Source organism: Rhinolophus hipposideros, assembly GCF_964194185.1.
Source record: "Rhinolophus hipposideros genome assembly, chromosome: 1".
Taxonomy (NCBI): domain Eukaryota; kingdom Metazoa; phylum Chordata; class Mammalia; order Chiroptera; family Rhinolophidae; genus Rhinolophus; species Rhinolophus hipposideros.
In genome coordinates, this window is record NC_138047.1 from 58428314 (window position 1) to 58500402 (window position 72089).

Consider the following 72089-nt stretch of genomic DNA (forward strand, 5'->3'; position numbering starts at 1 on the left):
GCTGTTTCTCCTTGTTTTAGTCTACCTGCAATCTCATAAAGGATACGTTGAAGTCCCTGAGAAGTGGAGCCTGAAATAACATATCCTAAGCCGGGGAGCAGACTCTCAATCATCAGATTCATTTATTCACTCATCAAATATTTATTGGGCAACCACAATGTATTAAGTATCATTCTTGCTGTTTGGCAAATATTTGTGAACAGAGGAAAGATCCTTTCTCTCATGGAGTTTATATGCTAGCAGGGTGAAACAGACACCGAACAATACACATAGTACAAGAATTAAACCCTAAAGTATGTTAGAATGTTACAAAGTGATAAATGCAGCAAAGCAGAGTTGTAAGAGCATTGGTCCTAGAATCAGACTGTCTGAGCTTGAACCTCACCTCCACCACTTCCTAGCTGTGTGACTTGCGTAAGTTACTTACCCTCTCTGTGTCTCAGTCTCTTATGACCTATTGAATAGACAATAGTACCTACTCCCTGAGGTTGCTATGTGCATTAGATGACTTAATACCTGGCTAGAATGCCTAGATCACAGAGCTATGTAACTGTCTATTAAATAAATCATTGCCGTTTGGGAAAAAAATTAAAAGAAAAATAGCTTGGGTGTTAGGGAGTATGTGGAAGGTGCAGTTTCATATGAGGTGGTCAGGTGACATTTGAGAACAAAAAATATGAACAAAGCCTTGAAAAATGTGAAAGAGTTAGTCAGACAAATATATTGGGAAAGCACAATCCAAACAGAGGCAGTGGTCTTTGTGAATGTCCTAACGTGAGCATGTGGCTGCTGAGTGGGAAAATGCAGGGAAGCCAGTGGCTTGAATGGAGTGAGCCCAGGCATTGCGTAGGAGTTTGAAATCCTCCACTGGGAGGATTTTAGCTTTTCTTTTGAGTGAAATGAGAAGTGATTGGTAGTTTTAAGAAGAGGAGTGGTGTAAACTGACTTTTATCTTTAAAAAGATTATTTTGCAGCGTTGAAAATAAATTGTAGGGCAAAAGGCCAAAAGCAGAGAGACCAGTCATCCATGTGAAAGGTGATGATGGCTTAAATCCGAGCATTGCAGTGGGGATGGTAAGAAGTGTTTGGTGTGAAAAAACTTTTTAGTTTGATGTAATCCCACATGTTTATTTTTTCTCTTACTTCGCTCGCGCGAGGGGATATATCAGTGAAAATCTTACTCCGGGTAATGTCCATGAAGTTTCTTCCTATATTTTCTTCTAGATATTTTATGGTTTCAGATCTTACATTTAAGTCTTTAAGCCATTTTGAATTTGTTTTTATATATGGTGTAAGGAGGTGGTCCAGCTTCATTTTCTTGCATGTGTCCGTCCAGGTTTCCCAACACCACTTATTGAACAGACTATCTTTACCCCATCGTACATTCTTGCTTCCATTGTCGTAGATTAGATGGGCATATAGGCATGGATTTACGTCTGGACTCTCTATTCTGTTCCATTGATCTATGTATCTATTTTTATGCCAGTACCATGTTGTTTTGAATCAATAAAACAAAAAGGGATCCTACTCTATGGGAAAAGATATTTGCCAATGATATATCTGATAAGGGATTAATATCACAAATCTATAAAAAACTTACTCAACTCAACTCCAAAAAAACAAACAACCCAATTAAAAAATGGGCAGAGGACTTGGGGAGACATTTCTCTAAAAAGGACATACAGAAGGCAAGAAGACATATGAAGAAATGCTCAACCTCACTAACCATCAGAGAAATGCAAATAAAAACCACAATGAGATACCACCTCACTCCAGTCAAAATGGCTATTATCAATAAATCAACAAACAACAAATGCTGGCGCGGATGTGGAGAAAAGGGAACGCTAGTGCACTGTTGGTGGGACTGCAGATTAGTGCAGCCACTATGGAAAACAGTATGGAGGTATCTCAGGAATCTGAAAATAGAACTACCCTATGATCCAGTAATTCCACTCCTAGGCATCTACCCGGAGAAATCCAAAACTCCAATTCAAAAATCTGTATGCACTCCTATGTTTATTGCAGCACTTTACACAATAGCCAAGATATGGAAACAACCAAAATGCCCATCGGTAGATGACTGGATTAAGAAGCTGTGGTACATTTATACAATGGAGTATTACGCAGCCATAAAGAAGAAAGAAATCTTATCATTTGCAGCAACATGGATGGATCTAGAGAACATTATGTTAAGTGAAATAAGTCAGAAAGAGAAAGACAAGTACCATATGATCTCACTTATATATGGAATCTAAAGAAAAGACTATGTGAATGAACTAATCAGAGTCAGTTTTGGGGACGCAGAGAAAAAACCGAGAGTGGTTAGATGGGTGTGTGGGAGGGGGTTGGGGATAAGGGGAAAGGTGAAGGGATTTGGAAGCAGCTGGTAACCACAAGATGGCCTCAGGGTTTTTCTTTTGAAAATTAATTTGGGGAAGGTATTCTATAATGTTGTAAAGATTTTGTTGGGTATCCGATGGACATGCGTCCTATTTGGGAGACCACCTCAGGGATACTGTGGATACCTGATCATGGCATTGTACATCAGAAGCTAAACATTAATGAATGCCAACTATAATTTTATATATATAATGTGATGGTTCAGTGTGAGGTCGGAGGGATAGTGGATGGGGGGAGGGGGGTTCACAGTATGAGGGATATAAATGATGAACGTCTAAGTATTACCTTGTTTTGTACACCTGAAACTAATAAATAAATTAATTAAAAAAAAAAAAAGAAGTGTTTGGATTGTGCATATATTTGGAAGATAAAGGAAAAGGAGTTTCTGATGGACTGCATATAGTGGGCACAAGGAAGAGAAAAATGTAGGCTGGATTTAAGATAGAAAGTTCTCTTAATGATTTATCCTGTCTGCCCTCCTTCCTACCACCATTTATTCATCCACCACCATTTTCTCTTTGTATATAATGCCAAGAGAGCTCCCAAGTCTAGGAAAAATTGTACTGTAAGGAAAGGAGAGTGGATTTGTGAGAGACAATGAAACAGAAGAGAGACGCATAATCCATCTGGAGAAGGAGTTCAGGAGGCAGCCCCTCCCACAGAATATTGTGGAGAACAGCTCCAACTCTAAGGGTATACAGAGGGAAGGCTTGATGGCCCCATTCTCATAATATTTAGCTCTGTGGTAGTCTTTCACAGGATGAGGTAGGTTCAAGAAATTTCCCTGAACCGGTGTGGATTTTTTTGTTTCTATGTTTTGGGGAATAGAAGGTTAGATAATGTAAAAATAAATATTGGTACTGTCTTTGAAAAAGATAAGTTTTTATCTCCTCTATGGCTGTCTCTTTCCCAGTCCTTTTAGTCATTTCATTCTCTTCCTTCTCCATGGGTGGGAATAAGCGATATTTAAATAAACTATCAAAGAATAATTGATTACTTCAGGAATTGATACTGACTTTTTCCAATGATACCTATTAAACTGACATACCTGCCTCTACACAGAAACAGCCCAGAACCACTCACCAAGGCACTCAAAATGGTTATTTGCTGAAGGAGATTATCATATAGAAAACATCTTCTTTGCCCCATTTTTCATGCCCTCCCAACATTTCTTTGCACTCTCTCTTCTCTTTCTGCTTCCCTTCCTCCACTATTACCAGCTGCATATTTGTTCATAAAACCTATTTCGAGTTTGATGCCACAAAGCCCTGTATTGTTAAACTAATTTCCTTTAAAAAGGAATTTTCCTCAAACCTGACCACATTCACTCACTCATTGACAGATGTTGCAGCCCCAGGCTGCATTTCTTGGGAGTAGGCAGAGGAAGGGAATGGATTCATTGATATCTTCTGTCAGAAGTCAGTACGCTATCATAGCCCTCCTGGGCCTTACGCAGGTACTCCTGCTTTTCTTCTGACAAGAGCAAAGGTTCCCAAGACCCCAGATGACAGCCCCTATGTTAGTACTTAGGGGCTCCGCAGACAGGTGTTTCTCTGTATATTCAGACAACAGGTGTTTGCCTGGTGCCGCCTGCCAAAAGCCAGCCAGAGTAGAAAACAAAACCCGTTTGCAAAACTGATTACTGTAATTAAGAGCAATGGGAATGCAAACGATGAAATCACATACACACTTACACTCACACTCTTCCAAATCCTCTGTCCCCTTGATAGAGGAAATGACAGACCTAGCATTACAATACACTTTTTATCCTTTCATGTTTTTTCCTTAAAAAAAAATTAAAGCATAATATGTGCATTGTACTTTGAAATGCTAACAGTCTCACTTCTTTTGGGGAGAAATTGAAATGATTACTAAGCTACCGTGTTTCTCCAAAAATAAGACCTAGCCGGACCATCAGCTCTAATACGTCTTTTGGAGCAAAAATTAATATAAGATCCGGTCTTATTTTAATATAAGACTGGGTATAATATAATATAATATAATATAATATAATAATATAATATAATATAATAGCACATCTTATGTTAATTTTGCTCCAAAAGACACATTAGAGCTGATGATCCAGCTAGGTCTTATTTTCGGGGAAACACAGTATCTTTTAAAACCATTCCTCATAAGGATTCTCAGTTAGGAGTTATATGTTCTGCTTTTGGGGATTACAAGGCAGTGTATGCTGAAAGAAGACCGCTTTTGAGGAGCTTATGATTTACCTGAGACCGTGTATACCTATAAGAAAATTGAAACAGCTCAGCAGTAATCAAACTACAATGCTTTTGGTGGTGATTTTTATCACAGTTCCATAGTGTGCCCATCGCTCTGACTCTCATCAAGAAATCGCCTCCTTTACAACCAATGAAAGTCTTGATAGTATGTGCTATATGGAGCTTCAAAGATAGGGCAGATAGCAGAATGATTTCCATAGGTAAAATCTTTTTTTTTTAAAAATCTGTGAATATGAACATATATATATATATATAGATCTATCTATCTATCTATCTATCTATCTATCTATCTATCTATCTATCTATCTATATATAATATGACTAATTCGTATACCAGGGGGGCCAAAAAAAGTCTATAAGTGGACATTTTGGTCAATGTTGCTCAAGCAGTAATTCGCCGTAATCAGAAGTGTCCGGAAACTGATGGTAACCACTTTGAGCATGTCTTGTAACTGCAGAAGTCAAATGTAACTTGTATTCATCTTTTGTTATCAGTATATATTGAGTATTACAATTTTAATAGTTTTCCCTTTCTTAAAATGTGTATACTTTTTTTGGCACTGCTCGGATCTGAGCTAGCTACTAGAATAAAAAACAAAGGGTGGTATTAGCCAAGGGAGAGGACACAGACAGATCAGAAGTCATGGACGTGATTTTCATGTTATCTATATAGGATCACAATATTCAAAATAAATTATATGTGTTATGTCCCTCTGCACCATTTTAAATCCTTTGTACATGTTACATGCGAGCTGAGGGGGAAGTGATGTGTGTAGTTTAACTCTAGCTGTTATATACTGTGATTATTAAATGCTTTTATACTGTGACTATCAAAAGAATGGGACAGGATTTTTGAGCAATTTTGCAGTGTAAAAAAAAACAACAGGAAGAAACAAAAATGACTGTTCACAAATAATTCTTCTAGAAGCCACAGGAATGGGCTGCTGTTTTTTGTTGTTTGTTTTTTAATTTTTTTAGTTAAGCTGAAATCACTTTTTGGACTTCTCAGAAAATTCCTGCTTTTAGAGAAAGTATGCAGGGAGTATTTCTCCAGAACGTGAGGCCTAAACTTTTCTTAGGAAAAAGAAATCTAAACTGAAGCAAGACATTCACATGCTATTATTGAAGATCTCTCTAAAATTTTGTGTACTTGCTCTCCAACAGTTGCATTTCCAATTTTAATCCCCCTACCCCTTTAACACTGAAGAAAATAAGCATCTTATTATGGGGGGGGGAAGCTTATAGTCTGTGTTAACTGGCTCTCAGACTTAGTCTGAAAAACCAGCTTTGATCAAATTACTTTCTGAACAAATGGCCTTTGACTGGGTTGGTGAATGGATAGCCCAGGCACTCTGGGTTTCAGCAGCTTCCTATCTGTTTATCGCGGGTACCAGGCTTGGTCTCACTTCTGTTCTGTCCCCCTGTCTCATTTGGCACAAGAAGGAAGCCCTAGAAGAGGACACTGTTCTTCCTTTCTCTCTATCCTCACCCTCATTTTTTCTTGAATGAGTGCCCATTTGCTGATGGCCTGTTTCTCTGATACAAACAAAAGATCCAGAATACTAGAACTATTCCAACAGCAGCAATTCTAATGCACCCTTTTTTCCTCTCATAGATGAGAAAAGTCTCTGATTCCCCTCCCTTCTTGTGGGGAATCAAGACTGGTTGTAAGCCTCCTCTCTGTACATACTCAGAAGTACCTCTCTAGATATTATTTGATACGGGTGTGCCAGGAACACAACCCATTACAAAGGGCAGAGTGGGCTCTATTTGGGGAAAGGGATGGTGGCATGATCTTCAAAAATGACTTTTCACTCGTGTATAACAAGCATAACTGCATCCTCTATTTTTTATAGCTGGCCATACACAGGGTAAAGGGCTTCTAGTAGTTTAAGAGCAGTCATTTCCTTGCAAGTGGATATTGTGCACTGAGACAACTGGGGACGCGTGGTGCTTTGGGATTCAGTGCATGGAGGTACCAGAAGCTAAAACAAAAACAGTCACTGGTTAGTTGGAAAGCACCTGAGTTGAGCCTTATAGTTGAGCTGTAATTGAGCTTTGAGTTACTTTCTCTCTCTCTCTCTCTCTGTCTCTCTCTCTTTTTTTTTTTTTTTTTTAGAAAAGTAACTGATTTCATTGAGCCACTTCAGGTCACAAAAAACCTCTTTCTTCTAGCAAAAGTTGTTTTGCTTTCTGACTCTATAGGTATAGAGAAGACCAGCTGCCTGTGGCCATTTCAAAACAAATGCCTCCTCAGAGGGAAGTAATAGACACTGGAGAAAGAGGAAGAGATCTAACCTCAGGACCTGCAGAATTTCCAATCATACCATCATCACCCTGCATGTACACTCTTAGTCTTTGTTTCCTTCTCACAGTGGGCCCTTCCTACCCTCTCAGCCTGCTCATTGCTCCTTTAGCCACAGGCTATTTGTTGTGTAGTCGCTGCCAATTTGGCTGGTGAGAAGCCAGGCCTGGAGGAAATAGAGGGTCCTGGCAAGAATACCGGCTGAAGGCCCAACAGGGTCAGCTTCTGATTCCTCCCACAATACAACTGTGCCTCCATTAAAAATGGTATGGAACTAGAAGTCACTGTGGAGTCACCAGGGACCTGGTTAACAAAAAGTGGTCCTACTATCCAGATACAGTCTCTGAGTACGGGTGGCAGGAATGGAGAGGGAGGACCATATGGTCCTTTAGGCCAGGATCAAGCAGCTCACTTAGGAAAACATTCTGAAAACCTCTAGGCTTTCTGTCTGCTTGGATCAAAACAAGACCAGGCAAACCTCAGAGTGTGGGCACCTCCAAGAGGGAAGATGTGGAGCCACTGAAGTTCTCTGAAAAAATGCCTGTGTGAGGTCTTGCTGGCACGGTGGCAACATGGTTCGAGAATAGAAGAGCCTCTTGGGACACTGGCAGGCACTGCCCAGGATTGCTCACTCTGTACCACTATCTACCTCTTGTCCTTCCCTCAATCCCGGCCTGATGCTTGGTGGGAAGCAGCAGGCATGCTGGCGGCCTGTCCTCGGAGCGCTGGTCTCAGGAAGCTTCTGGCCTCTGTGTACAACCAAAGGAAGGTTATAGATATTGAACTTATCCCTCGGTGAAGGAAAGCTTAAATATTGACTTCTTCACCTTGACTTCTCTTTCCTTAGGCTTTTGGGTGCCGGCCTGAGGATATAGGCTTTGAATTGATTTCTGTAGCTAGTCACTGGGTCATACCTACAACCACAGAAAACATAAGAGAAATTCACCGCCCGGTTTCCCACACAGAATTAGGAGAGGCTGGGAAAGAAGGCTCAGATATTGGGGCTGGAAAAGGTAAGCCTGAGGTGGTGGGGCTACCAAACGTGTGGTCTAGGGATAAAGGAGCTGAGATAAATGAGTCCGAGGGGATGCCCTCCCCCGCTCCAGCGGACGCACTCGCACTCGGAGTCTGGTGCCTTAGAAACTGGTGGGACCCATTAATCTGTTAGTTTTTCGGTCCTCTGTCGGCTGGCAATGGTTGAAAACTAGCCTTTGAGAAGCGTTGGCATTCTCTCTGCGGGTAGCCAGACGCAGGCACCATCTCCACAACCTTGCTTCCGGGGCTGGGAGAGCGTGGGAATTAAGAACAGCCCAGCGCCCCGGCCGTGGGTGCAAGTCCAGCGAGCCCTGGAGACCTTGGCCAGGCTCCGCCGCCTGTGAATGGACTGAGGGAACGTCTCCCGCCAGCAGGCTTTTGATGATCGGAAAGTGATGACCAGAGAAAAAGTGGTACAGGCTTCACTCTCTGTGTGTGGGGTTTACGCGCGAGTAGAGCCCGGAGTAGCCAAGACGGTGAAATGAGAATTTTTCTGACTGCAGATTTGCAGTGAACACAGGCTTAGCGAATATGGGCAGCCCAGCGGGTTAGGCAGGGCGCCGGGCATGGAGGGAGCAGCCCGGGAGCTCAGGGAGACCCGTTCCTCTCTCCTCGGAGCTGCGGAGGGACGGGGCTTGGCGGCTCAGCGCGCGGAACACGCGCAGTGTTGTCTTCTTACACTGTTCAGCTTTGCAGGTCTTTTTTTAAATGACTCAGATACAGGTTCAATCCTCATGTTACAGATTTTTAACAGTTAGTGGCAGCCGTTCTACCTGTTTACACACACCATGCCAATTTGGTTCTAAGGGAGCACATTCTTTTTTTTTTTTTTAAACCCCTAGTATCGAAGGGACCTGGGGTCTGGTTTGCCAAACTCAATCACTGAGCACAACTGGCCACTCCTTTCCGCTTGGTACGTGCTCAGCTTTTCCTTAATGCTCACCCTTTGACCCCAGAGGAGGTTGGCTGTGCACCTTGACACCCTCCAAGTTGAGATGGACTAAAAAAAGCCCAAGCAGGCACCTTGGCCTTCCTGCCTCATCCCTAGAGAAAGGTTTGATCCCCAACTGGAACTTTGCAGGGGATGAGAAGGATATAAGAATGGTTGTTTCCGTGGAGGTGGGGCTCAAGAAGCTGAAACAAAGAAAAAAAAATAACAAGAGGCCAAATCTCAGCTCCAGAAGTTCAGTCCCAGAGTGGTCTCACCTCCAGGGTTTGGGGAGGAGGCTGATAGTGCGTCTGTGGCAAGATCCACTCTCCTGATCATACAGCAGACTCCTAGGGAAGAAGAGGGGAAGAAACAAACAATTGGATTTGTTTTGGAAAAAATCTTGCCGCTTGATGGGGTAAACTGTGTGACACACAGGGGAATTTACTGATGGCATCCAGCAGCACCATTGGGCCTTAAACCCTGACAGCTTTGTACAGACCCACTGTGTGTACTTGAAGACACAGTGCCCAGGCTCAGCAGCTGACAAGTATTCACCATGGGAAGAGGTCAAGTGGACTGTCCTGAGGGAACCGGGTTTCTGTTTTCAACGACCACTTTCCGGATTGCCTTGTAAGGGTCTGTCTACTCTCTAGTTAAGCCAGAAGCATAGAGCTTGAACCTAGAACAGTGGAAAGGGAAAGGTGTTCAGCCCAGGATAGCATCTTATATAATGTGTCAGGGACATTGTGCCCAGACTGTACACATCTATGTGTGATGTGCCCTTTCCCCCCACAGAGGCTTCACTAAGTTGTCCAGCTGACTTTCTGTTTTACAGCTGCTGAGCTGTGTGTATTTCTAGCCATGGAAGATTTCCAATCCTGAAAAATCTACATGCTTTTCATTATGGAGACAGGAATCCTTAAGTGGGTACTCAATAATGGATGAGGCCATATCTTAGCATAAACCTTGGCTTATGCGAATTGACCTTATCGGTCAAAATCACAGCCTTTTCATTAAAATGACCAATGAATAATGTATCAGAGCGTAGTTTAAAGCTTCAAATATGTTTTCAGACAGAACTATTCCAAGAATGCGAGTCAGGTATATTTCTCAGATAAATGACAGTAGGGGCATTGCATACATGGAAATTCTCGGTTCTCAGGTTTCCTGAAATCCAGCGCACGCATCATTAATCATTCATTGGGGTCGGCCCTTCAGTCAATGGCAGCTCTGAGTAAGCTGAAGCGAGCTGTTAGCTAATCCTTCCTGCCAACGGGATCCTGGGGCGAGAGAGGACAACTGGACAGCCAGTCACATGTGCTGGTGCCCAGCCCCTGCCCCTCTTGCCCGGCTCTGAGCGGGTGTGTGAGAGCGTTCCCTCTCCCGGACACAGATCGATAGCTTCCCAGAAGGAAAAAACAAATTCGGCATAATATTTAGCGCGACGGAGAGTTTCCAACAGGAAAGCAGCACGATTCGTGGCGTAATGGCTCAGAGTATCTCTCTAAACTCTAAACCCCTTGCTTAACTCTTAAATAAATCAGTGACAGCCACCACCACACGACAGAAAACAGCCTTCTCCTCCAACCGGGCCACACCAAAGCCTTCCCAAGTGGAGCTGCGAATCCTTGCTTGGTTCCCCGCCGAAGCACTTGAAGCAGTGGGATCTCCTGGAGGGACGCAGTTCCCCAGGGATTGCCAGGGCCAGAGTTGCGAAAGGGATCCGCTGGATACCGGGAAGAGAACCTGGACATTGGGTCCCGGGTAGACAAGAGTGCTTCGCTAGGACGCAGGCGTGCGCAGAGGTTGAGAGGACGAGAACTCACCTCCACGTTTTAACCCCCCATTTCCTTCGCTGCCCCGAGAGGACTCCACGCTCGCAAAGCTGAATTCCGCGCAGGGTTGGCTCTAGTCCGAGGGTGGCTGTGTGGCGCGTGAGAACCGCTGGGGTGCGTGGCCCTGGTGTGCGCGTGCCCGGGGTCGGGGTGCAGCTCCTTTCCTCTGGGCTTCTCCTCCCCCTCCCTTCCCTCATCCCCTCCCTCCTCCACACCCCCGCCCCCGGGACCGCCAGGCTCTCTCCCGGCACCCGCCGGAGAGTACACAAAGCGGCGGGTGAGGGGAAGCGTCTCAGGCGTGCACCGAGCAGTGAGATCACTGGCGTTATAAATATCCCAGTGCCAGCTCCGAGATCCGTTCGGGTGGCCTCTCTCTCTCCCCCTCTCCCTCTCTCTTCCCTGAGGCTATGTCCACCCAGTGCGGCGAGGGGGGCAGCGCCAGAGGCACGCAGCCGCACCGGGGCTCCAGAGCCCAGAACCAGCCCTACAAGATGTACTTAGGACCCCCGCTACTGGAAGAATGAGCTTGTCCTTCGTCCTCCTCTTCCTCAGCCACCTGATTCTCAGCGCCTGGGCTCACGGGGAGAAGCGCCTCGCCCCCAAAGGGCAACCGGGATCCGTTGCCACTGATAGGAACCCGGGAGGCGCCAGCCGCCGCCAGAGCAGCAGTAGCACGCCTGCCTCTTCTTCCTCCACGTCCTCTCCCTCCGCGGCTTCTCTGGGCAGCCAAGGAAGCGGCTTGGAGCAGAGCAGTTTCCAGTGGACACCCTCCGGGCGCCGGACCGGCAGCCTCTACTGCAGAGTGGGCATCGGTTTCCATCTGCAGATCTACCCGGACGGCAAAGTCAATGGCTCCCACGAAGCCAATATGTTAAGTAAGTTGCTCGCTCTCCTGCGAAACACATCCTAAGCGGCGGCGGTAGACTCGGGAGGGACAACCGGTTATTCCCTGGGCCATCAGCGCACCTTTCGAAGCCCTGGCTGCTGGGACCCATCTGACCCCTCGAAATCGCCGGGCGCGTTGGGTGGAGATGCGTCTGTGGGGTGCGCACACGCGCACCCCACTCGTGGGTGTAAGGAATGGCGATTCCTGAAGTGTAGGCTATCCGGGGGCTGGTGCACAGACAGGCACCTTGTTTCCAGTTTACCTTGGTCTCAAAGAGGACCTCCAGCCCGTGCCTGGAGAAAAAAACAAAAATCTTTCTCGGTTAGTTTCTGTTTACTTTCTGCTTCTGTTTTACTAAGCTAGTATTTTTCATTAGGCATCAAAGTGCATCTCTTTTTCCAGCCCATCGCTGAAAGTTATTTTTTAGAAGAATCAAATCTTATCTCCCCTGAACTGTCACCATAACCCCCCAAATAATATATGATGTATGAATAGGCATGTCTATTGTGTTTACATGTTTGCACGTATCCTAAGGGGAGACCAGAAATACTCTGCCTCGGAGAAGACAGTAATCTCTAAAACTGGACACGTTTGGAGAGGGCGACGTGATGGACATTTGCATTGTTAACTCTGTAGCTGGATTTAGCAACGTTTAGTATTTTGAGACCCAGACAACACCTTGTTAGGAAGAGTGGCCAGCGTTTGGTCCCACAAGACAATTAGGGGAAAGTTCTTTATTTTAGAAGAAATTCAGAAGAGGTTCAATTCGGTATAGGTGCAAACTGTGTAGGTGTTTCTTAAGCCCAAGTTTTAAATTCTCTGAGTTTTCCCTTTGGCTGTCTCTCTTTCCCTCCTTTCTCATCTTCTTTGCCCTTGCACCCTGCCTGCGTTTCTAGAATGTCACTGACGCTATACAGCTTCCTCTCACTGCCTTTAGGGGAGAGATGGTTTGGGGTTGGGGTTGTGTGCGGGACTGAGGCAATCTCTGCGAGGCTTTACCTCGGTAGGTAGGGCCAGACAGCTGCCCCAGAGAATTAGCCCTCGGGATAGAACCACAGCCCCGGCCTCTGAAATACCAGGGAGAGCGGAAACCTGGTCAGCAGACGGCACTGCTCGTGGGCACGCGGCTCTCAAGTGTGAACCTGGTAGCTCCCAGGTGTACTTCAATCTCCACCCTCTGTAAGTTTCATTGTTTTGACCACTATTGCTTTCCTTCTGCCTAGAGCAATGCGTGGCCCACAGAAATTGCACACTTAATTTGCTGAGTGTATAAATTCCTTGTGTAAGATCGAGGAAGCTGAAGCTGGTAACTTGTTCCTTCTCAAACCAAGGACCCCACGGGCCATTGGGCGTCCTCCCCAAGCTCCGGAGGATCGCCGGCGCCACAGAGGGGCGGGCTTGGAGGTGTCCACATTCGTAGGGTGGCAAGCAGGCAAGTCTCCTCCTGGGGAATCAGGAGGCGGGGTGAGACAGATCTGGAGGTTCCCGCCAGAAGAGGAGCGGGTCCTGCCCGCCCCCTGTCCCTGACAAGTCATTCGGGCTGTGCAGCTCCAGCTGGCTGTGAGGCTGGCACGTGGTGAGGTGGCCTTCCACATCCGTCCCAGCGAGTCCCAGCGCCACCCACACGCTTCTTAGAGCAGCCTGTTTCTATGTTTTTAAGGTTCATTTTACTCTTATCAAACAACTCACCATCTTCGGTGATAAAGGGCAAGGTCTGTTAGGGTGAAGGAATTTTCTGAGATTTTTAGGAGCAGGGAGGGTTTTTGTGTATTTCTGTATTTCAATGTGTCCTCTTTTTGTCCAACCCAGCTCTTTACTCCATCAGACATCAGAGCTCATTGTCCACTTCTAGGAAATCTTTCCTCCTTTCTCTTATGTGAAAACCTTTTCTGTTTTGGTCTTTTTATAGCTTATCCAGAAAATCAGCACCAACAGAGGATAACTTCTGTGTTCTAAGGGGGAAAACCTAAAGTTAGCATGCCTCAAGCAGCAGTTTGGATCCCAGGGGAGTAAAAGAATGTGTCTGGGGTGGGTTTGGGTGTGTTAGTGATCTCTGAAAACCAGACTTGTTTCCAAGATATTCACCCTCTTTTCTTGGAAGAAACCATATAGACAAGTATTTTTTGCAGCTTAGGCCTTACCCAAGGGGCAGTTGTAGAAAAACATAGGAAGAAAAGTGAAAACAGCTCACCAAACAATAAACCCAGCTAAAGAAGACATTGACCAATATGTTATTCCCAAGGTACAATTTATTTTAAAATCTGCTTTGAAGGATGTCTACAAAAGAACAGGAGAGTTTACTAAACAGTGCCTAAAAGAACTTCCTTAATTTCACTAACACTTGCCTAATTCATTCCAGTTTACAATAGCCTTTCAGACTTTAGTCTGTATGTTTCACATGGCTTGCAATCATTCATTCATTCATTCATTTATTCGTGCACCCAATATAGTATAGGTAACTCACCAACTTGATATTTTGATCACTTTTGGTTTAATTGGGGGTTTGTTGTTTGTTTGTTTTTGCCTTCCAAAGGTTTTCTCATAATGTAAGTGTTCAAATCATGGTGATTTTCTGCTTTGTGATGTCTGGAGTGTTTAATATTATTTCATAAGAGTTCGCTACCATTGATCCATGAAAAATTCATGGAATATGTCATGGTTAGTAGGATAATATACAATTTGGAAATTTAAAATGAATCTCTGCCCTGTGAAAGAAAAACAGAAGTAAGTTAATTACAGTTGGTCATATACCTCTTTGAAGGCATAGCACTTGATGGTTTCCTGAGACATATGTAAACTAAGGTTCTGATCATGGATTTTTAGTGAGAGTATATGAGAAAACATTTGTCTAAGTCTCACAAGAGACATGGAGAGCTGGAATCATAGAGATCCATAAAGAGTACATCAGAGTTTTACCACATCATCTAATTCTACTGTCTGAGTGAGCAATAATAAAAAAACATTTTTTGTCACAGCTTGCTACTTTAGAAAAGTCAAAACTTTGCCATTGTGTTCTTTTAAACTCAATAGTTTTCTGTAATATTTGCCAGAACAGACAAATATATATATATATAATTTGCATATACATATATGTTTCCCAACTATCATTTGACATTAACATTTTTGCAAACAGTATTTTCTAGTTTCACCATCAGAAGTACACACTGGCCATAGATTTCTGAAATATAATTTGTTTAGTTAAGATATATTATTTAATATATTCTTAGTTCTCTTGTACAATAGTTATCCCAAGTTTTGAAGACAGAACAAAGAATTGAGTTCATTTCACGTAAACTCTTACTATGGGGAAATCCTAGGGAAGGATGAAGAAAGATGAACAAGATAGATAATGAAATCCAACTATTGAATAGAAACAAAGGTGTTGCTTTAAGTTTTATGCTTTCAAGTTTAGTTTCAATACAATGCTTCTGCTGATTTACATTGGGTCACTGAAAAATAGGCAATTAAGTAATTGTAAATTTAGGGAGCAAAAGATTAAGGCTATGGTTACACAAAACTAAAGTGTTCACATAAAATATGAAAATTTCTATCATATATTTTGACTAAACTGAATCCTCAGTTTTACCTATTTTTAAAAATCTTAGTTCACTATCAATTTTGTTGTCATGTAGGGTCAACCTTTATATAGTCCCGCAAAACTAGATAAACCAGAATCTGTATCTACTGTATGGAAGAACTCAAGTGTAAAATTTGTTACTAGTCTAATTAATGAAGACTGCTGAACTGGGTATTTTAAGATAGATTTGGTAATGATGCAGCCTATCTGTTGCTGTATGGACGTAAGTAGAGAACCTTCAGTTTTAAATTATTTTTCTTTTCAGATTTTTCAGATGTGCTGTTGAAAGCTTCTGAATATATTGACTATCTGTGTCTTATTCACTACAAAAAGAGAGAAGGGAGAAGTCTATCTAATTATATCAGCCATCATTAGTAGAGTCCTGTTGTATTAAAAAAAATTTGGAAGGGACTAAGTAACTAAGAAATCTAGGTATATATTTTCTTATTGAAATTAATTTACTTTGAATTGCATGTCCATGTGGTAAATAAGTGAATTAAACAGTGTGTGTATAATCTGAAAGACATTAAGTGCTTGCCTCTTTCAACCTAGATGTCAATCCCAAAATTCCACTGAGAGAATTCCTTCTCTCAGCACTGCCCTTTCCTTTTATTTATTTATTTATTGTATAAATTAATTCTTATTAAAGTGCTAGTGACAATGTGTTATTTTTCCTAGGGTATTCACATTTAAGAGGATCAAAAGAAAAGGGCGCCCTTTTCTTTTGATCCTCTTAAATGTGAATACCCTAGGAAAAATAACACATTGTCACTAGCACTTTAATGTGAATTAATTTATACTGATCTTTTCCCCTTGTCCCACTCCCCAAACAGGTGAGGGCGAAAATATTAATAGCAGGAGAGTACTAAAACGTGTGTCCGTAGACTTGTGTATATGGGGTACCCTGAAAAGGGAAGGAGAGGTAGTGAAGTCAAAGAAAACAATCCAATTTAGCTTAACATTCATTGATTACCTGTGATCTGTAAGACACATTTAGCCTTCCACAAAGTATGCCATCTTGGCATCCACAGTGTAAATTGTAAATTCCCATCAAATTTATTATTACTGACTCCTAGTACCGTGTTTCCCCGAAAATAATACCTAGCTGGACAATCAGCTCTAATGCATCTTTCGGAGCAAAAATTAATATAAGAACTAGTCTTATCTTATTTTACTATAAGACCTGGTCTTATATAATATAATATATAAAGCCTGGTCTTATTTTACTATAATATAAGACCGGGTCTTATATAATATAATATAACATCATATAATATAATACAATACTGGGTTTTATATTAATTTTTGTTCCAAAAGACTCATTAGAGCTGATTGTCTGGCTAAATCTTATTTTCGGGGAAACAGGGTAAGAAGAGTCAGGAAATTACTGAAATGAAAAAAAAAATCAGTTTTAGAGAAATGTTCCTTGGGATTTATATATGTATGATTTAATATACATGGGTTTAAAATATTATGCAGAATCTTTAGTGAGTTACAGATATTTGGCATGTAAAAGCATAGTGATCTCTAGGGAGGGCAGAAAGTTGAATTGTGGGACTTGTAGAATCTGCTCCAATATTCTAGAAAAAAAAAGACGTTGAAATTACTTTGGAAATTCTGATCTTAACAGTGTTCACAATATTATGCCATAATTACATTAAGATTTAGAAAATCATACCAAAGTTACATGTGTAAAAAAAATATTTCATTTAACCTCATCTTTTTCCTCTGTATTTGTCATAATTTTAAACAGAATGATATATGTAAAAGTATATTTTTGAAGCTTTCAATTAAATATTATTTTTTTAGAGGAGTTGTCTTTACCGTTTCACTTCCTTTTCCCCCTTAACAGCATTTCAATCAGTTTTTTTCCTCTACCATGCCTAAGAAACAGCATTTGTTACGGTCACCAAAGATTACCATGTTTCTAATGTGTGTTACATGTATATATAAAGTTTTTAAAATGACAAAATCCTTTAATTCTCAGGCAAGCTGTCATTTTTATAATGGAACTTACAAGAAAAGAAACCATGCAGTATGTAATAAAAGAACACTTTCACATACATTATTTCATCTTCCTCATATATGAAATTCATTACAATGCAAATTTTACATAACATACTCATATATACATGCAGAATGTAACGTGTGTTAGTAAATAAGTTAAAAGAAAATTGGTCTTAAAAATAGAATGTTAATTGTCAGACAACAATCGTTTACATAGGCAAAGCAGTATTCCCACTAAACAACTATTTATAGAGTTTTGTTTTGACCTCTTAAATGTTAGCAAGCAAACACATATACTTAATGAGAATTTTATCTTTCATGCTGCCATGTATTTTTTTTTTCACAAAACCAGGTAATTTTCCAGAAAATGGAATTAAAAAAACCTCTTAATGTAGTCATGAGTAAGTTGGGGGAAACATACAACCAACTCTCCTTTTCTATGAACTCCATATTGTATCTTTTGCAGCTATCAATCCACACATGGACAATTTCTCATGTTCTCCCCATCTCGCTTTTTAACACATTTACCCAGTATTCACAATTACATCGCCCGTCTCCCAAATACACAAAATCTTTAATGCTGTTTTCAATGTCATTCTATAATTTTGATAGAAATATAACTTTATATCAGATTTCTAGTCATGATTTGTTAAATGCTATTAAACATGTTAACATCTTGTAGTGTGTTTAACTTTACAAAGCATTCTGTGTGTTTTGTTACTATTTGATAACATGATAATGCTTCTAGATCTTTGGGTGTTCATCACAGTCATAATTTATACAGCAAAATCTATTGTAAATGGTATTTTCAACGTTTTGCAAAAAATAATTTATGAGACAGCAGTTTCTTTCTAAAGCAAAAGTAGTTCCGTTCTAATAGTTTCTTATTTTTTTTCCTTTTGAAGAAACATCCACTAATTGGTAACTGCAATTTTCTTGAGATGTGTTTTGTTTACTCTGGGCTAAGAACACTTAAACAAAACTAATAGTTCTGCTACCCCTTTCTTCCATAAACTTTCCGATCAAATATTAAGAAATCAAATTGAATAAATAAGGGGCAGTATTTAATATAGTTACAGGCATTAGCTCACATTGTGAAACACAAGTGCTCAATAAAGATTCATATGTATTTATACCGTGTTTCCCTGAAAATAAGACCTAGCTGAACAATCAGCTCTAATGCATCTTTTGGAGCAAAAATTAATATAAGATCCAGTATTACATTATATCATATCATATCATATCATATCATATCATATCATATCATATCACATCACATCACATCATATCATATATCATAATAGACCCCGTCTTACATTATAATAAAATAAGACCAGATCTTATGTTAATTTTTGCTCTAAAAGATGCATGTCAGAGCTGATTGTCCGGCTAGGTCTTATTTTCAGGGAAACACGGTACAAATCATATATGTGTATCCACAATATACTACTTTCGTAAATTGAATAATTTTGTATGTACTTCAAATACTCCAGTGGGAGATTGTTATTTCAAGAAAGTCACGTGAATTTCTATTCAGCAGAGTCCTATTGAGATCTTTTTTTTTTTTTTTTTTTTCTGTATATCTAGGTTTATTAGTAAACTTGACAACTTATCGGATAAACTAAGTCCTCATTTTTTACCTTGCTTTTCCAACTCTGTGAGAGTCAGAGTAAGGGGGTTAAGAGACAGGCTGAAACCTGGCTCAGACCATTGTCAGTGACTCCCCAGTCTACCCCCCCAATGCCAGGAGACGAAATCCATAGAAAATGAGCAGATCAATGAGATCTTAATTAGTATATATGCTCAAAATATTATAGATTAAAATGTTGAAATTTTTTCCCCTTGTTCTGCCATCTTTGTTATTTTCTTCCTAAGACAGGTCCCTTTTCACTAGCTCTAGTGAACTATATTATGTTTTCTTTTTTTTTTAATTTAATGTAAGCAATTATCAAAAAGCAGTATGCTTTTCTCGTGTTCATATAAAGTGTATGACTCTGTGATAAACCAGCAGAAATTCCAATTATATACAGACTAGGAGTATCATTTCTTAAAGTACTCTGTGAATTGTGGTGCATGATTCTCTTGATCTAAGGATGTGGGCTTTCAAATTATAGAAGACAGAGAGACTTTGACTTGATAATATTAACTATGAAATACCAAATATAAGCAATAATGTAATAAAATACCTCATTAAATTTTTTCCAGAACAGTCATTTAAAATGCAAGATGTCTCAAGCCATAATCCATAATCCATTAAACATTTCATTGAGCCAATAATACCAAATTATTTATAATGCTTTTAGTATCTTGTTATGTGTAATCTTTAAATGAGCTACTCAAAATATGGTATACATTGATTTGTACTTTTATAATTATGATAATTTGAGAAGAGGGATTTCTTTTGTGTAAATAAGTATTATTTTCAAGGCTTTCAACAGTTTATACTAATCTTGAGTACAAATTTTATGTGCTTTAATATTAAAAGTAGTGTATTATCTCTGATAGAAAAGCAATGCATGAGAATTATTTTGAAAAATATTTTTAAAAGTTCTTTCAGGTCCTTTAGAATTTGAAAAGATTCTGTTTCAAACTCAATATACTGTTTACTAAAAGTGACATCATTTGTAAGAAAAAAAGAATTACTAATGAAGCAGAACTACATTTTTGAATCTTGAAATCTATCATTTTAAATAAACACTTGAGTGCTAGCCTTTTTTTTACATATTGAATATCAAAAATGTTAAATTCTTTTTTAAAAATCACCATAATAAAGAATGGAAAGAATTTATGTAGCAATTCAGTTCTTCACAATGGTTTATGGAGGAGTCTGTGTTTTATTTTGGGATTTCTGTCATCCTAGGTATTTTGGAAATATTTGCTGTGTCTCAGGGGATTGTAGGAATACGAGGAGTTTTCAGCAACAAATTTTTAGCGATGTCAAAAAAAGGAAAACTCCATGCAAGTGTAAGTAGAACCACTTTATATTTGTTAAAAGCATTATGGAGATTTTACATTTGTAAAATAGAATTAAGTAATTTTCTAAATTAGTAGATAGGAAAATTTGACCAGAGAACTTAATGTTTTTTTGTTTTTGTAAAATTATATGTACATTTAACCAAGAGAATTGTGTATGTTTGTGTGAGTAATCATGTAAATATTTTATTTACTTGGAAAGATAGAGTCCACAAAAAATTTTAAGGGTACGTGTATTTGAAAATAACATTTGCAAAGTGATTGCCATTATTTATTTCTTAAACATTGTCCAAGTGAGAAGAAATAGTATGGAAATAATGTATTATGTAACAATTTAAATTTGCATGTTTATGGTGTGTGTGTGTGTGTTTAGTTGCCCAGGTTCGTATTTAATTTTACAAGCTATTATGATGTCAAAAATGGGTCTAACTTATACAACATATTTTCATATTGCTAAGTATGGAGGGAGGAAACCAAGAATGAGAAAACTTTGACATTTCATAGCGAAATTTTATTCAGTTCATTCCAGAATTCTCATCTTGCCTTTTTGTCACATCAAAAACAGTTCTTAAAACTATAAAAACTTAATTTTGCTCTTGTAAACATTTCTTCAGACCACTTACACATTTTGTAATCAATTTATAAATTATAGATTTCTATTTTTGTTCTGAAAATGTTGATTGCTTGGAAGGCAATAATACATTTTAAAGATAATATGCTTAGTTTAGTTTTCCTACTCACAGATTCTGTTAATTTGTATTAGTACGTAGGCACAGCACTTAAAAGTGATTTATACTTTTTTTGTAGTATATTAAGTTTTGTTACATTAATCATTTTAAAAAGCAAGTTTTCTTCAGTGCTAGTTCTTTAATTCTTATTTCCTTTAATTCTTATTGGAATTAACTATTTATGATTTCTACTGTACAGACCTTTAAAAAAATTCAATGAGAATTTCACTTGGTTAAACGTGTAAGACTCAATTTTCCTTTCCCTAGCATCCAAAGTTGGTTTGTTAATATCTCTTGGAGAAGACAGTAGAATTCCAGATATTTTTAGTTATTTGAGAATTAAATGAGATAATACACATAAAAGTCTTAGATTAGAATTTGGCACATTGTAAGTGCTCAAAAATATTACTTATTATGTGATAATTTAAATATAATAAACTACTAAAATCTCAGTTTATTAATATAAATTGAAAACCTTTGTTAACCTCTTTAATCATCCATTGCAAGAATTATAAAAAGATTTACCTATTTCATTTTCTGGGCTGGTTTATTATATTCTAGCAAGCTATAATATGGTATTCATAAAATAATTGCTGTTTGATTTTTTTTGTCATATTAAAGGGCAAATTTCTGCATTGTTTTGTGAAAGTAGGACATACCATTTTACTAAAAATTTGATTTTGAAAAATCTACATACAGAATAGAAAACAATGATCAAACACATGTGCACTTAATGACTTTTCCTCAGTTAACTTCAGAGTTGTAAAAAGATGGAAACATCTTCAAAATTGAAGCATCATACTGTGAGGTGCGTGTAAAAAAATTTTTATTGGTTTGTTTGTTTTGGGTGAAAATCTTAATTTTTTAAAATGATCAGATTCATGGCCCAGTACATGCACAAAATTAGACTAAATTTGGGCCAGTTTAAGGCTAATTGCCACAGAAAGCGAAGTATTACAAATGGATGCCAATTAGAAAGGTCAAACTGAGAGGTTAGGATACATGATTCCTCTGTCAAAAGCAAGTAACAAATTTCCAGAAATTTGACCCAAATGTCTAAGGATGGCTGGCTGAAATAATGCAGATAATGCAAAAACAGCATCTGTTATTTTTTCTCATCTTGGCAGGCTAAAGTTATTTCATGGAATAATGACTTTTAAACAGTACAAAGCAAGTCTTGCTCTTGTCACTCACTGAGGCTCTTTGATACAAAAGTCATTCTGATGACTTTGAGCTGAATTGTAGATAAAAAATGAAGTTCTATGATTATGTGGATTCCTTTTAAACGGATTGTCTAAGCCTACTGTCTTTTATCAGAGCTTTTATTAGCACTTTTTTTCTAGACGGAAACCTAATTAAATTATGAAGTGATTTATTTTTAAGGATGTTGAATTTAGAAATAGTATTAATCCCAGCAATTATCAGTTTTATGCCCAGATGGTTTCTTTCCTGTTATCAGCTTCTCTTTAAACATGTTGGAAAATTGTTCTTGTAACTTTAAGTAGAATTACAGTATTTGATTTAGTTGTTTTACAAAATTGCATCACTGAAAGGCTAAAAACCCTTATACTTTTATGATTAAATGTGTAAATTCATGATTTTTTAAAATAATTGTGCAGAGGCATTTAAAGAGTACATTTACAATAATTTTGAACTATATGTGTACATTGTATATAGACATACCATAGGCTAATTGATATCAGCACGAGTTGAATTCATGTGGCATATTTCTCATTACAAAAAACATCACCATACTTCTAAATAAAGACCCCAAACACTTCTAATATTAAAATAGATAGAAATGTGAGCTATACAGACATTTAAGACAGATTACTGTAAACAAGAGAATTCCTTCCCATCCAGCTTATTCTATTACAGTTCAGAATCGAGGGCAGCGGGAGCTTCTCCTGGCAGCTCAGGGCACCAGGTGGGACCCTACCTTGAACAGGATGCCCACCCTTCCATCATAGGGTACAGTCACACCCATACCCACACTCAGATGGGAACAATATAGACACATCAGTTCAGCTCATGTGCACTTCTTTGGGATGTGGGGAAACTGGAGTGCCTGGAGGAAACCCAGTTAGACATGGGTGAAAATGGGCAAACTCCACACGGGCGGTGGCCCTGGACAGGAATACATTTCTTTTTCTTATCAACATTATAATAGAATGATGTTGAAGAATACAACATTATTTGAGGACCTGCTGTGTGTGTGTAAAATCATGTATATCTTAAATTTACACGATGTTGTATGCCAACTATATCTCAATAAAACTGGGACAAAATTAATAAAGAGTACCTTTAGGGTTTATTTACAAAGTAAACAAGTAAATGTGAACTAAAAATATAAAGTATTCATATAATTCTGCAGCAAGTAAACCCATATGGTATTGAGAAATATTCATGGATAACTAAATTTTTTAACTTTGCTTTTATAGTAACAATCAGAATATTATATATCAGTTACTAGACAGAGATATTGTATTTGCATAGTTCTCTAAAAGCTCACTCACATTACCTTATTATATAGTTAGGTAAAAAAGAGTCTTGGAGATGTTAAGTATTTTCCTAAGTTAACGCAGTTAACAAGTGATTTAACCAGAACTATAGCCTTTTAAAATTCTCTTTCTTTTTAAACACTATAATGTTTGGTAGGTAAAAGTTAGCTTAAAAGAAGATATTGTTTTGTTTGGAACTAATTGCATTGTTGTCACATATTATTTTAGAAGAATTAATAATTGCAGGTTTTAATAATATTTTCAAATGACATTTTAAAGAATGAATGCTTGGAATCTTTTGCTTGTTTCCCTCCCTCCGTCTCTCTCCCTGTCTTATTCCTAGCTCTTTTGGAGATCTTTTGTATCTCCATCTACTTTTTGTATCTCCCATATACTTTAGATCCCATCTACTTTTGTATCTCCAATACTTGATTTTAAAAATCTAGAAAGGAGGGGATGTGTCTACCACAGAACTTGTCACGGAGTTTTACAAATGTTGGTTATTCAGTGTGATAATGACTCGTACAGGAGCCCCTCTCAAGATGAACTTTTTAAGACAGAAGAGAGGTCTGTTGTGTTCACAGGAAGTCTTCATGGAGCAAATGCTTCATCTGTGGACGCAAAGGTGGTAAACAGAAATACCAGCCCAGAATGGCTAGACTTAGGCAACATTTACGTTGATTTCCTTTGCATGCTAAGTTTGTTAATTCGGGAAGACAATTTCTTTGAACCTCAACCATTTCAGTCTGTACTGATCCCTGCACTCCCTCATTGAATCTACACACGCATACTAATCGATGTGCAGCTCTCCTTAAAACCTCGGGAGTGTACTCTAAATACACAATGCTAACACATTCGTACCATGCAGGTTTTTTCAGCATTCTTTACAAGGATGAAGATGTATGGTCTTCTCAAAGTGTTTTGGGGATCATCCAGAGTAGGAGTAGGTAATTGCTTCGCAAAGAGTCATGAGGGCTAGTCAGAGCCCTCACTGGGACCTTTCTCACTCATTCCCAAGCCGGAGTCCCCTGGAGAATTGAGCACCCTTCTCTTTGTGTCTCTCTCGCTCTGCCTGCCAATCTGTCCCTGATCCCTCCTCACTCTGTTCCTGCTCTCTCTTCAGGTTTGTTGTCTTTATCGAAAGTGCCATCGAGGGCCTTTCTGCATTTATCTGAGATGGGTCCAGATGTCAGAGTGAAAGGCCTTCCTGAGTGTAGTGGTTAAGAGCACGGTTAGACTGTGCCATTCTGCCGAAATTAAACTTTGTCATTATACTTAATCTTTCTATTCCTTGGTTTTATCAGCTCTAAAAGTAGGAAAATTAAAGTAGTAATCTATTGTGATAGTTGAGCATTTAAAATGAGATAATACATATAAAACACTTTGAATAGTGCCTGGAAAGTATTCAGGATTTAATGTTAAAAAAAGATCTTGAATTTGCTCTCAGGCAGCTGTTTCATGATTCCCAATCTCTCTTAGAAGAGTTTCTGATTTGGGGGTCAGGCAGCTGTGACCCCTCAGATATTTAGACCAGCCCCAAATCCTATTCATCATTGACCTTTTTTTCTTTAGGTCTAAACTTTTTGTGCATACAGTAGCCCCTTATCTCCTTTTCCCAAGGAACCTAATTGGAAAGCAAAATTCCCAGGATCAAACTCTTAAAGAGGCAAGGATTTCCTATGGTCATAATCTCATAATTCTTTCAGAGCCCTACTGTTCATCTTGTTTTTTTCCTTAAAAAAAAAAAAATCCCGGAAAAGGTGATTATCGTGTAGTCTTAAGTCTTTTCATAAAGTATGGATGATAGCTCATTGCCTATTGCGAAGAAACTTGAGCTTATTTTAAAGATCCAGAGAGAAGCATGAGGTGGAATTATTTTTGTTTCTCAGGGTTTTAAGGGATCATGTTTGGAAGGAAAGCTAATTGCAGAGTTTACGAAACAGCCATGGAATGTATGCTTGATCAGCCCTAAGCGAGGACGAGAACGTCTTCCTTTCCTGGTTTCAGAGGGTGCCAGCTGGCTTGCCCGGAATGAGATTCTGGACTGGACTTCCTGTGCTGGGGGCAGAGTGAGGAGAAGAGGCAGCCCCTAAAGCTGGGTGTGTTAACTATAAGGAAATGGAAGCTTGAGCAATAGTTATCATCATTACTGAAAAAATAACTTACTAAGCACGCCACTCTTTCAGACCGTGAGCTACCTAAAGGCACTTGAATAGAAACTCCCCTGGCCCTCTAAGAGCTCTCCATTTATATAGTAAACGCAACGTGTAGTAATTCAGGCTCAAAAATGGGTTCAGGATTCCGCCTTTACAATAAATACCAGTTTTCCCTTAATTTCACACTATGTAAAGCTGGTTAGAGGGCTTATTTTGTTGAGGAAATCTGGGTGTGATGAAGTGACTTGTAGCTTCAGAGATCCATTTCAGCCTAAAGCAAGAGATGGTATTATATTCTCTGATGGTTTGAGGAGTGGCACTTGTTTTTCAACAGTGTTTTAACATGGAGCAACTTCAGGGCAGGTGGAACTATATAAAAGCCTAGGAGATGCCCTTGGGTGTTATGGAAAGAGCCTGAATCTAGGGATCAGAAGATCTGAGATTTAAGTCACAGGCCTACCCTGGCACTTGATAAATGTGGGGCTTTAGATGAATCATTTTCTTTACTTCTCTGACTGGAAAATCAGATAATAACACCCTAATAGTCGTGGAATTATTGTGAGAACTAAATAATATACATAAAACACCTGGCACCTTGTAGCACTCAATAGCCCTGCTTTATTGAGTAATTAAGACCATCAGAAAGGAAACTCCTATCTGACGTTTCTCCAAGTGTAGTCTCCATCTCACCTGCATCAAAATCACATGGCATGCTGGTGAACGACGCCAACCCAGGGTCTCACCTCAGACTTACTAAAACACAATCTCCGGAGACAGGGCCTGGGCAATCTGCATTTTGATCCAGCTCCCTCAGTAAACTAAGTCAGTTTATGAAATTCAGAGGAGAAATCCTGTGCTTGGTATCCTTCACTACATGAGCTCAGGTTGGTTTATTATGAAACCAGCTTGTATTGTCCCTTGGTTACCCAGTATGAGGAACTGAGATATGGAATGGAGAGATGGCCAGGGCCCAGCAGGAAATATGGCCATGATGGAGATGCATGATATGTCTACAGTTGACTCTTATGAGACTTATGCTATAGGAAAGAGTAAAGGGCAGCCCCTTTGGGTGCATGCTACCCTGTTCTGGGGTACTCTGCTTGGGAGCATTTGGAGCAGGGTCTGACTTTCAGCCTTCACTCACCACCAAAGGTGGGCTCCTCGTGCAGGGAACGTCCTGCACAAGCATACAAAACAGCCTGGGTTAATGCCACCTGTCGGGGGCAACCCCACTGGTGGGAGTGGGGATAAAAACCAAGAAGCACGTAAAGGATGCCGGGGAAAGAGAAGTAGAGGTGCGTACACAAGGAAACTTTGCTTAGAGCACAGTTTGGTCTATAATTATTTTTATTACAGTGTATAATAATATTTTAATTATTTAATAATCTTACAGCCTATAAAAACATTTTAATTATTTATATTTGGTTAATTATTTCTTAACTTCATAAGGGTTAAGGGAAAGAGGCAAATCAAAGAAAACAAAGTGAAAGGAAGATTTAAAATTGATTAAATACCAGCAAATACCAAGGTTTATACTGGTGTTACTTCAAATTCACTCCTCTTTCTATATTACTTTCATAGACTGCATATTTACTTCTGTAGTTGCATATAATGAGAACTGGTACGGGTTTGCATAGCCTCAACTCATTCATTACAAGATCCTTGATTATCATACAACGTGATATTTACTAAGAAACTAAGAGGGTTTAGAAAGTTTTTAAATATCATTTTAGAGAGAATTTTCTGTTTGGTTTAATTGACCCTCAGATTTCAATTAAGCAGAATTTGTCTTTTGGGGGGATATCCCAGTTAACCAAAGTTTTACTTTCTGTGAACTTAATTTGACCTTTCATCTAAATATCCTTTGTGTGTCCTCCCTGTGTGAAGAGATGAGTACAATCAAGTTAAAGTGTTCTTCTAATCCAAAAGTTCTTGTTTTCCTTAATACCACCGTGTTTCCCCTCCTCTGAATAATTTGGATATTCAAGCAAAAATAGTTTAAATTTTTAAGCTTTATTTATTTTGTCAATTGGGGCTATATTAAATGATGTAGAAATTAGCTGATTTGAACATTTCGTTTTAATTTTGCAATTATGGCTTGTTGATTGTAACATTTTTTGCTAATCTAACTATTCTTAACTTATTTTTAATTATAGTTGACATACAATATTATATTATTTTCTGGTGTACAACATAGTGATTCAATATATATACCTTACAAAGTGATCTCCACAATAAGTCTAGTACCCCTTAACACCACAGATAGTTATTACCGTATTGATGACTCTATTTCCTATGCTATACATTACATCCCATGATTTATTTTATAACTGAATGTTTGTAGTTCTTAATCTCTTTTCCCTATTTTGCCCAACTTCCCACCCCCTTCTCCTCTGGCAACATATATACAGTTCTCTGTATGAGTTCGTTTCTGTTTCGTTTTATTTGTTCATTTGTTTTGTTTTTTAGGCTCCACATATAAGTGAAATTATATGGTATTTGTCTTTGTCATTTAACTTATTTCATTTAACATAATAATCTCTAGCTCTACCCATGTTGTCTCAAATGGCAAGATTTCATTCTTTTTTTATGGCTGAGTAATGTTCCATTGAATATAACTTGTTTTTACATTTGCAAGATCAGGAGAAATTAAAGAGAAAAACAAAGATAATTTAAGTCAACAAAGAACATGGGTAGGACCATGTCTGTATTGTTTTTCATTGTAAAAGTGGCAACTAGCACAGTGTCTGGCATGTGATATAGTCAATAAACATCTGTTGAACAAATTTGTGAAATAAGGAATTTGAAACATAGATGGGGGTGCTTTATGAACATTTTTAATGATTGGTTTTGTTGTAGTGGCTGATGGTGATAGGGCAATGAGGGGTTGCGGTCCTGATTTCAGCAGCTTATTTGAAATTTGATTCACCTCTATTTCACAGCTTAACTGTAGAAACTGTCTTTATGTCAACTTCAGTTTTTCTAGGGAAATAATACAGTTCTATTATTAAAACTATGGATTTGCTAAAGGATGTATCATTCAAGGGAGTTTTTAAAAATTAAAAGTATCCTGGAAAATGTATTATCCAAAATTATATAATGGTGAATGTATATGTATTTAAATGCCTGTAGTGAAGACCTATGCTGCTTAGTGAGTCAGCTATAAAGATGCTTCATGTATGTTATTAGGAGATACACTGCTCAGAGTCACCATCTTGCCTGAACGAGGCCAGGAATACTGACAGGAACAGTCGATCCCTCAAGAAGAAACTAGAGCTCCTGATGAAAAAACTCACTCAAATGTTTGTTTCAAATGGTTCTATTCCATCATAGCTGGAGGAATTTTTCAGACAAAACATTAAATCAGAAGTCAATTAAAGAAAGCCAAAACAGTCTGACTGCCTTTACTCCTGCTTAATGTGGGATTTAGAATGACTAAGGGACAGCAAATAGTATGTGGGTCCTCAGATTCTGAACATCTCTACCCCTTGTGACAGTTAGGTGACCCCTGAAAAATCTTGAGCATGAACAGCCATTTTTGATCTTAAGACAGAACTTTAGAACATGAATTTTGAAGAAGAAAAGAGAAAGGCTTTAGATGGAATAATTTTAGCGGGTGGCATCAGTGAACTCTCAATCATATGAAGACCCTAAGGTGGAATTGCTATAAGTTTAATTCACTGTGGTGTGTGTTTGTGTGTGTGTGTGTGTGTGTGTGTGTGTGTACCACATCAATAAAAAAAAAAAAAAAAGACATGTTTTTCTTTATTTTCTTTGACACTGTTAGGAAAAAAAAAATAGGTTAGATAATGTAGTACACTTAAACCTAACCGTCAAAATTGAATACAGCAATCACTGCTTTCTCTATTTCAGGAAAAGGGAGTTTTGTGAAACAGGGGTAGAAGTGAGGTCAAGGTATAATATATTATGTATTTAAAAAATGTTTTTCAAATGCATTTTAAGAAAAAAAATCTAAAGCAGGGTAAATATACCTGCTACTTTTTAAAATGAAACCCTCCATACCTTTTTAAAATGCTTATCCTTTTATGTAGCAGAAAACATTCCAGATGGCTATAACTTTTTTTTTTTTAATAAAACATTGGGATTATCTAATTAAATGAAAGAACAGCCCAGTCCCTTTAAAGGTAAGCAGCTATAGATAAATCTTCGTTTGACTTACAAGGAAGTCTTTTTAAAAATAATAATAAAAAAATAGGAACAACAAATGTGTGCTCTTCTAAAGTGATATCAGCATAGGCCCAGACAGACTGGTAGGTTACAACAAGATGACAGAAAGCCATAGATGGTAATTCTTTAAAACACCTGCTTCCAGCCTGCTAGAGATCAAATCCGGAGAACCACCAGTGGACTTATGGAAGTTTTAGATATATAGCTTCCTAGGCCCCAAATAAAGAGCTTTGTTGATTGACCTATATTTCAATGTAAATAACTTAGGTAAACTGTCATATGAGATCGGACAATTAAGTTTGCGAACTCATCCTAGAAAAAGTGCTATATACCTCATTGCTGAATATCACTATGGTCACCTTTGATGTGCTCCCCTTGGGAAGCTATGTACCTACGCCAGTGCCTAGTTTACCTTTCAAAACAGTTTTGGAACCCTTTTTCTGGAATGGCTATCAGAGCTCTTGTTGGATTACCGTTGATGTCCTGAATGTTATCAAAATGTCTTCCTTTCAATATTCCCTTTATCTTTGGGTAAAAAAAGAAGTTATTGGACGTCAGATCAGATAAGTAGGGAGGGTGTTCCAATGCAGTTATTTGTTTACTGGCTAAAAAGTCTTCTCACAAACAGTGCCGTGTGAGCTGGTGCATTGTCATGATGCAAAAGCCGTGAATTGTTGGTGAAATGTTCAGGTCATCTAATTTTTCACGCAGCCTTTTCAGCCCTTCCAAATAGTAAACTTGGTTATAACTGTTTATCCAGTTGGTACAAACTGATAATGAATAACCCACTGATACCAGAAAAGGTTAGCAACTTTGTTGCAACAAGTTTGTCAGACCTCATACATAAGGTAAATAAATGTGCTGTTGGGAATGCTCTGAAATTGGTTGTCTTCTGCTATTGTCAGTACTTGGCACAAGTCAAAATTCCATGTGGCCACATCAACAGATCTGCATGGATTGCCTTGCAGTGTTAGACTTTCAGATTATAATGTTGTGATCTGTACTGCAAAGAAAAGTTTGGCATTATTAGAAAAAGCAAGGACTTTTAATTCCAGTATAGAATCTCTTGGTCTGATATAGAAAATATATCATATACCACATCTCTTCAAATAACTTTATTGTGTTCAATGTCGTTTCGTTGTGACGATGTAGAGGGAAAAACTACTGAATCCCAGCTGGGCCCACTGTCTGTGCAGTTTGCATGTTCTCCGCATGCCTGCATGGATTTTCTCTGGCGACTCCGGTTTCCCCTCACATACCAAAGATGTGCATGTGAGGTGAATTAGTGTGTCTACATTGTCTCCATCTGAGTGCGGATGTGACTGCGCCCTGAGATGGAAAGGCATCCTGTCCAGGGTGGGTTCTGCCGTGTGCCCTTAGCTGCCAGGATGGGTTCCAGTCACCCTCGAAAAGAATTCTGGAAAAAATTCTCTTACTTGTTTTTATTAATCTTAAATGTCTGTATAGCTCACATTTCTTTCCATGTTTAATATTAGAAGTGTTTTGGGACTTTATTTAGAAGTATGGTGATGTTTTTGTAATGAGAAATATGCCATAGGAACTTAACTCTTGTTTATGCCCATTTGCCTATGGTAAAGTTGATTTCATTATGTATCCTTTTGCTTAATTTCACATTGTCAAGAACCTATTGACGATGTTAAGTAAGAACCTAATATATATATTAAGTGTTTTTCTTATATGTATATTTAATGTTTTTATATATAAGCATCAAAACATTTGATATTTCTGAGCACCGGAATTCTATACAAATGGTGCTCCCTGAAATTGTGAAACCAGGTGTTCTGGTCTAGCGTAGGAATTCTAATACTTGGGGGGTTATGGACTCTTGTGTTTGATGAAAGGTACAGATCTTTTCCCTAGAAAAATATTTTTATTCTCGTAATAGCCCTATATGTGTAAGAACTGTGGCTGTAAGGAGCCTAAAGCTAAGACCTCAATTGACAGTATTTGTATTTGATGGAATGTCTGTCTGACTCCACGCTCAGGCTCTTCTCCCATACCATATTCTTTCAATTTGTTCAATTTCTTCAACTAGGCCCTTAGAGAGCGTGTACTGGCCTGCTTTGTATACTTCACCCCTTGTTTCTTCTCCCATGCATGCTAAGTGTAAGTTACACTGAGTTACAGTAGTGTCATGCTGACCTATGAACACACTGTTCTCACTCCACTCCCTGAAAAACCTTTCTCAGCTCACCTGCCTTGCTGGTCACCTTAATCCTCTTAGATTCCCTTCCTCTGTGCTATCATTGTACCCTCTGCGTACCTCTGTCGTCATTCCATTCTTCGAGGTGCACCGTGATATATGTATGCTTGTCTGATTTTTCTACTCTTCCACGAGCATTTCAAGGAGAAAAAGAGAGAGAGAAATAGCTAGATATCTGGCTGAAGTGTTGTTAGTGACTCCAAAAAGTAATTTTTTTCTTCAAATATACTCTCCTGTATCACTGTGTAAAGATATATTTTTTCCTAAAGAACTCTAACACATGCAATATTAATAAGGCCGTATGCTACCCCTCTCTCAGCACCATGAATCACACTGATAACACTGAGAAAGTATCATTGTTTCAAAGGAATAATATGACCCCATTTTTCTGAACATGAATTCATGTTTTTTATACAATTGTTTCTTAGTAATCTCATTTTATTTATTTTCTTGATGGCTTATGAAGTAAAAAAAAAAAGTTAAAAGTTAATTTTTTATCTACAAATTTTTAAGTAACTAAAAAATACTAACAAATTTAAATATATTAAAGAGTTCCTCTTGTCATTTTTCTATGCATTGATATTATTTCATTAAGTAGATAGTAAACAGAAATAAGTGTTACAAAGATGAATAAAATAGGAATATAAAAACAAAAATAGTAATTTTAAAGCAACTTTAAAAGAGACATATATTTCTTTATAAAAGAATGTACTAGAAAGTAGGGGTTGAAGGAATTATTGGTTTTTTGTTATAGTACAAGACTTCATTTTATTACATGCTGAAAATATTATTACTGCTTAAATTTCTTTTTTTCCCCTAGGCCAAATTTACAGATGACTGCAAGTTCAGGGAGCGATTTCAAGAAAACAGCTATAATACCTATGCCTCAGTAATACACAGAACTGAAAAAACAGGACGGGAGTGGTATGTGGCACTGAATAAAAGAGGGAAAGCTAAACGAGGCTGCAGCCCCCGGGTTAAACCCCAGCACATCTCTACCCACTTCCTGCCGAGATTCAAGCAGTCGGAGCAACCAGAACTTTCTTTTACAGTTACTGTTCCTGAGAAGAAAAAGCCACCTAATCCTGTCAAGCCAAAGGTTCCCCTTTCTACACCCAGGAGGAGTCCCAACACAGTGAAATACAGACTGAAGTTTCGTTTTGGATAATGTTCATCTTGGCCTTGTGAGAAACCATACTTTCTCCTCAGGAGTTTCTGTAGGTGTCTTTACAGCTCTGAAGAAAAATTTTTGGACACAGCTTCAGCTCTACTACCACATAGTTAAGTCAGGTCATTTGTTTCAGTGTGACTGAAACAAAAATGTTTTCTGATAGGAACTAAACTGGAATTCTTTGTACTAATATCGGGAGTACACTGCTTCAGTTCAGTAAGACATAAAGCCTTTTTGCTTTATGCTTAGTGCGTACTAGGACTCTATTTTCAAAAAGTTAAACAGCATGGACTATGTATTTTTCTGACTTTTACAGATCAACCTGAAAGAACATACATGATACATTTTTATTTTTGGTTTCTAAAGAATATTTTGATGCAGATAAATATTTTATTAACTTTTTGGGTTTTTTTGGTTGTTGTTAAAGTACCTCTGCATTAAGCATATTTTCTTACTTTTATTATTTTAATTAATATGACACAACCATTTTCATGCAGTTTATGAATTATAAATGTGTTTATAGCCCATTTGTAACATGTGGATTTCTTTTTCATTTTTCTTATTCATTGCACTTTTGATTTTTATTATATATTTTTTACCATACCTCAGATAATGTAAGTTTGGTTCTACATCTTAAACTGTTTAAATTCTCTTCAACACACCAAAGGCTCAGCTGGGATTTGTATGTGTGTGCGTGTGTATGTGTGTGTGTGTTTGTGTGTGTAAATTCATGACTTTATATGGAATCCGACCCCTTTGGTGGCTGGGTTATAATGGGTTAAAACTAAGGAGAAAGTGTAAGGACTTTTGATTGAATTAAAAATTGGAGATCAGGAAGAAGATTAGAGGTACAAGTACACTAAGTTTGCAGCATTTCTTGAGATCTAATTCTGCCTTGCCTTCATTTCTGCTATTATCTACCCCCTGACCTAATTCTTGAACAGCTGGATGAAAACATTGTATTCTGTCTGTGAAACATATACTATGAAACTGGAGTTCTTAAAATACCTCTTCTATGACCCTCTGTTATCTCTACTCGATAGATCCACGGGACTCAACACACTTACCAGATAAACATGGAGAACTGAAGGAGATGAATCGTGTAACTCTTATCCATGTCGAGTCTCACTGTCAAAAATATTCTTATTACTCAGTAGAACACCCTTTGAGTTTCCTATCTTAATGGAAACCATTCCAGCGAACAGATCTGCCCTTTTATAAGGAAAGTTTTTTATGTATATTTTTAAAAAGCTGGCCAGGAGATATGGGAAACTTAATTTGGGAATTTGATGTGTTGAAAATGGCGTTTAATTATCAAGCCAAATACTGAATGTTGGGCATAAATCACGGAAAATTTTACTTAAGAAAATTTATATGATTTATTTATTTTCTCAGGTAATCATTTTTACGGAGTGCTATGAAACACAAGTGTTTATCTTCAGAAATGTGGCAATAAAAAAGGTATAGCTAATGTTTAGAAGTATGTCTTTCATAGGAAGAGCAAAAGAGTTCACAGAAAGTTTGTGGTTTCTATATAAGCATCTTTCTTTTCCTTCAGAGACTACTGACAAACTTCTTTTTTACAAAAAGTATAGTTTATTTTGGTGCACAAATGCAAAGTGGAAACTTGACAAATTGACTTACTACCACTGAAGCAGATTGCGTTGTTTTAATGGAAATAAACTATACACGTATTTTATATGTATAATATATATATTTTGCTTGTCATTCATATATATATATATATAATGACAAGCAAAATCCATCCATCAATTAAAACATCATGCATATACTCTAGTATAGTGTTTTATTATAAAACCAATAACTTGATTAAACATTCTCTGCATTTAATGTATGATTTTTAAAATATAAAATGAAATGCTTGTAGCATTTGAAACTTGTAAACTTTATATTAAAATTCTCTTGGGTAAATGAAACAATAATATTTTGCAAGCAAAGATTTGCCTTGTCCAACTGGCATCTCACCTTATAGGCACAAAACTGATACTCTAGTTTATTCCAATATATTGTTAAGAATTGTGCACTGTATATCAAGTTCCTAGTATGCACGAAAAATTAAAGTTGTAAACAAGAGAACAGTAGACATGTACTACTAAATGGGCAAGGAAAAGATGATGATATTAATGATGATTAACAACAAGCTAAATTAATGCATATATTGTATTAAGCTAATGCTGCTGGTGGTTTTATGTTAACTAAAAAATAATAGCTTATCTTGTACTCCTAGTTTGATTTGATTAGTATGTGAAGGTTACAGTAGGATAGCTACCAAATATATATTATACAAGTCAGAACTCATTAATTTCAAAATTTAAAGCCAAGCTAAAATTAAAACAAAACAAAACCTTTAAATTACACTTATCTTTAGTTTACTGGCCATACACAATTGCACTTAATTAAAGCTCACTGAAGCATAAAGTTACCTACATTAATTAATTGAATGAACTCACCATGTACAGAAAACATGTATAAATATAATTCCTTATTAATACCTAGAACTTTCTAAGAGGGTTTTTGCTTATGTAGTTTTTGATGATTTTTAACATAACTGGACCCATTTAACTTCGAATGAAGTTGTTAAATTGTGATTATGTTCATCTAAAAATGTCAATTAATTTTACAATGAAATTTAAGAACCTAATTTTTTCCAGGAAACAGGTGACAAATACTCTCAGACTGATGTTTCAGTTTAATTATATTATTTAATGTAAAATAGTCTTTATTTGGAACATCAATAGAGGTAAATAGAGGTTTCCAATAAGATGTATATTTATTTAACAATATGATATTTATTTAACAAAATATACCATTACTGCCTCATAAAGAAACTAATTTGAGAGTGTGGATGTATATAAATTACCATAGTTCTTTTAGCTGACTTATAGAAAGAAACACAGCAGTTTAAAATCATGTAATGATAATAGATGATACTAACAAAAGTTATTTTCAAATTTAATAATTATATCATCTTAGATGTTTTTATTTCATGTAACTAAAAATGAAACACCATAAATCTGGTAGGTACATTTTCTATAAAATTGATTTTGAAATAGAAAACTAAACAATTTTCTTACATTTTTCTCCCTTCCAAAGGAGAGCAGAACTTAGCCATGATTTCCCACGTTTTCAGTAACAAAATGAAAATACAGCACTACACTTGAATTCTGGCACCATTTTTATAGTTGCAGAAAATTGCTTGTACAGTTAATTAAAAAAGAAAACAGTATTGTAGACATTGCTGCAGTGGGAAGCAAAACTAACTTGTCAAAGGAAATCTACACCTTTTTTAAAATTTACTTCATTGCTACATCTAAATTTTGATCATGTGAAATCTATTTTTAAGTCAAATGATCTTCGAAAAAATTTTGAAAGAAACTTTCAGATAAATGAATGCAACTCATTTATTTTTCTTTTAGAAGTCAGCCCAATTGTACTGGCCAGTTTTTGAAACAAGATTATCGAGGGCGGCTGGTTGGCTCAGTTGGTTAGATCGTGAGCTCTGACCAACAGTTGCTGGTTGGATTCCCACATGGGCCAGTGAGCTGCGCCCTCCACAACTAGATTGAAGGACAACGACTTGGAGCTGATAGGCCCTGGAGAAACACATTGTCTCCCAATATTTCCCAATAAAATTTTTTAAAAAAAGATTATCATATGATTAGAAGTTAGTTGAAGAAAAGAATTATCTCCTCTATCTTACTCTCTCGTAGAAAATGGTGGAGAACCTAGTCAGTGGAGGCGTTTTTACATCTAAATGTCATTCAGACATACCATCAGACAATTGAGCTACAAATTATCCTTCAGTATTTAAGCAATTTTACGTAATAAAAATGCTAGATTAGAAATTGAGAGCTCTTACATACTTTTTATTTTATCCTTACTCTGACATTTAATTATCACAAGTCACTTTCTAGGTCTTGTTTTATCCTCCACCGTATGATCTCTAATGTCATTTCCAACTTTGTCATCAGTGATGGCACGAGTCTTGAAATGTTGAGGTACCCAAAAAAGAACATAGTTCCTCTTCAGCTGAAACTGGACAACCACATGAAAAAACAACATCAGTGAAGTAATAAACATAGATATTTTTAAAGCTTTATCTTAGATTTTTAAAAAATTAGGTAATTGTGAAATTAGATCAAGAGATTTTTTAAAATGGGGATCAATTCTGGGCTTAGCATTGTATGAGAGACTGTATATTTTAATTAATTCAAAGGAGGATGGCCAGAGTAGTATCAGTGTTAAATAGCTCTAGAACCTTAATTAAACATGTAATTTTTGAACATCTCTGTTTTGACTGAAATCCCACTTTCTCCATGAAGCCTTCTAGAAATTCATGAAGAAATCAGTAATCTCATCTTGACACTACAAATAAACATAGCTCTTAGCTTTCCATCACCATTCCCTTACTTTCCCAATAATTCAGTATTTTCTAAAATCTTGCTTTGCCAAGGCACTCAGCTAATGAAACATCCCTTTATTTGCTCAGTACTTGTTCAGTATGTTCCCTGTGGATATTAACATCAGTGTGCTCTCAGATTTTGAACTTCTCAGGGGAAGATAGCAGCTCTCAGTGCACGTTGCCAAACCAGGGCCAGGCTAATAAAAGGAACCTATGAAATGCTCTTAACTGATAGCTATTTTGAGTGATGTGTTCCTCTGACTTAAACACCTTGTGGAGGCTATTAGATATTCTAATTTACAGAACTGGGTATATAATTATATTTATAAGTCCTGGAAAATATTAAGTGCTCAAAAATGCTTATAGGATGGATATAGGTGTTGAATAAGATTTATTTGATGAAGATGATGATTATGACTAAGAGAACTTTATGTGAGATATGAAATGGTTCTTACAACAAGAGTAAATACACTGCTTAACCCCCTCACTGTAGTTGGACTTCTCAAATGCAAACCCTGAGTCCAAATTAAAAATATCAGGAATTTGCAAGCTGCATTTAAGTATCAATAGATTAGTCATCATATGAAACTTCATTTTCATTGGCAATCATAAAAATAGGTGACTGTTGAAATCCTGATGATTTTGCTCTTTGTAGGCCAAACAAGCAGTCCAATGGGATGTCGGTAAGTATCAGTGGGAGAGTGACGACATTTCTTTTTGGTAATTTGTTTTTAGGTGTGTTTTCTGTTTCCTCAGATAAACCCTCTGAGGAAAGATGCCTTTTTCTGTACCCTACAGAGAGATTAGTGAATGAATGCATAATCACACAGTAACAGGTCTGGTTCCAATGCATTTCTCATTAAATTCTCTGTTGTTCCCTCTGTGGGAAACTGGAAAATTTATCCGATTTTCATATAGAGAGGTGACTTTCTGCTGAGGAGGCAGTACAATATCTTTTATTCTCCGGAGTGCAATTAGGGCTATGCTTCCACAGCGGTAACTTGTTTCACCATAGGGCTCTCTTTGCAGGATATGTGCATTCCATAACCTGTTTCCATACTCTGACAGGTTATATATTTACATTTTTTGAGGTTCGCTAGTTGTCCTACATTCTCCATAAAGGACCCCTGAGAGCAAGTGTAACTGTGCTAGAATAGTAAATGTACCAGAAGAATATAGTAAGTCCTCCCTAACCGTCTCCATCCTAAAGGAGCATGGAACAGAATAAGTTTTAATTTTAGAAACAAAAAGCAGCAGAAAAGTATCTTTTCTGTCTATTCTCTCTCTCTGTCTCTCTGTCTCTCTGTCTCTGTCTCTCTGTCTCTCTCTCTCTCTCTCTGCATAAAGGATGCACTACAAAGGAGTAAAAACATGTTTTCTATTTAAGTAATGAAAGAATAAGTCATCACAGTGCCTTATAAATCCTACAGAGGCCTGCAGTTCCTGTAAATTATGATTGGTGGGGGGAGTCATGCCCATTTATGTTGCTACATTAGTATCACTGGGTAATAAAATTGGGTCAGCACTGAGAGTTTGTTTTCACCTTAGACATGTTGCTTAAGATTCTCAGCCTTTACCTCTGGAGAGCAAGAGACCAAATGAGAAAAAGACAGGTATCCCAGCATGCTGGCGCAGAGCACAAACCACAAGATCTCTCTGGTAGTCAAGGGAGTTTAATGTTTAATGATGTGAAATCAACTCGGTCTAGCAAACTCCAAGGTCCAAAACAGCCTATGAAAACTAAATAATGATTTCTTGGTTGCTAATAATTTATGGCAGAAATCTCTAATTCGTTTTTTTCTTTCTTTCTTTTTTTTTTAAAGTTTTTATTTATTTGTGTTTTTCCAGGACCCATCAGCTCCAGGTCAAGTAGTTGTTTCAATCTAGTTGTAGAGGGTGCAGATCACAGTGGCCCATGTGGGGATCGAACAAGTAACATTGTTGTTAAGAGCACTAGGCTCTAACCAACTGAGCTAACCAGCCCCCCAGAAATCTCTAATTTCTAATAAAAACATTCACGGTTTATTTAACCCCTTACAGTATACTGGCACAGTGCTGGGGTCCTAGAGTAGAGCTTTAAACATGGCACCTGTTCAGGGGAAAACTTACATTCTTATAGTATCAGGGCAGTGGATTGTAGCTTTGAGTGTTATATCCAGTTCTCAATTAAAAATGACACTTAATCTTGCCAAAGGAATTTAATACGTTAGGATACTGTTCACAGTAGACCCAAAAGTTTAAACTTGGTTACATTATATACTTTGGAAGTGCTTCACAAATTCCTTTGGCCCTCCCTTTGGGAATTTATGGCATGCTTTCTATTGGTTATTTACAAAGATGCAAGATTATTTTATACTCATTAAAAGATAATTAGGGGCCCAATAGAAGAGCATAGAAACATGGGATGTAGGCTTTTCTAAGGACACCTCAAATTCTGTTATAACTAATACTCACTTGATAGCTGGGATTGAAAGATCAATGGGCATCTAATTTCAGGGTTGCTCAGAAATGGGAAAAACTGATTTGTACTTCCCAGAGTCTGATTTATTTCCCAAGACAAAGACGTCCACAGGACAGAAACATGTATGGGTTGAAAAAACAAGAAGTGAATGTGACCCTGAGTCTCACCCAATTGTTTAGCTCTTTTTCTACCTGTTTGCAGGAAGCTGGAAAATTGTTAACAATTTAGCTCATTTAGAAAAAAATAAAACACCTCCAACTGTTGGTCTTAAACAAAGGATTATATCAGAGTGCCTTTGAAAACAGCTGCTGCTTTTGGGGCTGCTAGGATTAGTGCAAACACACCTCCCCCAGGACATTTGAGGGGGTTGGCAAATGTTGCTGTGTCTACCTTGGGTGTTACAGAGGCACCCTTGCAGTGGTTTCAGCCAGCGTTCCTGTAAAGTTGGCCTGCAGTCAATAAATATTTCATGTCTCTTGCCTGAGGGTGTGCTCAGAGGACCACCCTGCAAGTGTCTGCCTCTGTAGTCACAGCTTCATGCTGTGGGCGTAAAGGTGGGTATGGAGCCAGAGGCAGGATGTGCAGGCAGGATCCAATGTGGTTAAAATTTGGGATCACTGGTCTGGCTGTAGGGGATCTGGAGACTTCTTCATGTTAACACTCATTCTGGAAGGAGAAGCATGTCCACCAAGGGATTATCATCAAGCATCAGTGTGACTCACTCAAGGGTTAATGGAAGGAAGCATTCATAAGAGGTGAGGTTGCAGGTTAAGAGAGAAATAGAGGCCTCTTGCACTTCTCACCAGGCTTTCACAGTAGAGGCAAAGTGCTGGAATCTCGTCTTCTGTTTAGGAAGGAAACTCTCAAAATTTCCAAACGGCAGGGATCCAACTGGGAAAGCGTCCATGTCTCCTTAACTCTTTAAAAGATGTCAAGAGTCGTGCATCAAAACTGTAAAGCACTAAGTGAATATCTAATGAACTGAATAATTCAGGGTTTGGTCAGAGTTCTAATTGCCTCATAAAGAGACTCAAAGGCCAGAGAAGGTAGAACCAGTTTTGTATTGCTGAAGAAAATAACAGCAAAGATGAAAATAATGTCTTACATTGATTTTTGGACCTACAATCAGCTTTCCTCCACCCTAACAAAGGGTGGGTCTAGCTGTTGTAAATTATAATTTGGATGGCTTGCTTATTTATTTACCGCCTATTTGTTTTCTGTAGACATTGGTTGAGTACTTATTGAATGCCTAATACAATACAAAGCATTGGGTACACAGAGATAAATAACGCTTTCCTCAAGAAGTATATAGTCAAGATGAAAAGATGAACAATGAAGCAAATAAGCCCATATGCTTTGGTGGAGGGGCTGGACCCAGCAGGCAATAATATTAGTACTAGCAACTTGACTACTAAAATTACTACTACTGCCTCACATTGGAATGACACTTTCTAGTTTTAGTTTAGCACGTCTGGTTTTCAGAATACATTTGGCTACCTTATCTAATTAGAGATAGAGATAAACCACCTAAAAGGTAATGAGGAGTTTCCCAGGGGTTGGCATTTAAACCTTGCATGTTGCGGTGCCCAGTTCCCTCTTCAGTATGGTGACTCTTTCCCCAGCTGCTGGAGATGCACCTGCTCAAGGTTGTGCCTCACAGAACTGCCCTGTCCAGGGCTACACCCATTCCCAGGGGCACTGTGAGGCCCTGGCTAATTCAGAGACACAAGGGTGGGCCCACCTGCCATGATTTGCAATAAATGCGGAAGGCCATACTGGCTTCAAAGCAACTCTAGGATCAGCTGAGGCCTCCGTTGTAACCATATAGAGGATCACCTTTTCCCTCTCCCCTGCCTTCTTCACCAACTTGTAAGATAAGGATTCAGATACAGTACAACACTCTCAGTTTAATTTGAATTGCAGGTAACAAAACGAATAACATTTTAGTATTAGTATATTCAAATGTTGCATGGGCCTCCTGTATTTTTATTTGCTAAAATTGGCAGCACGACTTACAGGTGTAACTCTTAAGAGCCCTCTCCAATAAACCTTCTGTGTGCTCCTCTCAGCCACAGATTGTTTCCATTGAATCCATTCTCTACGAAAAGGTACGTATTGTGGTAAGGAAACACCAAGGAGTACTCCGGACTGCAAAGAAAAATGCAGAGGGGAACAAGAACAGGTTCTAAAAGGATCTCTTTCCACACTTGGGGAGACATAGTTCAACATTCTCATGGAAATAAAGAACTTTATAGTCATAAGCAATGCCAAAGAAGTTTTAGTGGCTATACAAACCCTGAAGTGTTTATCCCAAGTGAGAGCTTGAGATAGTAAGTCTTCTTTCCACCACACAAGAAATTAGCTGTGAGTCTGTGTTATATGTATTACACCAAAGTACATGGACTGCAGTTTCCTAAAATTATACAAGGAATGTAATCAATTTGTGACTTATCACCAATGTCTCTGAAAGTCTCTTAAAACATTGATCGCTCCCTCCTTCATGAAACACATTTTTTACTAATTTTCCTAAGTGCCACTGCTCCTGGTCTTTCTGCCAGCTCGGTGGCTGCTCCTTCCTCCATCACTTGGGCTAAATCTTCTTCTGCCTGACCTCTCAATCATGCAGCACCCCAGGGCTCAGGTGTTGGCTCTTTTCTACCTCTGTCTAAACTCACTTCTTATGTGATATTACCTCTGCTTTAAATGTCAGCTGTCTGTGGATCACGCCCAAATTTAAGTCTCTAGACTTATCCCCTCCCAGAATTCCAGCTTCACATACTCAGCTGCCTACTCCTCATTGCTACTTGAATGTCTAACAGAAATCTCAAACCTAGCATGTCCAAAACTCACCTCTCTTTCCCAAACCAGTTAAGCTTCTTGACTTCCACAGTTTAAGAAAGAAAAAAACAAACAAAAAAAAAACAAACTACATGATAATTTATTTAGTGATTTGAGCCAAAAATCTAAGAATCATTCTGGCGCCTTCTCTTTCTCTCATAACTTTCATCCAATATTCCAGTAACTTCTTTTGCCTACACCTTCAAAATAAATCCTGAATCCTACTGCTTCTATTTCTACTCTATACGTCAGTTCAAGCTACCCTTATATCTAGTTTGATCTATTGCTGTCGCGTCCCAACTAGTCTCATTATGGTGGATTTTATAGAGAAGTCAGAGTGAAAATTTTAAAACATAAATTATGTCATTCTCTTGCTGAGAACCCTTCAGTAGTTTCCCAGGCCACTGGAATGGATCTGGTCCCTTCTTCACTCTCCTGTCACATCTACTCTCCTTCCACCTCACTCACTCTGCTTTAGTCACAGTGGCCTGGAGTGCCTTTCCTCCAGTTCTGTACCAACTCTTCTTTTTCTGTCCTCAGAGTTGCCTTCCCCGATGGCTCTGTTTAAAGTCTCTTCCCCAAGTGACACCATCTCATCCCCATCTTACTTTTTTTAGATTATTTTTCACTCTTCTTAATTGTGTTATATACTTCTGTGTTTACTGGTTGGTTTGTAAACAGGGGAATGAAAGTAATGTGTCTCACCCCAGTAGAATGTAAGTACCTCTAGCATTCAATATTTATTGATTGAATGAATACAATCAGTTTTGCTACAACACTGGGTTTGAAAACACTATGTTAAAAAACAAAATTCAACTGAATAAATTTGAAGACCTAACTGGCTTTATTAAGGTATTTATAAATGGGGCAGCATCCCATCTAGCAACTAGAAGGGTGCACTGAGGGGTTGTACAAAATGGAAGGTTTTTATAGGGAGACCAGAGGGGCAAGGGAGCTATTAACCAAAGAAAAGAAAGGATTATTTTGGGATATATATATATATATTTATTTATTTATTTATTTATTTATTTATTTTTTGAGGGGGAGAATGGGAAGGGTTTTTATCATGCAGCTTGCCTCTTCTTTCTATGAGGGATGGAGAGGGCCCAAGTGACAGATTACCTGACTGGTGCTAGACCAGAAAATTCCACACTGGTTGATTAAGATTACATTTTTGGAAGAGATTGAAACTGCAATTAGATCAGGTATTAAATCTAGGTTTGGTATCATGGAATTTCAGCAGGACTGATGCCATTTTGAGCCTGTGGTTTTCTCTTTAACAACTAATTTGTTCCAACTCAAATGATATATAAGGGAACAATTTGAGCATAATGTGAATTTGGGGTTTTCTTATATGCAATTTCATCTGTGAGAAATACTAGGCATTTCAGGTCAACCAAGCTGCATAGGAATACACAATATATACTACACATAAAAGTTTTGGAATCAACAACTCCAACGTGTGTGTATGGGTTTCCTATGCCAGCAAGCAATTCTCTGACACTAGCGGGGGTGTCCTGCAATTCAACATCTATCTATCTATCTATCTATCTATCTATCTATCTATCTATCTATCTATCTATTTATCTATCTATCCATCTACCTATCTTCTATTCTATTTGGGCCCTCAATGGATTGTATGATGCCCACCACATTGGGGAGGGCCATCCTCTTTACTAAGTCTACTGATTCAAATGCTACTGTATTCCAGAATCATCCTGACAGACACACCCAGAAATGTTTTATCATTTATCTAGGCATCCCTTAGCCCAAACAAGTTGACATGTAAAATTAAGCATCACAGCTGGGTTTTCTGGTTCTTCTGCAAACTCCTCCAGCCCAGCTTCCAAAGTGACTCATTTAAGGGTGAACCCTCTATTCAGACTGTAAATGATATCGTGGAAAAGTCTTTGTTCCTCCACCAAATCTCTGCAAGCTCCCTATAAGAAAGGTCCTAATGCAGACAGGACCTAAATAAGATATAAATAAGAAAGTCTTCTCTAAGAACACATAGTCCTTGAAACTTTTGAACATAGTGCACTCAGAAATTATCAATTTAATAGTTACAAACTACTGAGGGGGTGGAAAGGATGCCAATAAGACACAGTTTAATCAGTACAGCTAATTGAATGAATACAAAAGATAACAAACATTTCTTTACTTCTTTTGCTAGTGTAGGTCAACTCTCAAAGGGCTTTTAACATTATTCCACTCTGGAGTAAAATGAGTTGATGAGATTATTTCAATTTACAGGTAACCACAACTTTTAAACTCCTGCTAGATTTAAATCTTGTTTTTAACTAAACCATCCCAACATGGATTACTTCCTAATGTAGTTCACATGAACCCACTGATACATAAACTCATTTCTCTTTTAAGACTTTTATTCTTTCTTAGAGTTAATTATTTCCAAATGGAAAGAGAGAAAAAATTCTACCAGCTATAAACACAAACATGACAAAAACAACAAGGCAAAGATAGAAAAGCGTATGTGCACTGAGATACAGGAATTTGGACTAAATTGCTTTTAAGGCATATCAAATCTAAGCTTTTAAAAGTACATGAAACTCACTGGTTATAAACATGTCGATTGACCAGCTGCTGTATTAATTATAATTGAAGTCATTTGTTCAAAATCTCACGAAAGTGGAAAACCATGGTAATAGCCCTCATAGGTAATAGCCCTTAATATAACCTTAATATAACCTTAATAGCCCTTAAATAACCTTAAGATGTGCTTAAATATTTGGCTCTTTTTTGATAAGCCACACATTCAGTAATGAGGTACTCATTCAGAAAGTTTGTGATCTTGTCTCTGAGAGGGTTGGTAAGATGAATTTTCCACATATCTTGAATGGGAGAAATGAGAACACTATTGTTACCAACAAGAATAACAAAATGAGCAGACAGATGAAGTCTATAAAAGATGGTCTGTTTTGTCTCCAAAGTACAGTAGGGGGCAAAGGAAAGGGCACTTTAATAAAAATGACATGCATATTTTTAGCAGAAGCTATGACCACTCATGTGATTCAATAGAAAATATGTCACATCCACATAATAGCTTCATGCTAGCTATTGTGCTAATTGAACTGGTATGTACTTTTGACGCATTCCCTATTCATGTTGAAGTGTGGGGAACAAGTGATAGAAGTCAACAGTCACGGCAATTGGACACACTGAAAATCTTTCTTCTATTACTCTGAGTCAGTCTCCTCAGTGGATTACTAAACACATTCCAGAAATCTCATAAGTTACTACTGGTCTAAAAATGGATATAATTAAAGATGAGTAAACCTACCGCAGAGCTTGATGTAATCTTTTAGGGTAATTAACACAAACTATTTACAATGGACTTTTTTTCCTACTTTTCTAAAGATTGCATATATGTTACTACAAGTTCATATACCTTACCATTACAAAAGTGACCCCCTCCTTAACATATTCATACAAAGCAACAGTTCTGGAGAAGCTAGATCCAGTAACTATGGTTGTAATTTCCCAGATTCAAGCTAAGATCTGGGAATCTTTCATGAATTTCATTACTTCACAGATTTACCAGGAGAATCCTTTAGGTTTGGGAGTACTGTGATTTGGAGAAATAACTTCCCAATGTCTAAGATCTGGTAGCCCCAATGAGATGGCTTTTATATTGTGCCCCATCTGCTTTCCAAGGCTGGGGGAGAGATGATTCATGCCTAAAATTCTCCTTCTTTTTAGTTCCTATGGAGCGTTATTAAATTCTAGAAAATAAGCCTTCTTTTCTTTCTGTTTCCTACTTTTCTCTAAACTCAGATGCTGACTTTTCAGAGGAAGGCTTGCCATTCTATGTGGATAACTAAAAGACTTATGGGTTAGGGTAAGACATTTCTGGATCATTTGTTCTATCTTTTCATTCATATTTGACCATCACTTCAGCACAAATACTGTACTGAGTGCTTTAGCCTTATCTGGTTAGCCCTCACAACCACCGCATATGAATGAATGACCAATTTCCCCCTTTTCAGGTTGAAGAAACTAAGGCTGAGGGATTAAATATTCCAGAATCACAAGGCAATGCTGAAAACCAAATTGGGTTTTTTTTCTTCTTGTTTTCCAAGTTTTAGTTTGGTTTATGTTCATCCTCAAAACTCTGTTACATATTACACAGTTCAAAACCTAAACTTCTCTATTGAGACAGCCACGGGGCTGCTGTAGGTTTTGAAAAAGAAGAGCAAATTGTGAGATGTAAATTTGGTTCACTGAGCCTGTACGTGTAGAATGTATAAATCTGTGTACTGGTGTATATGAAAGATGCACCCAGCACTGAGGAATAACTTGACAAAAAGAAAGGCTGGGTATGCATTACAGATACTGAATTTGACCTGCTTCAGTCACCCTGTACGTCTAGAGAGGCGCACTGACCTTTTGGTATATTGAATCCTTTTTACTTGTTTATTCTGATCTTTGAAGAATAACATGAGATTTTTCTTTCTATAGTTACACCTATAGTTATACCTAGATATACTTTCATATCAGGGATTAAAATCACTTTGTGTTTTTTTTTAATATCAAAGAACCAGAAAACAAATAGCAGGACCGAATTGTCACAAAACCCAGTACCCAAATCCTGCCTTTGAGATACTGTAGTCTCATTATAATTTGACCTGATCGTCGCTTAGGAGTCCTTCAGAATATTTCTCTTTTTCTAAGCTGTTAAAATTCAGTTGATACATCACAGATCCCTAAAGCTATGTAGGGAACTCTTCCCTTAATTCTACCTGCTTCATTTCTAAGCATCTGTAATAGCCAAGGCTGGGTTCAGTGAGAGTTCTGCTTGCCATGGGTGTGAGATCATGCCCTCAGTAATTACAGTGAGAGTGCAGTGAAAATATGTGGTGAGTATAATGTCAGGAAATCATGCAAATGTTATTATCATCTGTGAAGTGGTGGCTGGTGGAGAACTTGTCAGTATTTGCAATTTGAAGCCTCTAATTACCCTGATTTACTTGTAGTACCATCCATAACCTTGCTGCTGTGCTGTTCCTGACAGCACTTTTGCATTTTACAAGAAAGGAATAATGCCACGTAAATAATTTAAAAACAATAAATCATTTAGAGAGGCTTTAAACCAAAACATAATGCAGTAGCTGGCTGAGTACTTGCTACCCTTGACAGGTAACTGGCATGAAGGATTCCTCTATGCATCATAAGTATTTATTTCTAAAATCCACAAATCCTAAACAGTAGATTGAGGTAAAAATGAGGCCTAAACCTCGTCCCTCCTCAATAGTCCATCTCACCTTTTTGAGATGAAATGGGAAATAAAGAAATTAAGTTCTATACAGGCTAGTTCTACTTAAAGCAGAGATTTGCTGAGTTATGCTAGGTAAGTGACTAATTAAGAATGATTCTCTAAGCAGAGCTGGCGGAGTGTTGGAGGAGTACATAAACATGCCTGTGGCAGCACCCCCACCCCCACCCACACAAGAGGGGGGAGGAAAACCTGGAAAGGTTGGGAAGCAGGATGAGAGAAGGAGATGATATGCAACCACTTCCCACCTACTCTAAGGGGAGGATGAGGATGCTCTTTCTCTCTGGTCATTTCTATTCACACAAGACAAAGCCGATAATGAAAAGTAAAAACCTATCAAGAAAAGCTTCTCCTTAAGAAAAAAGGTAGGACTACTTCCATTATGCCGGAGGGAGAGCTGGGTCTGCCAGCTGCCTTGGACAATTGAGTTCCTACTGGGTGCCAAGCATGTCATTATCTCTTTTAATCCTCACAACAATTCTCTGAGGTAGGTATGATTATCCCCTTTTATAGATAAGGACAAAACCTGAGTTAGATTAAGTAATTTGCCTGAGATCACCAGCTAGGAAGTGACTATCAGAATTAAGTCTTAATCTGTCTGACTCAGGCAGTGCTCTGGTCCCATCCCCTGCTTTGTATGCCCTTTCACTGCTCCCCACAAACCCCATTTCTTTCTTAACTCCATCAGTAAATTCATTCATATGTCTGACATATTTATGAGGCAGTCGTGTGAACATTCAGAATGGTGGAATCCCTGGGATCCTGAAAGTCAGGCTGTGTCTAAAACATCCTTTTTTCCCCTCTCTAGAAGGGGTCCCCCAGCATATTCTGCCTGAGTACCCCACAAGAGGGCAACAGGGCTCACAGGCAGCTTGCTTGAAAAAGACAAAGGCTCCATTTCTTCTCTATACACTGCTGCTGTCACCCCACCAGGATTATCTCCCAAGTTTCCAGCTACCTTGTTTCCTCATTAGGTGTTTCTCTTTCAGACCTGTTTCTCACCAGACCTGTTAAAACCCCAAGATGGTGTTTTTTTCCCCTTACAATATACTACCATTCAAATATTTATTTTCTTAGATCAATGGTTCTCAAATGATAGTCTGCATAAGAATCACCTGGAAGGCTTGCTGAAACAGATTGCTGTCTCGTGAATTAAAAATGTGTAATGCTCTGGACCTTTTTCATTCTAAATTATAAATGGCCCTCATAGTTTCCTGGTCGAAGTTTAGGCTGGCGGTCCCCAGACTTTAGGCATCAGTTTCCATTTAGTCCAGCAGGTTCCTTGAATTAATGCATTCAGAGGGAAAATCAGGGGAGATTTTACCCATTTGTTTGCACTGTGTGAAGAAGCAGAATGTAACATGCTTGTGCCCTCTCATGTCTACACGGCACGGACAAGGTAGAATAATCACAGTGGGGCTGTAGTTATGGAAAAATATCTTGTCTTTAGAAAATTACTTTGTTCAAATGTATTTGAAACGTTTCTAGGAAAAGAGTGTTGTTCTTTAAGAACTAAAAGCCAATGGCAGAGGCTAGCTGATAAAATCTGTTAGAAGCTTACTAAAGCTGCTGAGAGAGAAATACATTTGCTAGAGGTTAGGCACTGATCAGAAAGAAACTTGGGAGAGTCAGTTGTCAAAGAATCTTGTCTTCTGGGGAAAAGGATCATTATGGGAGAAGGAACCTGGTGAGCTTTTACCAACTTCTAAGGGTTGTGGTTCTCAAATGGTGGTCCGTGGATGGGACAGCGTCTCCTGAGAATTGCAAATGATTTGGTCTCATCCCAGACCTGAATCAGAAACCCTGGGCAGGGGCCCAGAAATCTGTGTTTTAGCAAGTCCTCCAGGGGATTCTGATGAACAGGATAATTTGAGAACACTTTCCTAGCACAATTTTCCTAAAGAAAGGAACAAAAAAGGTAGAATGTACATTGGCCTAAGATTTTAGCTATGACTCTGGTCTGTCACTTCTAGTAGAGTCTTTTGTAAGGACATTAAACTAATAGTAGGGTGAGAGAAAGCTCTAGGTGATTCCCAGCCCAGGCTGCAAATAGAATCACTAGGGGGCACTTTGAAAACTACCCTTCTAAAAGGTGTTTTAGAACAAAAACCCCCACTCTGGGCTACCTCCTAGTGATTCATATTTCATCCTCCTTCTATGGGTCCCCAAGGTTCCATATTTCAAGGGCTCCTCAGAAGACTCTAATATGGTGCCTTGTGTTGAGAATCACTGTTGTAGAGACTTGAACTTTGGAACATTGCAAAACTTAAAATATCGTGCAAGAAAGTTAGTGATAGTTCTTTAAAGTATAATTTAATTAAGCAATGGATGATAATACGTAGCTACCAGTAAGCTGAGTTATCAGAGCTTCTGTCACAATTAGGAGACTGTCTAGATTACAAGGCCACTGTCATTGTTCCTAGTCTGACCTGTTTGCTGGGCCTATGCACAAGCAGAATTGTACACCATTCAACCGAGCCCACTGCCCCTTTTGCAATTATCCTCTGTGTGAAGGGAATGTAGTAAGGTTCATGGAAAGAACTTTGATCTCAGAGTGAGAAAATCTGCACGGGAGATCCTGCCTTTCCACTAACATGTTCTATAATTAGGTCAAATAACTTAAATGCTCTGCACCTGTTTCCTTAACTGTACTATTCAATAAGCTTCCTCCAGCTAAGGAAAAAAGCTTTACTCATAGTTTCTTTTGTTTCATACATAGTGAACATTTGTACATTTATATTTTATTAAGAGACAACATAGTTCAATGAGTCACAGATCTCAATCCTTGAGTCGTATTCCTTTGGCTTTTTCATTTATTAAAGTTAACCTTTCACTTTTTTTTTTTTTAAGAGTTTATTGGGGAAGGAGAACAGGACTTCATTGGGGAACAGTGTGTACTTCCAGGACTTTTTCTTCCAAGTCAAGTTGTTGTCCTTTCAATCTTAGTTCAGCTTCAAGTTGTTGTCCTTTCAGTCTTAGTTGTGGAGGGAGCAGCTCAGCTCCAGGTCCAGTTGCTGTTGCTGGTTGCAGGGGGCGCAGCCCACCATCCCTTGCGGGACTCGAGGAATTGAACTGGCAACCTTGTAATTGAGAGCCCACTGGCCCATGTGGGAATTGAACCCGCAGCCTTCAGAGTTAGGAGCATTAAGCTCTAACCGCCTGAGCCACCGGGCCAGCCCCAACCTTTCACTTTTTGATAAAAAAGATCGATGCTGTAAGGGAAATACAGAAATTGCCAGATTATGTTCACACTATGAATTGAGAGTGTCTACTTTACCTCTTCCAACTGTAAAATTGCAAAAGCCACCAGGAGCAATCCATTAAGTTACCTGTAAAATCAAGTTTTCATGAAAGAAATTGAATTGACTATAGATGGTTAAAAGCTTCTCTGGCTGCATTTTAGACTGCTGTTAGATGTGCCTTCATTTGATTTCATGATTCTTTCTTATAATGAAACAAACTCATAAGCGAAGGCTGAGAAGAGCTTGGATGCAGCACATTCCTTTCCTCTCATAAGTGATGCCCCAGATAGTATGTGATTCTGAGAGGTACCATATGAAGCATATCACACAATTATTACGGTCCATTCATCATACTTTGTTTCAACTGCTGGGTTTGGAAACCATACAAGGATCAGATTCTAAGCGGAGTACTTAAGAAGGAGACAGATATGGCCTCTGTCTTTATTGTTCTTGTACTCTATCCTTCTTACATTTTAATGTTGTATATATTCCTTCTGCTGTAACATAAAAAATCTCTCTCTTCCACCCTCCCTCCCTTCCACCTTCCCTCTTTCCTTCTTACTTTAACATATCACCAAGCACTATTAAACCAGAAAAGCTCATCTGAGAGTTTCATGTTAACTTTATTTTTGTTGCGGCACAGGTCAATTGAAAACTGCTAATTTTTATTCACATGCTTTTAACAAACCTTGATATGTGTGTATGGATACATATATATGTATGCACACACACCCACCTGTTTACAGCCTCAACAGCAAAACCATTTCCTTCTCTTTAACCAAAACCTGGTCTTGGAGGGAGTCACTTTGGCCAAGACTAGACAGTAAACAAGGTAGTACTGAACTGGAGGAAATGAGACCTCCTCTAGTTAAAGATCCACAGTAGTTTCTAACTAGCATAAAAGAATACCAATTGTTACTTCCTGGATTTTAACAAAAATACTTTACATAATTGGCAGATAAGATTGAAAAATACTATTGTGATTCAATAAGCAGAACCTGCACCTCTCTCATTTTGGTCTATGTAGCTTGTAAAGAATGTTTTCCAGTGACAACAGTTATTTAAAATCACATATTGAAATATACTGAATTTAGACTCATAGCTTTGAATTACTGTACCACAAAGGGTGAAACTGAGTTTTTTAAAAAACAACAAACCACTCAGTTGTATTGCTGAAAGAAAAATTATCTGAACTATTGGTAAATAACAGTTATTTAACACATTGTGAATTACATTTTATCTCATCCTTTTCAATTTCCATTTCATATATATTTATAATGCATGTGTTATATATTGTATATAACATATATTACATATATCATATATTAATATTTAATGTTTATAAAGGAAGGTCACCTATGTAGGGGACAACCTATGACAGAAAATTAATAACAAAAATATACTAAGTGGATAAATTAGGGTATTGGGTTCATTCACAAGCAAAGGCAGCTACAGTCCTTTTTGAAAACAGACAAAACAAAAATAAAAAACCCAAATCCTTACAAATCTTACTGAGGACTTACAAGGTGACTGTTTAATTCAGCAAGAGAGATGCAAACGATATATCAAGACAAGTTCTCCATCTATGAGTTGTGAAGTATTTCAAGTACATATTAAGAGTTTAATAGGTAGAATTGCTTTGATGATACAATTTGTGTGATACCTAGGAGACCTGAGGAATTAGATGCCTGAGAGACTTCTCACAGTCCATTGTATGGCCACTGATACTCAATGATACCTCCTGTTCTCTATTCCGTCATATGTGGACAAAAAAAAATTCAGGTAAGAGCAATTTCAAGCAAAAAAAAAAAAAAGATGGATTGATCAATAGGCAGATAGATGAGAAATATTTCAGTAATCTCCTCTCCCCAAAGTCCCATACCTTTTAAAACCAACCCTATTAACAAAGTTATTCAAGCCCACATCCCAAATTTTATGTCTTTATTTACAAATTGCATAAAAGTACTATTGTAACAATACAGAGGGTGCCAAAAAAAGGTGTGCACATTTTAAGATAACAGCTCTTAAAATATGTACACCTTTTTTTGGCACACCTGGTATGTAGTTATCAATATGTATTAAAATAGAGTAACATGTTTTTATATTGATTTATAGCATATTATTCAGCTTTTTAATCTACCTTATCATCTTCCCCTATCTTTCATCAGGTATGGGATGTAGTTCTTTTTCACGGAATACATTTTCAGCTCCTACTATTTCCTAGGGCCTATGCTAAGATCTCTAGGTGATACATAGATGAAATGGGCTTATCGTGTCTCATCTAGTGTGTGCCTAGTCCCTCTGAAAAAGACACACCCTAGACATAATAGCAGCTGTTGAATTAATGTGGGTATATGGTTCAATGCAGGTTGTGGTTTGTTATCTGCTAGTCTTCCATCCAGGAAGTACTGCCTTCCTGGAAGTAAGGAGGTTAATAAGCTGAATGCTAAGGTGGAAAAGCTGGAAAATCTTACATGTATACATACTATATATAGCATGAATGTGCTTTGTAAACAGTCAGCCCTTTATATCTGTGGGTTTTACATCTACAAATTCAGCCAACTGCAGAACAAAAATATTCTGGGGGAAAAATGTTATGTTGTTGTTGATGTGTACTGTGCAATTAGGCCCATGATGGTTGTGTCTCTACTGAGCATGTACGGACTTTTTTTCTTGACATTATTCCCTAAACAATACAGTACAACAGCTATTTACATAACATTTACATTGTATTAGGTATTATATGTAATCTAGACACAATTTAAAGTATACAGAAGGATGTGCATAGTGTATATGCAAATACTATGTTATTTTATATAAGGGACATGAACATCAAGCCTTTGGGTATTATCAGGGGGTTCTGAAACTATTCCCTTGTAGATACTTAGTTCATTAGTTTCTTTAACAATATTTTGTAGTTTTGGATTTTCAGTAAGGCTGCCAAGATAATTCAAGGGGTGACTGTATATAAACATATATGCTTATATATAGCACATATGTACTATGTTTCCCCCAAATAAGACCTAACCGGGAAATAAGCCCTAGCATGATTTTTCAGGATGACATCCTCTGAAAATAAGCTGTAATGTATCTTTTGGAGCAAAAATTAATATAAGACCTGGTCTTATTTTTGGGGAAACATGGTAGATATATAAAATATATATTATATATATTTTAAATTTAAAGTGTTTCATTAATATCAACAGTAGACACTATCAATGCATATGTTATAAGTGAGGAAATTATAGTGTGTTCTTATTAGCTCTCAATTATAATTAAAATAAATATTAGTATAAGACACATAAATTATTAGTTAAGATTTTGAGATAGGTAGGCTAGGAACAGGTATATAATTCAAAGTCTATTTGAGACTTTTCTATGTGCCAAACATTGTGCTAAATTTTTCTATTTGCATTTTCTCCTTTCATCCTTTAAAATATGTCATAAGCTAAGTACTTTATTACTTTCAGTTTATAAGTAAAAGAACAGGCTTAGGAGAGATTTTGTGATTTATCCAATATGACATAACCACAAAAGGGTAGGTCCAAGATTAAAATTCAGATCATTCTGGTTAATACCTAAGTTTTTGGAGTCAACTCTACATTGATTTTCCTACCTCTTCACTAATATGGATGTTTCATTGTTTCATTGAGATTTAAATCAACAGTATTTAAATACACTTTATGGGGGCATGTTCTGATAAGTCACTTGGAAGTAAGCATTCTTGTGGTTTGCTCTATTTTGAGTTAGTGATAATTTAGGCTATCAACTCTGCCAAATTTTAATATAAATTTGAAAACTGTTTTTTACAACAGTTAAAGCTTGGTCTTAAAAAAAATGTGTGAGTTGGTAATTGTTAAAAATATGAAATATAACCAGCCACACTAGAGGAGTAATTGCTTAAAACCTCCCTGTGATTATGTATTTATACCCTTTATAGAAGTACACAACACAAAATATGTCAGAACAGAGCTGAAATTGTATCACAGATTAATCTATTTCCTTCTGATCAGGAATTTTAATCTCACCGTAAATGCTGCGTCTCTGTCTCTCTCTTTCTTTCTTCGTGTGTGTCTCTCTCCTAACTGTCAGATAAAACTTCTTAAAAGAAATATTTTCTCACAGAAACTTCATCGTCACCCTCCTTGTATATATAATATTCCTGGTTGGGGAGGCTACAACCTGGGGTCAGGAGGTTGCCTCTGAACTCAGTCACCTCTTTGGTAACACAGCAACCCATCAGCGGAGCTCCTTAATGAGTGCCTCAGAAACAAAATTCTAATAAAGACAGCCATATGTGGATGATAGATGGATTTTGGACAGAGACAGAGAGACATGTTGAAGCCTCACAGTATTCCCAGGATCAGTTATATAATTCTTGACTAATTTTTATTGCTTTGCTATCAGTCTTGTGCCAGATGCTTGCTGGTAGTTTTCTTTTCCCTCCCAACTCTTATTTTCTCTCTTTTTTTTAATTATTAGTTTGGGGTGTACAAAACAACATAATGATTCGACAGTTACACACCTTACAAACGATAACCTCAACAAGTCTATTACCCATTGGGCACTGTACATAGCTATCACAATAACATATTCCCTATGCTGCAATTTATATGATATATATATATATATATATATATATATATATATATATATATATATATATATATATACATATATATATATATAAATTATTTGTTGACATTCAATATTATTTTATATTAGTTTTATTGTGTCCCATAGATTTGGGGTCACTGTGTTTTCATTTTTGTCTCAAGGTGTCTTTTGATTTTTTTGTCTTGATCTCGTTGTTGACCCACTTATTATTTAGTAGCATATTATTTAGCCGTCATGTGTTTGTGTGTTTCCAGGTTTTTTTTCCTTGTAATTAATTTCTAGTTTCATACCGTTGTGGTCAGAAAAGTTGCTTGATATGATTTCAATCTTTTGAAATTTATTGAGACTTGTTTTGTGGCCTAACATGTGGTCTATCTTAGAAAATGTTCCCGTGCACTTGAAAAGAATGTATATTCTGCTGCTCTGGGGTGAAAATATCAATGAAATCTAAAAATATCAATGAAATCCATCTGGTTTAGTGTGTCATTTAAGGCCACCATTTTCTTGTTGATTTTCTGTCTGGAAAATCAGTCCATTGGTGTCAGGGGGTTGTTAAAGTCCCCTGCTATGATTGTGTTACTGTCAATCTCTGCCTTTATGTCAGTCAATATTTGTTTTATATATTTAGGTGCTTCTATGTTGGGTGCATAAATGTTTAATAGGGTGATGTGCTCTTGTTGGATTGATTCCTTTATTATTATGTAATGTCCTTCTTTGTCTTTTACTATAGTCTTCATTTTAAAGTCTATTTTGTCTAATACAAGTATTGCTATCCTTTGCTGGTATTTTTCATATTCACTGTGCTGCAAAGTGATTGCAGGAGCGGTTTTATATGTAGAGGGGAAAAGTAGCCACAAGTGGCATGTATTTACATTTTGTGACATGGAGGACACATACATTAAACATTTAATTGGGTTTTCATGGACAGATGGTCTCTTTTCTTATTTAAATCACTACAAACTTCTTGCCACAGATGTGACATCGCTCTTCTGTACTAGTGATTGCTGTGTAAAATCATTTTGTAAAGAAATTTGTCTTAATGAATCAAAGACTATTGACCCTATAATTGATTAAATAATCCTTTCAGAATAAGTGATAGTAACATTTTTATTTTTTTCAGAAAGTTAACAGTTTTACTGTGAGGAAACAATTGTCCAAGCAATTTACATTAAAGAACAGACAACAAAAAGAGGAGAAAAATAGTGTTTTATCAGAGATAATCATATATTAGTGAAAAGTAGATTTTGACAAAACTGAAAAATCCAGATAATTGTCTAAGTTCTCACTTATTATCTGACATTGTACATTCAACAGTTTCATTTAAAGCTAAAATGTTGTAAATTATTTTTAAAAACATCACTAAGAAGTAAAACTATCTGTATTTGAGATGACATGATCTTGTATATAGAAAATAATAAGGAAAATCCACTAAAAATTATTAGAACTAATAAACAAATTCAGCCAGGTAGTGGCATCCAAGATTAATGTATAATATAAAAATCTATGCATTGTTTGTATATATAAGAATATATATTCTATACTCTTGCAAGAACAATCCCAAATGAAATCAAGAAAATTTTATTTGTAATACCATCACAAAGAATAAAAATGCTTAGGAATAAATTTAACAAAATAAGTGTAAAACTAACACTTGAAAACTATAAAATATCATTGAAAGAAACTAATGAACTAAATAAATAGAATCACATCCTGTGTTTATAGATTGAAAAATGTAATGTTAAAATGGCAACATTCCCCAAACTAATCTATAGATTTGACATAATCTCTATCAGAATCCCATTTGGCTTCTTTGTAGAAACTGCCATGCAGATCCTAAAATGCATATAGAAACTTAAAGTACTTAAAATAGTTAAAGCAATTTTGACAAAAAACAAAGTTGGAGGGCTGGCATTTCCCAATTTCAAAACTTACTACAAAGCAACAGTAAATAAGACAGCATATTATTGGCATAGGATAGATGTATAGATCAATAGAATAGAAAATCCAGACATAAATACACTTATCTATGGTCAATTGATTTTCAATAAGGGTGCTAAGACAATTTAATGAGGAAAGAAGAGTCTTTTTAACAAATGGCACTAGCACAGCTGGATTTCCACTTGGAAAAAAAGGAAGTTGGACTACTATCTCATACTACATGTGAAAATTAAAATGTATTAAAGACTTAAATATAAAAGCCCAAACTATTAAACTCTTAAGGAAAATGTAGGGATAAATCTTCAAGACTCTGGCTTTGGCAATAGTTTCTTAGATACACTACCAAAAACCCAAGCAACAAAAAAGAAAGATAGATTAAATAGACTTTATCAAAATTAAAAACTTTTGTGCTTCAAAGGACATTGTCAAAAGAGTGAAAAGACAACTCTCAGAATGAGATCAATTATTTGCAAATCATATATCTGATAAGGGGATTGTATCTAGGATACAGAAAAGTTTCCTACAACTCAATATTAAAAAGACAACCCAGTTAAAGAATGGGCAAAGGATATAATCAGACATTTCCCCAAAGAAAATATACAAATAGCCAATAGGCATGTGAAAAGATGTTCAATATAATTAGCCATCATAGAAATTCAAATCAAAACTGCAGTGAAACATCACTTTCAATCCACTAGGGTGGCTATAATAAAAAAAATCAGATAATAAGAAGTGTTGACGAAAATGTGAAGTAATTGGAATCCTCTTACACTTCTGGTGGGAATGTAAGACGATGCAGCCACTTTGGAAAGCAGTGTGGCAGTTCCTCAAAAAGTTAAACATGGATTTACCACTTTACCCAACAATTCCACTCTGCTGTATATATTCAAGAGAAATGAAAATGTATACATAAAAGACACGTTTACCAATTTTCATGGCAGCATTATTCATAAAAGCCAAGGGCTAGAAACAGTCTAAATGGATAAACAAAATATGGTATATCCACATAATGGAATATTATTCAGCCAAAAATAGATATGAAGTACTAATATGAGCTATAACATAGATGAACCATAAAAATAAGAGGAAGAAGTCAGTCACAAAATACCACATATTGTGAAATTCCATTTATATAAAATGCTCAGAATAGGCAAATCTACAGAGACAGAAAGTAAATTAGTGGTTTCTTAGGCCTGGGGGTGGGAGAGTGTGGTGTGGGAAATGATAATTAAAGGGTACACAGTTGTTTGGGGAGTGATAAAATGTTCTAAAAACTGATTGTTGATTGGTTGTACAACTCTGAAAATATACTAAAAATCTTTGTTATATATTCTAAATTTATGAATCATATTGGATGTGATTTATATTTCAGTAAACGTAGTACCAAAGAAAGTGTTATTTCTAAAGCAACAGTCACACAATTTTAATATTAAATATTCAGCACTTTCAACATGGGTTTCCCAGTTATACCTATGAAAAATGAGGACATATTTTAAACTGTTTATTAAGAGAAATTTTTTTTGGTCTGGATGAATAAATATCTAATTTACTGCTGAAATACAGATTCATTTAAAGTCTGGTTTGTCACTTATTAGCATTGTGAAGTTAATGATTGAAAGGGTCAAAGGATGTGAAATAGGAGAACAAATTCTTCAGACGTTTTCCTTTTCAAAACAGGTGCACCCTATACAGTGAAACAGTTGGTGTAACCCTTATGTCTAATTTTTTGCTGTTAATATCTCAGTAGAAAATACTATTTTCAGAAAGCATTATATTGCCAATTAATTATACATTTACAACCTATCATTTATACCCAGCTATGGAAATAATCTTAGGGCATGGCACCAGAATCCTGAAGAGTTGGCGCAAAAGCCAATTCTGTTTGCCTCTTGCTTCTCCTTTTGCCTCTGAGCCTTTCTATTTAATAAATCTGAAGAAATGTATTAGTCACAGTGGTTTTGGATTCTGCTTTCCTAAAGCTCTGTTCTAAGTAAGCTGTTGTACTTCTGAACTAAAATTTCCCTGCTCTTTGCCATCTTTCACCCTGTGCTTTTCCAGACCTAAAATGTCAAAGTATCAAGCAGATGGAATTACATTTGGAACATTGGTTTGGTAGGGAGTGACTCCATGCTTTTAGCAGATCTGTAGTTGTATTATTAAAAAAAAAAAGACTGTTAATAAAATACTCACTGAATTCAATTTACTCAAGTAACTACTGTATTTAGATGCAATATTTGCTGCTATAAAATAAAACCAGCATAGACCATTAGCTGAGCACATACCACAGGAAGTTATGGTAGGCCAGATTTTGGTTTAATTCTTTAGAAGAAAGAGGTTTCAGGCACACAAAAGTATTGACATACAGCAATACCAATGTATATTGATATTGTGTGTGTGTGTGTGTGTGTGTGTGTGCGTGCGCGCGTGCATGCACGCACATCTGGACTAAAAAAGTTGAACAACTTCTAACTCCATCTGAGCAGAAGGTTAAAATGGCTTCCTTTTTGCCAGGGTCTTGTGCCCATTGAGCACAAGGCAAGGACATTTTGTTATAGCCCTTGAAATAGTTAGCACTATGGCTCCCTTAAAAAGTGTAGAAAGATGCATTTCTGTGACTGGAAGTGCACTTTTTTTGTTGTTGTTGTTTTCCTTTTCTCTTTATATACTGGATTTTGGACTGACATGACTACGATCGTGTTTTCATGTTGAATATGGCTGGGAAAAATGTAAGTCTCCCTTCTGCAAAAACAATTGACTAGAAATCAGTAGTCCTAGTTTCTAACACAGATTCTGTCACTATCTCTGGCTTTGGGTCATTCAACAAATATTTATAAGCACGTACCATACAAGGTACTGCCTAGATTTCTAAACTTGGATTTCAGTTTTTTCATCTGTAAAATGAAATATATTCTTTAAGCTGTAAACTTGATAATTCTCCTACGATCCAGAAAGCAGAAATTAACACATTTGACCTTTCTTCCAAATCAATTAGAATTTTTACCCTTATTTGCACACTTAATGCAATGCTTTCTCACTCAGATATTCTGTATTTTTCTAAGTGGTGTTAATAAAGTCTCGTATGTCTTGAATTTAAAGTCACTTTAAGTGAAAATTGAGTCTGTATATAGCACTACATTAAAGTCACCAGTGGAAATATGACATCAGGCAACTTCTGGTATAGTGTCATGATTCTAAAATGGCTGTAAATTCCTTCCAGTCTGAATAGAGAGGAGAGGACAGATATTTTGTTATTCTTTTTTTTTTTTTTAATTTATTGGGGTGACAATTGTTAGTAAATTTACATAGATTTCAGGTGTACAATTCTGTATTACATCGTCTATAAATCCCATTGTGTGTTCACCACCCAGAGTCAGTTCTCCTTCCATCACCATATATTTGATCCCCTTTACCCTCATCACCCACCCCCCACCCCCTTACCCTCTGGTAACCACTAAATTATTGTCTGTGTCTATGAGTTATTTTATTATTCTTGAGACTGTTGGATTCTAGTCTATCTTCTCTTTTATTTTTCTTTCCCTTTTCAAGGAAAAAAAAATAACCAAATGGGGGAAGCTAGATGGCTCTGGTGGTTAGAGTGCGAGCTCTTAACAACAGGGTTGCCGGTTCAATTCCCACATAGGATGGTGGCTGTGCCCCCCCCCACACACACACACAACTATATTGAAAACGGTGACTGGACTTGGAGCTGAGCTGCTCCCTCCGCAACTAGATTGAAGGACAACAACTGGACTTGGAGCTGATGGGTCCTGGAAAAACACACTGTTCCCTAATATTCCCCAATTATAAAAACAAACAAAAACAAAATGTGCATGAGGAACAATGTGGTTGTAATCCAGTAAGGTTAGCAAATGTTCTTAGAGGTCAAATCTTGGAACATGGGCCATTTTATGAACTGCAGTTTGATGCCTGAGCCCTGCTCACCATCAATCGGCTTCCTCATAGTGGCATGTAGGGAGGAAGAGGCTGAAGTCTGCCTCCGTATTTTTAAATGTGCCTTCCTTCTCTTATTCTGCCCCTCCCAATTTGAAGAGTTCAGTGAACGAAAGGACACCTCTACCTGGACCCAATGTTTTCCTTTTTGACTAGGCTTTGGGTATTCGGGATCCCAGAATTCGCTGTTAACAGTGCCTCCACATTGCAGGTGTATGGCCCTGGCCTGAGGGGTGGTGAGGCTGCGCTTGAGCCAGGATTAACCTTCAGGCTGGGGTGTCCACATGCATGTACATCAGAGATGAGGGGAGTAGGGAGAGTGAGATCCAGGCCATGCAAATATTGGGGGTAGGCCTGGGAGTAGATATTAACTATTCTTTAGAAGACATCCTCCTATGTGTATGTTTCCATGGTTACTGCCTCTCTTCTGCAAGGAGAAGATGTTTTCAGAAGAATTTAATTGCAAACCCTGGGCAAAATGGTAAAGTTTGTTAAGCTCTCCCTTTGGTCTCCTCTGCCTCTCTCCTTCATGTTGGTGATTTCTTCCCAACACCTCAGTCACACCATATTCCCATGTTTATCTCTGGCTGCTCTTAATCTCTGACCACAACAGGACACCTCACCTGAACTGGGCTCTTTCTTTGATCACCTCATTCCTCCCAACCCCAAATCAACATGGTTAGGTCTCCATTTGTTCCAGGAAGTGCTGTGCTATTGTAAATAGCTCAATTAATTAATTGAATGTATCTTTGATGATCCATTTACTAATTAATGTGTTCTTTTTTCCAGGAAACCAAAGGCTTAATCACGTTAAAATCTACCCCTGCTCAGAAGGCATTTATAATGAAAACAACCTCCACAGTGAAACAGAAACTCAGAACATCCTAGGATTTTTGGAAGTAGTATCACCTGATGAAGTATCACTTGATACTGTTTCCTGTGTTTCTGCTTGGATTTTTCTCATTCTGGCTACAGTTTCCATCATTTCTGTTACCATCACCCTTGGGCCAATCTTCTCTTCTGTCTGCACTATCTCTTATCCTTAGTGAGGAGGCAAACCTTTTAAAAATAGGTTTAAAATAGGTTTTTTTTCTTTCTAAATACTAAGAATAAAAGGGAGATAAACTGACTATAAGAAACAAAAATCGTGCAGAACTGTCTGCTCTGCTATAACACGATTGTTGAAATCTTAAGAAATCTTGAGTTCTCCATAATCATGTAGGAAAACAATTATTTCAATAGGAAAAGGGAGGAGTGGGGGCTACAAGGATTCAGATTCAAAACAACAAAGTTATTTTAAGGAGCAACACTAATGATCCTTGGCTGGAATTTCAGGTAGGCTGCCAGGGGAGTTTTGGGCTGGCAGGCTTGATGCCCTTCAAACCACACCACATTATGGCCTTCACCTGTGAGTAAGCTGTTCCTGCAGGGCACCGCCGGCAGACACAGAAGCAGCAGCCTTTGCAGCCTGCTTTCCCAGCCGGCTGGGGAGACTCAGGCAGGAGCGCCACCCACAGGAGGTTGGGCACAATGCATTATTCCGGGAAAGATGAAGCAATATAGGAGAAAAATCCACCTCCAGTCCAGAAGCAATGGCCAAGGTCATAACTAGGAATAGGGTAAAATATAGGGCAGAAGAGCAAAGTTAGATTGTAAATGGAATAATGACAAAACTTCATCGTAATGGAAAGGTCAGATACTGGCTATTACACGGTGTATAGATCTGGGCAATTGGTTCTGGATTAGGAACCTGAACAGAGATTGGAAGTCAGGTGTCATCTGGTATCATGAGTTCAGACCTCATAGACTGAAGAGCTCGTGACTTAAATGAAAAGCAGAAAACATAATTTCTGTTTCATGTAACTCATTTCTCTCAATTAACCTCACTGTTTAACTATGACTTGATGTAAATTGTAAGTTTTTATCACTGTCTCTCCATAGAGAAAGTAAGATACAAAGGAGTCATAGGATTTGATTACAGTTCCAATTAAATAAACATAATTAAATCTTTATTTTCTAAAACTTAAATCAGCACAATATCTATTAAATGTCGGCTTCTTAGGAAAATTTTCTTCAACAATTTTTTTTCTTGACCTAACAGAAGGTTTAATTATCTTTTTTTCTGTTAGTATCCAAAGACCTACATAAAAATTACATTAGCCTAAAAAAGCTATTAATTAAGATTGATTAACATGTGGAGGAGTAAATTAGTTACGTAATCAGGTATATTATAATGGTCAACAAATTAAACAAGCATATAATAGAAAGTGTGCAATTATTTCATAAAAATAATATAATTCTTCACTCTTGAATAATTATGCAGGCCAAACTTCTAAAAATCAGTAGGGGTTTCCATTTTAATTTTAAATTACTTAGCATATTTTTAGTCTGTTTTAAATTAAAAATTAGATTTCCCCCTGTGTATTAATAACTATTTGGAAATTTTGAGTGATTTAAGTTAATTAGAATGATTGCCAATAATTGCATTGTTTTTGATAGCTGCCATTGCAGTAATGCTTCAAGGCAAACACTAGATTTTTAATCAAAGTAAAGGACAATATTCTTAAACTACAGTTTTTAAAAATTCAGGAATTTATGCTACACGTATACTCTTTTAGGAATGTGTAATCTACTGGGAAACATTATGAGAGAACATGGAGTAAAAAACTTTTTCTCTCCAGAGTGATTATGAAAGGTTCTCAGAGTACTTTGCAATCAATTTTTATTATCAGCCCTTTACCAAAACCCACAAAATCCAATAATTGACTCATAAACTAAATAGTAAGTGGAAAGGGGAAAAATTAAGAAGCATTGTGCATTATGCATGGTATTATAAAGAGAAGCCTAAGTTATTATTAATGCATTTGGTAATTGATAAGCATGCATATAGAACCACATTTAAAGTTATGGTCAAGACCAAATGGTAACAGTGTTTATTTATAAAAGCTTTTCATTTTTCTTCATAAATATATTCTAATATCTTAATACATTTAGTGTTCAGATTATGTGGCTAGGGTTAGCTTTAGTGATGTCTGAATTTTCCTAAAATAATATCCATGTTATCTGTTTTTATATTTAAAAATTAAACTGCTGTGTAGATATGGCTACATTGGGTAGGAAGGCAGGGAGTGGTGGTGGAGGTGAGTGGAAAGGGAGGGAGAGGGCAGGCGACAATTTTGAATAGGAAAGAAGATAGACTTTTTTTCTTTTTAACAAGAAAGCAGACACACGAAGACAATATGATAGTCTTAACCAAGCATGTCGAGATTTGTGGTCATAAAATAATTCAGTACAATGTGTTTTCTTCCAGCAAAGTGCATTATAGGGGAATAATTCTCCTCTTTCCCTCTGTTCTCAGACTTCTTTAGGTTAAACCATGCTCTTACTGAACATATATGTCATAAGAGAATATCACAGAATTTTGAGGCTAGATGTGATCTCAGAGATCATGCAGTCCTAAGTCATTCTTTTAGAGAGGACAAAATTATTTTCTGATTTCTTAAAATACAACATTCTTGTATTTTTTCTAATAAGCCTGTTCTTCACATATAGAATCAATTTTTCTCACCTATATTCCACTCTGTAACTGTAAATATTTTTTATCATAGCTCCAATAACATTTTATTTTTCTCATTTATTTACAAATTTGTTTCTCCCAATTTGCTTGATTTATCTCCTTTTCTTTCACTCAGCCAGCTGCCAGTTTAGGTCCTCTATCTCCCATGCCGGAATTATAATACCCTTGATGATATAATGGACCAGGCTTTGGTTTTGTTGCAGTTGTAGGGCCTAGCCCAGTACATACGTGATCTGGTTATGTTGAATTATTGCTGACTGAACAAGTTTTACTTTTGCTTTAATAAGAGTCAGTGGAAAAATGGATCAAAACATCTTTTATTGTAATGGCTGTGACTGTTTTATCTGTAGTCAGAGAATATTTGATATCCTGGAAAAGTAGAGCCAAGTATGAGTAAATTGACTCTTAATGGAATTAGCATCCCTTCCTTTAATGGTTCTTCTAGACAGTCTAGTTAAGTCCAGTGATTGTTTTTCCCTCCTTTCTGTATTGGCTTAGTTATGACTGGGGTTGTATTATATTATTACCATGGACGCAAAAATACTTGAGTACCTGGTGAGTTTTGTCGTTGAACTCAGAGGCTAGAAAGAAGATGTTGGTTTAAAATAGATCGAACCTCTCCTCTTAGGAAGTCTGTAGAAGCACTGTGTATTTAGAGATCAATACACCCCCTCAGAGACGCAGCCTGTTCTCACCTTGTCTCTGGGGTTCTAAAGGTGTCACTTTTTATTTTCTCCTGAAATTTTATCAGAATTTTTTTACATTTAAGTCAGTGCCTCATTATTTGAATTTATTAAGTACCAGCAAGATTTCATTCAAAACCCACCACATCGTTGCATTTCTTATTTTGAGCAGGCAAAAATTTGATCTAAGATGAAAATCTTCTGAATCTTACTCGAGGGTAAAAAGTGTGTATTGAACTTGAAATCAGTTCCACGGCTGTGCAAGTCCTTCCCCAAACGTTTCTTTAATCCATCTCTCCTACAGCTATTCTCAGATTCAGACTCCCTTTCCTTCCTCATGCCTCCCTTCCAGTCATTTACTGCTGTCAGGACAACTTTTCTAAATTACAGTTCTGATGAACCGTCCTTTCCAAACACTTCCTTTAGCTCTCCTTTGAATGGAGAATACGATTAAAGTTTTTTAAATTGATAAATCACACCCTGGTCAGCTTCTGACATACCATACCATCCACCGTTCACAGATAGCCTGCATATAATCAAATTTACCTGGTCACTCTTTCCTGAACATTGTGTTTTCTCACCTTAAAACTTTAGCACATGTAATTCACTCACATAGACATTTGTTCAGAGCCCCAGATACCTGTCTCAATACTTCACATTTACTACAAAGGCCATGCTATCTTTTAAACTTTCCTTGAATCCCCCCAGTTAGAAGTGATTTCCAGCTGCTTTGAATTTGCACGGGGCTTCAAAAATATCACTGTGTCTTGTGTTATTATTACCTTATCATTGTAAAGTGCTTCTCTACTACTTAGGGGCTAAACTTCAGGTTGTTTACCTTTGTGTTCCTCACACTGAATGTAATGCCTTTCACCTAGTAGTTTCCAAAATGAATGAATGAAACATGAAGGAAACTGTGTCATTCAGCCAATACTTTTGAGGACTCACTATGTTCCAGGTACCATGTCAGGTGCTGGGAACAAGGATAACATAGTCTGTGTCCTCAGCTGCACAGATTCTAACAAGGGGTTAGATATTGTGCAAATAAATGCTTAAAAACCCAGTGGAAAAAGAGATGGTGGCTTCTTTGAAAATGACAGTAGTCCAGTGTGGTTGGAACACATAATCTGTGAGATGGAGTGTGTCAGAGGAAAGTCAGAACGTGAAGGGCCTTATCAGCCATGTTGAAAAGAAAATTTATTCTAAGCACAATGGGAAGCCAATGGAGCTTTTCAGAGGAGTGTGATGAAATCAGATCAGTATTTTTAAACAATCACTTTGTCTACATGGTGAAGAGTAGAATGGAGAGGGTGCCAGATGTTTATCAGGAAACCAGAAAAGAGGCTATTTTTGGAGTCTCGATGTCGGAGTCTGGCTTAGGCAAGGGAGCAATAGATAGGATATTGGAGAGAATTACAGCCTTCAAGAGATGTACTTGGGAGACTGAAATAACGGGCCGTATATTTCAGGGGTGAAAGAGAGGCAAGGATCACAGGTACCCAGTTTCTGCCACAAATGACCAAGAGGAGAGGAGACCATATGTTGAAAGAAGGAACACTGTGGGAGGGGCAGTTTAGGAGACAGGGGGAGAGGAAAAATTCTTGTATACACATTAGACCTTCAGTCGTGTTTAGTAGACAGATATGAGATCTGAAGCTCAGGAAAGTGACCTGGCTAAGTTATGTAGATTGGGGACCACATGCATGTAGGACATACAGTAAAGTTATAAGGGTGGATTATTGTCTCAAAGTGAGAGAGTGTAGAGGCTGAAAAGGTCTAGGGCAGAACCCCCAGATTCCAACTCTTGAAAGTTAGTTAAGGGGAAGAGGAGCCAGCAAAGGAAACTAAGAGAAAAACAGCTGATAAAAAACCGACCCACCAGTGAACCACCCAAACAACTAATCTCGGTCTAAGTAATGTGATGGAGCTAAGGGAGAGCTTTGAAGAGGAGGGAGTGGTTATACTGTTGAACACCCCTGGAATCATGTAATACGAGGGATAGAACAATGTCTATTGATGTTAATGACAAGAAGGTCATAATTGACTTTGGTGGAAACAGTTCAGTAGAACAGTGTGTAAAACTAAATTGGCATGTGTCAGGCAGAAAGTGGAAGGTAAGCAAATGGGGATAGAGATAGCTCCTTCAAGAAGCTTTGTTGTGAAAGTTGGGAGAGTTTACAGTTGCAATAGACTGTGGAGTCCAAGGAGGTATGTTTTTGGGTTCGTTTCCTTGTTTTTAAAATCAGAAAGCAGGTGGGAGAGAGCAAGAGAGAGCGAGAGAGAGCGAGAGAGAGCGAGAGAGAGAAAGACGAGATGAGATAAATTAATGATATAGTGGAGAGACTGGATAATCAAATCCTGAGAAGGCAACAGTAGAAAGAGAACATTCTGTGCAGGGTAAAGGTCTAAGCAGAGGTAAATCTCTTCTTTTGAAACAAGGGAAGAAGTAAAGGATTGATATGTAAGTTACATATTTGTCTACAGGATATCTAATCTGATCTCTTTTACTTCTTTTGTGGAGCAGGAGTTAAGATTATCTGCTTTGAAACAGGAGGATATAACATTAAAGAGAGAAGAGAAAGTAGGAAAAGCCATTGTGGAAAATAAGAGTGAATTGAAGGGTGAAAACAATACAATTGAGGGTCAGTGCTGAGCACCCACTTAAATATACATAATACTTGCTGGTCCTTTTACAAAGAATGGAATTTCTTTGGGGTTGGATGCTAAATTCCAGGTTTAAACCTTTAAAAATCGGACTTTAATAGGAATGCATGTTATCCAAAATAAAGTACTTCTTGATCATAACAAAGACTTTGCAATAGGAAATAGAGAGTTGCTGAAGCTCATTAATTTCTTTGTTACTGTCCTTTCGTGCAATTTCTCAGGCACAGGTCTGAAAGTGCATTCAAACTTAAAGTGAAAGTTAAGAAAAAGACAACTGAAATAGATCGACTATCATTCAAGTCTTTCTGTGAAGAACAAGGTTAAATTTATTTTTTTCCTGTTTTTCTTTAACAATCATAGAGAAACTAATTTTGTTGAAAATCACCCGCAGTGATTTGAGCTGCAAGATGTTACTAAACTCATAGACTGAAAATATTTTCATGACTGTTTAAATTTAGACCCTTTAGAAATTGCTTCATCAAAGAGCTGTTGACCAAATGGTAAATTTAATGAGGTTTCCACTGAATATGCACAATCACAATGGGTCATAATAGAATGATAACTAGGCTAACAGTGACCTAACATTTTACTAACATATAGGTCCTTGTAATCAAAGTGCTATAATTTAATGGACCCAAAGATTCCCTAGATGTTTTAGCGGTCTTGAAAGTGATTACATCTTGATGGAAGAGGACTTTAAAGCAAATGTAATAAATATAAATGTAATAAGTATATACATTTACTTCAAAGAAAATGTTATAAATATAATTAGTGCTTGTAGTTAGCAGTGAGACACTTTTTTTGAGTGATCAGCACTCATTTTCATTGTAACCCTCTCTCGGTCAAGGATATGATTACTACCTTTTGCAAACTCTTCAATCTAGCATTCCAAGCTTTCCTACCGGTTTTCCTCCTCCAGTCAGCTTCCTTTCTTCTACTCTCCTTAGTGGGTCCTTCACAACTGTCAGAACAATGTCCAGCTTTGCCCTACATAGGCCCTGATCGTTCTTGCCTCCATGATCCTTTTATTTGTGCCAATTCATGTTTCCGTTCACAATTTGATATAATTTTTTCTAATAAACCTAAAAACAACTTTCATAATTCCATGTGACTTTTCAAACCACTATTTATCTCTGCTTTCTCTTTTGGGAAACTGGGAGTAATAAGCTGTTTGCTTTTTTGTTTTAATCTTTAAGACTTTGGCCAATTCATTTAGACTCATTGTGTCTCTATATTGAGAATAACGCTAATGCTACTTTCATGATTAAGTAAGATAATGCATGTAACATTTAAAACAGGACTGGCACATAGCAAAGTCTTAAATAGTATCATACTAAAGCAAATATTCATATTTTCTGTACACACTATGTGGCTGAAACTTTTGTAAGTCCTTTCTTGTGCTCCCTTAGCCCAGAATAATGCCTCTTTCAGGAGGGGCTTATAGAATTCTCTAGATAACAGAGAATACTGAGACCTATGTCCCTTATCCGTTAGAATGCCTTAAGTAAGAGAGACTTCATTCTTGGGCTATTTGAATTTTCATATCTTTTAGATATTAGATGATGTCAAATTGTCAGTGGCTGTTAATTTTAGTACAAATACCAAGGTTGTAATCCAGTGTTGGCACTTAGGACAGTGCCTGGTATGCAGGGAGCACTCAATAAGTTTGCCTTTTTGTTGTTATTATTGTTGTTTTGTGTTATGAGTGTCCAGGGTTTCTCTTTTCTGTTCTCCTGATTCAATAATTAAATTGCATTTTAAAACAATATCAAAAAGGCCTTTTAAAACATTTCAGAATTTATTTATTAAAAAAGAAGTCAGTGATATCCTGGAGATTGTTTGTATCACTTAAAATTTGTACATTTGTGGCACCCTAATTTTTGAGATGGCCTTTTAAATTGGGAAAGCTAACTAAAAGTGAACTTTTTTACCAAATATTTTCATTGAAAAAAAATTTTTAGATCTGTGATAATTTTAAAAATCATTTAATAAGTATTTAGGGAACAACTACCCTAGGCTCTACATTGTACTGTGTTAATTCCCAAAGATGATCTGAAGAATATTAAAGTCCAAAAATGGATCCTATTCGGTTGACACAAAAGTAATTGCGGTTTTTGTAGTTATTAACCTTTTAAGCCGCAATTACTTTTGCACCAACCTAATAAAAAGTTTTGCCAGCTACCATGTTGCATAACTTTAATCTATGTTTTAAAAATACAAAACTTTGTTCTAAAGGAAAAGTGTTTAGTGTAAGACTTTACTTTCTAAGTTTCCACTAATATTTAACCCTTAAAAAAAGGCAGCTTCAACAAGCCAAGGTTTTTCATTGTGTGCTTATTGAAACTTAAAAAGTAAAAAAAAAAAAAAATAAAAAAAATATAAAACAAGAACTTGGGACCAACAGAGGTCTTCAAAGATATTTTCTTTGAGTTTCTACCTTTGAGAAATTCATTAATTCTTCCTCGTATCCAAACACTAGCAATCATTTGTCTTTAAGTTATAATTTGTCAAAGAATTGGTTTCGGTCACAAGAAGTCTTGGTTTCAAAGACTTCTATTTTGAGATACTCTACTTGCAAAAATGGACCGTCAGGTACCAGAGAACTAACCTGTATATTTTTGTCCTGCATAACATTGTTTTACAATGAGATTATAAATTCTGATCTGTAACATTTTGTCTACATATCCTGGCCGTTTTATGATTTTAAATTTTGGATTGCAATTTGCATCTCTCGCGAGTCTCCACATTCCACCCAAGTCTGAGTCAGGTGACGGGCGTCAGACATGAACTTATTGTGGATAATTTGATCCAGTTCCCAGGAGTTAGGCGGGAGCCCGAAAGAGTAACAACACACGGGGGCGGGATTAACGCTCAAAGCTCCGCACCGACTCCCAACTGATTGGAAGGTTCGAAGTGGGTGGAACCTTCTGACCACGCCCTTGTGCCTCCGTTGCTAGGGACGCTTGGGCCAAGGCAACTGCAATGGAGCAGGAAGAGGGGCTGACGGCCGTGGACAATATAGTCACTCAGTTTAATACCTATGAAGATTTCCTCGACTCGCAGATCACTACCGTGGACTTGTACTACCTGGAGGTAAGGACTGCAGCGCCGCAAAGCGGCCGCGTCGCCTTCCGGCCCTTGGGTTCTTTCCGATTCCCGGCATCATGGGGTTTTCGCCCCCTGGCGGTGGACGTCAGGCCTGGCAGTTTCCCGACCGCGGAGGTGAATTTCAAGTCGCATCCTAC

The 72089-nt window shown here is 37.4% G+C and overlaps 2 protein-coding genes across 4 annotated transcripts in view; both read left to right on the forward strand.

Annotated features, from left to right (window-relative positions):
• Positions 1–10646: 10646 nt before the first annotated feature.
• On the forward strand, positions 10647–34629 carry FGF5 (fibroblast growth factor 5). 3 transcript variants are annotated; one of them, XM_081047606.1, is made up of 4 exons: positions 10647–10863; positions 11302–11624; positions 20080–20183; positions 32810–33820. In XM_081047606.1, the coding sequence occupies exons 2-4, from the start codon at positions 11618–11620 to the stop codon at positions 33155–33157; spliced, it is 459 nt and encodes a 152-aa protein (XP_080903732.1). In that variant the 5' UTR covers positions 10647–10863; positions 11302–11617; the 3' UTR covers positions 33158–33820. The 3 variants fall into 3 exon arrangements, with proteins under 3 accessions (XP_080903732.1, XP_080903731.1, XP_080903733.1); XM_081047605.1 differs by having other exon boundaries at positions 10821–11624; positions 32810–34629; XM_081047607.1 differs by lacking the exons at positions 10647–10863; positions 20080–20183 and having other exon boundaries at positions 11013–11624; positions 32810–33822.
• Positions 34630–71815: 37186 nt separating this feature from the next.
• CFAP299 (cilia and flagella associated protein 299) overlaps positions 71816–72089 on the forward strand; it is a 543118-nt gene continuing 542844 nt past the window's right edge. Inside the window, exon 1 of the mRNA XM_081049078.1 lies at positions 71816–71937. Coding sequence (XP_080905204.1) covers positions 71827–71937 — 111 coding nt within the window. The 5' untranslated portion in view covers positions 71816–71826. The remainder of the gene's footprint in view (positions 71938–72089) is intronic.

What these genes read in the sequence shown, in the direction of transcription:
- FGF5 (XM_081047605.1), top strand. Translation starts at nt 11,270, where the DNA reads ATGAGCTTGTCCTTCGTCCTCCTCTTCCTCAGCCACCTGATTCTCAGC. An exon ending in CCACGAAGCCAATATGTTAA is followed by an intron (nt 11,625 to 20,079) that starts GTAAGTTGCTCG and finishes CTGTCATCCTAG; the next exon opens with GTATTTTGGAAATATTTGCT. An exon ending in AAGGAAAACTCCATGCAAGT is followed by an intron (nt 20,184 to 32,809) that starts GTAAGTAGAACC and finishes TTTTTCCCCTAG; the next exon opens with GCCAAATTTACAGATGACTG.